At 41.9% G+C, this 70,162-nt stretch overlaps 4 protein-coding genes and 1 long non-coding RNA gene across 14 annotated transcripts in view; 2 read left to right on the top strand and 3 right to left on the bottom strand.

The window, feature by feature from the left end:
- Positions 1-11,865, top strand: part of ZNF131 (zinc finger protein 131) — a 19,374-nt gene extending 7,509 nt beyond the window's left edge. For 4 of the 9 annotated variants that reach the window (XM_051804762.1, XM_051804760.1, XM_051804756.1 and 1 more), the window contains 4 exons: positions 1-679; positions 4,388-4,518; positions 6,354-9,780; positions 11,340-11,865. The exon at positions 1-679 is cut by the window's left edge and continues 10 nt beyond it. In XM_051804762.1, the coding sequence (XP_051660722.1) occupies positions 1-679; positions 4,388-4,518; positions 6,354-7,016 (1,473 nt within the window). In that variant the 3' untranslated portion in view covers positions 7,017-9,780; positions 11,340-11,865. Of the gene's footprint in view, positions 680-4,387; positions 4,519-6,353; positions 9,781-9,802; positions 9,943-11,339 lie in introns of all 9 variants that reach the window. The other 5 variants (XM_051804761.1, XM_051804759.1, XM_051804764.1 and 2 more) reach the window with 5 other exon arrangements.
- LOC127478741 (uncharacterized) lies at positions 5,241-9,492 on the bottom strand. Its single transcript, XR_007907305.1, has 3 exons — positions 9,383-9,492; positions 6,610-6,710; positions 5,241-5,355 (listed from the first exon to the last, which is right to left on the bottom strand). It is a non-coding gene; the product is annotated as an uncharacterized LOC127478741 (long non-coding RNA).
- A 15,798-nt stretch (positions 11,866-27,663) lies between the features above and the next one.
- On the top strand, positions 27,664-39,185 carry NIM1K (NIM1 serine/threonine protein kinase). The gene is made up of 4 exons (XM_051804805.1): positions 27,664-28,953; positions 34,633-34,901; positions 36,839-37,985; positions 38,016-39,185. The coding sequence occupies exons 1-3, from the start codon at positions 28,662-28,664 to the stop codon at positions 37,586-37,588; spliced, it is 1,311 nt and encodes a 436-aa protein (XP_051660765.1). The 5' UTR covers positions 27,664-28,661; the 3' UTR covers positions 37,589-37,985; positions 38,016-39,185.
- A 35-nt stretch (positions 39,186-39,220) lies between these two features.
- On the bottom strand, positions 39,221-50,618 carry HMGCS1 (3-hydroxy-3-methylglutaryl-CoA synthase 1). Of its 2 annotated transcripts, XM_051804785.1 has the most exons (11): positions 50,502-50,595; positions 46,959-46,986; positions 45,512-45,969; positions 45,022-45,147; positions 44,371-44,535; positions 43,515-43,683; positions 43,218-43,388; positions 42,325-42,431; positions 41,860-41,985; positions 41,426-41,589; positions 39,221-41,026 (listed from the first exon to the last, which is right to left on the bottom strand). In XM_051804785.1, exons 2-11 carry the CDS (start codon positions 46,970-46,972, stop codon positions 40,934-40,936), a joined length of 1,593 nt encoding a protein of 530 aa, XP_051660745.1. In that variant the 5' UTR covers positions 46,973-46,986; positions 50,502-50,595; the 3' UTR covers positions 39,221-40,933. The 2 variants fall into 2 exon arrangements, with proteins under 2 accessions (XP_051660745.1, XP_051660746.1); XM_051804786.1 differs by lacking the exon at positions 46,959-46,986 and having other exon boundaries at positions 50,502-50,618.
- Positions 50,619-56,510: 5,892 nt separating this feature from the next.
- CCL28 (C-C motif chemokine ligand 28) lies at positions 56,511-68,032 on the bottom strand. Its single transcript, XM_051804834.1, has 3 exons — positions 67,866-68,032; positions 58,077-58,203; positions 56,511-57,360 (listed from the first exon to the last, which is right to left on the bottom strand). Exons 1-3 carry the CDS (start codon positions 67,927-67,929, stop codon positions 57,204-57,206), a joined length of 348 nt encoding a protein of 115 aa, XP_051660794.1. The 5' UTR covers positions 67,930-68,032; the 3' UTR covers positions 56,511-57,203.
- Between the last annotated feature and the right edge of the window lie 2,130 nt (positions 68,033-70,162).

The following is a 70,162-nucleotide window of genomic DNA, read 5'->3' as shown; positions in this document are numbered from 1 at the left end:
AATTCATCACTCTTAGAATCAAATGAAGCACAAGGTAAAAATAAACCAAAAAAGAGGAAGATTGCTGAAACCTCTAATGTTATCACAGAAACACTGCCATCTGCAGAATCAGAGCCTGTTGAAATTGAGGTTGAGATTGGAGAAGGGACGATGAAAGTGGAAGACGACAGCATTGAAACACTTGAAGAAGTAGCTTCTGCAGAGCAATCCATAAAGTACATACAGACAACAGGTACATCAGATGAATCTGCTTTGGCTCTTTTGGCAGATATCACCAGCAAGTATCGTCAGGGAGAGAGAAAATGCCAGATCCAAGAAGAAGGTGATAATGCAACTGATCCCTCGTGCAAACAGGTAGAAGGTATTGAAATTGTGGAACTTCAGCTGTCACACATGAACAATTTATTCCACTGTGAGAAATGTAACCGTTCATTTAAATTGTTTTACCATTTTAAGGAACACATGAAAACACACTCTACTGAGAATTACAAGTGTGACATATGCAATAAAAGATACCTACGAGAGAGTGCTTTGAAACAGCACCTCACCTGTTACCACCTTGATGAAGGTGGTGTCAGCAAGAAGCAAAGACCTGGCAAGAAAATACATGTATGCCAGTACTGTGATAAGCAGTTTGACCACTTTGGACATTTTAAAGAGCACCTGCGGAAGCACACAGGTAAGAGCACTGCTACAGTCCGGAGCTTGTGGCCTTCGTTCTCACATTTTTGGGCTTTGCATGTTTTGGGGAAATAGAGAATATGCTGAAGAAAACACATGAGTCCTGAGTGATAGAAATACTTGGTTTCTAGTTACAGCTAAAATGCTGGTGTGTCTTTTTGTTTGGTTTTTTTTGTTGTTTTACATTGATGTAAACTTTTGAGGGATTGAGTTGATTAAAAATATGCACCTAAAACCAGAAGGCACTAATGAAGCTTCTCTGTCAAGTCTACTAAATCTTAAAGATTTTTTTCAAAATACCTTCTCAAGGCATATTCCTTTCTTCAAAAGTGCCAAACTAAGCTACTTTTATTTTCAAAATTTTCTGATAAAAGTTTCTGTTGAAATATGATCTGATCATGAGCTTCTTGGTGGAATACAGTCTAGAGCATTTCTTTATCTAACAGAACTTCTTAGCAAATGCCTATTAATGCATAAAATACCCTCAAAAAATTCTCTCTTGTGCCATCTTGTTTGGAAAGTTTTATCCTTGCTCTTGACACCTCATCTGTGATTTGAATTTTCTTTGTTAATTAAGCAAAACTACTAAGAACAGCAGAGCATTTCTAGTCACTCTAGTACACTTTTCGATTGTGAAATTTGCCTCTTTGAAATCTAGATAGCATTTTTGGAGTACAAAGTGACTTGTGCTCCTTATTTCTTCCTTATAGTATGGGACATTACTTCATCTCACTGAAAAGTCTACTGTCTGAACAGATACCAAGCATGACACAGATAACTCTGAATGTAATATATATGTGGTCTTGATCTTCCAGATGTTTTTGTTTAATATGTCAGTCATGAGTCATCAGAAAAAATTTAATGAAGGGTAGCAGCTCTATTTCTGTTTCAGCTTCTTACTGTTAAAGCCTTTTAATTAGAATGGCTTAATTTAATTAAAATGTATCTGTGTATGGGACTGCTGAGTATTGAATATATAGCAGTGTCCAATCTATTCCAATAACCTCTTAAAATTTCAGTTTATAAATAGCTTTTGGCAAATCCTTATCCCCTATGAAGCAGGGAGTGTTTCTCCATTATGAGCAATCCAAATACAAGCTACTTAACAAAAATCTCTTCAGAAAAAAGTTTGTGGCAGATAACAACATATTACATACTTTGGGTTAATCTGGTTTGCTCTTGCAAAAGAGTATTTTTGGTTCAAAGGAAGTTAGCATATCACAGAAGGTACAGAATACTTTATATATTGATCTAATAAGTATAACACGGAATCTAATTACTTCCAGTTTAGCATTTTCAAAAGCCTTAAGCTCAAAATCAAAACAGATATCACCATTTAACTCCTAAGGTCAGTGGAGAAACTCCCATTCAGTCACAGGCTTTCTGAATCCCAAATTCTGCATAGCACTGGTTGAATGCTAAAATGAAACTGAAAGGCCTGGGACAAAATGAACTAAAAAGTGTTTGATCCTATTGTTGATCAGTCACTATGCCAGAAATTACATGAAAATAGTAACTGCAGCAGAAATAGAATCATAGAAAGGCTTAAATATCATCTGGTTACACCCCTGGGACCATGGGTAGGGAACCTTCCACTACACCAGGTTGCTCAGAGCCCCATCCAACCTGGCCTTGAACACTTCCAGGGATGGGGCATCCACAGCTTCTCTGGGATGCCTCATTACCTTCTGAGTAAAGAATTTCTTCCTAGCATCTTATCTAAACCTGCCGTCTTTCAGGTGAAGGCCATTCCCCCTTTGTTGTATCACTCCATACCATTGTAAAAAGTCCCTCTCCAGCCTTCCTGTAGGCTCGCTTTAAATACTGGAAGGTGCTGTACTGTCTCCCTGAAGCCTTTTCTTCCCCAGTCTGAACAACCCCAATGCTCTCAGCCTGTCTTCATAGCATACTTTCCAGGAGGATCTGCTCTGTGATTTTGCTGGGAGCAGAGGTGAGACTGACTGGCTTGTACTTCCCTTTGTCTTCCTTATTTTTCCTTTTTAAAAGGGTTATGCTTCTGCTTTTCTGGTCAGTGGGAACTTGACCAGGCTGCCACACCTTTTCAAAATTTATGGATAGTGGCTTCCTCTACCAGCTCCCTCAGGACCTGCAGCTTTCTCTGTGTCCCGGGTAACCAGGTCTCCTATTTCCTTCTGGAGAGCACCCACATTTTTCCTAGTCTTTTTATCACCCCTGTATCTAGAGAAGCTTCTCTTGATGCCCTTGATGTCCCTGGTCAGGTTTAATTCAAGGAGGTCTTTAGCCTTCCTCCCTAACCTTATCTCTCTCTGTTCAGACAATCTCTCTGTATTCTTCCCAGGCTACCTGTCCTTGCTTCCACCACTCTAGGCTTCCTTTTTGTGTTTCAGTTTTTGCAGAAGCTCCTTGTTCATCCACACAGGTATCCCTCTGCTCTGTAGTACTGTAGTTAGTAGAGACCTTGAAGATCATCTAATTCCAACCTGATTAGTTGCTTGGTCAAAAATCCGTGATTTTTGACCTGCAAAACTGAAGGCAGTTCAGCATCCTCTGCATTACTTTTACAACAGTCTCCAAAAATGTAGCCTTTTGTAACCATTGAGGGCAATGTTCCTGTCATTTAAACATCTTTGTCTAGCTTTCAGGTGTTTTAAGTGAGAATTGTGGATTTCTTTTGAAAAGATAATTAGGAGCTTTTGAATATTTTTGAAGATGTGGGTTTATTGGCTTTCCACCTCAATATCCAGTAACTATTGCATTCCTGAAAATGCAGGCTTTTAAACTAACTTGGATAGATTCTTAGGTATTCACTGAAATGGCTCTTTTGGAGTTCATTGAGCAGTTTGTTTCGGTAGTGATGTTGTACCTCCCCAGGTTAATTATCAGACTTTCAGAAGAAACACACTCTTCCAGTTTTCTTGTAATTTAATTTGCTTGAATTTCAGAGTGTTTGTGCATGGTGGAATTAGTAAAGAGAGACCTTTTGTTCATTACTACTTGATAATAGTACACTGCTTTAGATGATAAAAAGATCGGTTTTCAGCCTCCTCTGTTGTCGTCCTTAGCTGGCTTCTGTGTTTGATACCATTGTTAAAAAGAAGTGGTCAAACTGAAAGGAATTTTGTCTTGCTTGTGCCCATTTATGTCCTTCTGTGCTTGCTTTTCACTGTATTTTAGGAGGGGGGGGGGGTTTGTTCGTTTTAACACTAATGGATCGTTATTTCATTATCATTCATCATGTGCCACCTTCTTTTTCTGGAGCTCAGTTTCAACTCTCAAGCATAAACTGTTACTGTTGTTAAAAATAAAAGTTTACATTATTTAGATACTTCTTTAATGTGTCACTTTGTATATTTACTAATGTTGATATTTTGATTATAACAATTATCAGATGAAAAGTGAGAAAAAGCTGCTATTTCTTTAAGATACTTCATTGGAATAGTAATCTAATTTCCACTAAATTTATTATCACAAAAGCGAAATGTACCTTAAATGGTACTGGTAATTGTTACATTGGTTTTCTTCTAAATGAGAGTTATGACTCCACATTTGGTTTTTTGCCCTTTTACATGGCATATCCATCTCTCCTTCTCTAGAATAATCCAGCTGGCCACATCTTTACAGTGTATTTATCAACCTAGACAAGAGGAAGAAAGGGGAAGAAGAGAGACCTGACAGAAGACTGGGTGGTTTTATACATTTACAACTCCTGTGTTTGTTTTAACAGGTGAAAAACCATTTGAATGTCCAAACTGCCACGAACGTTTTGCTAGGAATAGCACACTCAAATGTCACCTGACAGCCTGTCAGTCTGGAGCTGGAGCCAAAAAGGGAAGAAAGAAGCTCTACGAATGTCAGGTGGGTAATGGAAGTAGCAGAGTCCCAGGCTAGATACCTCCCTCCTTCGAGGGAGTGGGGGAACTGAACAAGAAAGGCAAGGAGAGTGGCCTTATGTCTCCAAGAGCTACTTCAGTAAAATAAAGGTCACATTCAAACACAGTATGCAGGTAAATTCTTATGTCTAAGTAGCTCCATTTAAAATGTGGAATTACTGATGTGGAGCCTCATAATACTTATAATCAGAAAGATTCTTATGGGAAGGCTGCCTTTTACTGGTCTTTCTGCTTCCTTTTCAAGGTTCTCGATGCACTGACCTAGGCCTTTTCCACTTCTGACCACGCTTCACTAAAGTTCAAAATACAAAATAATATTTTTTTATTTTACTATTATTCTCTTTTGTACCACACATACTGACTTTATCTGGAAAGTAATTCCAGCTTATGCTGGTGTTGCCTAAAGATCAGGAGCCAAAAAAACTCCACGCAAATTTAATAGAGATAAGATAACAGAGCGGGTCTTTAAGGAAGGCCCTCTGACCATGGGAGTACAGAAAAGATGCACGTGCACCGTGTCCAGTGGTTCTACAATTTTATAGTATTGTCCATCCAATCCCAGAACTATCTGCCCCCCAGTTCCTCCCCAAATCTGCCCCCAGCATGCCTCTCCAGAAATTGAGTCAGGGGTCCTGAGACTCCTTTCTTTCTCATCTTCCTCTTCTTCATGGCACATATTGTCTTTGGAGCTTCTCCAGTTTTCCAGACTATGATGGTATCTTGTTGTTCAGGCGTGGGATGCAAATATTCTTAAACAGAAGATGTTTTCTACAATTCTACCTTGAAAGGGGCCTAAACAAGCCTAAAGAATTTAGAAAATTTGATATGAAATGGGGAAATAGGGTTTAGTGAGTGTAAACTACTAAAGTGTGAGACACTCTACAATTATATTAAAAATCTATATTTACTACATAGCTACTTTAAAATCTACAAAAAGCTAAAAATCAAAAAAATTCAAATATGTCACTGGCAATCTGTAATGTCTTTTAAGCAAAATAAATGTTGTAGAGCTTGTTAGGGTACTTGGTCACTGTATGTAACTGTCATTTGAAAAGCTGTTCAGATAAATTTTAATTCACTTTTAAAAGCAATTCTGAAGAGCTAGAAAATAAAAGAGCTGAAGTTGGTTGTAGCATTTTTATTTGCTGTTTTGCTGCCCCACTGCTGTGACAATCTCACACCACCAGGTGGTGGGGGGAGTGCTCCCCCTGTCCAGGGACTGACAGCTGCTCTGGGGCTGCCCCAGGAGGCTCCAAGGGTGTGGGATATGACATCACCACACCTCCATGAAATTTGACCTGTCCCTTCCCTCCCACCCCCCCACACACTTGAGTTGGTCCAAGCCAATAATTAATACACTAATCCAGCATCTTACAATTGGTGACCCTTCGGTCTAATTACTTCATGTCATAGCTTTGTCTTTCTGTATTTCCTCATCCTCTCCCAGATGTTGTGACTGTGGCTTAGTACCTCTTCAGCCTGAAAAAGTTGCAGCAGGTCTTGGATAAATTTTACTTTAATTTTTCACTTTTTTTCTTCAAATGCTTTACTGACTGACAAATTTTGTCAGTGTCCTATGCAGGCACAACTCAAAGTAGCTCACTGTTCTTAAAAAATTAATAAATAAATACCAAGTCTTCTGTTTGTCTGAAGCTTGCTTCTCAGCTTTTACATCTAATGTCTATTTTTTGAATCCAAGTAGCAAGAAGCCACACTATGTGAAGCTATGATCTCAGAGAGGCACCATACTTTGTCATATTTCTGTTGGCACTGTTTAACATACTGTATCTTTTGTTTCAGGTTTGTAACAGCGTTTTTAACAGCTGGGATCAGTTCAAAGATCACTTGGTAATACACACTGGTGACAAACCCAACCACTGTACCTTGTGTGATTTGTGGTTTATGCAAGGCAGTGAGCTGAGAAGGCATCTCAAAGACATGCACAATATTTCAGAACTACTGGTGACAGAAGAGGTTCTTCCAGTGGAAGCTATGGAAGCTGAACCAGTAACATCAATGACAATAATAGAGCAAGTTGAGCAAGTCCATGTCCTACCAGTAATTCAGGTACAGGTGGATCCTGCACAGGTAACTGTGGAACAGATGCACCAGGATCTCATACAGGACAATCAGGTGAAAGGCACACAGATGGAGGAACTGCAGGAACAGGTGCAAATTAGTTACTTGGAAGTTGAACACATTCAGACTGAACAAGGTGCTGAAGTTCATGTGGAGCAGTTACATGTTGAGCATGTAAATCAAATACAGATGGAAGAGGTACAGGCAGAACTTATAGATGGAACACACCTTGAACAAGTAGAATATCAAAGTGTTGATCAAGGAGAAGCAGAAGAAAAGGAACCTAATCAAATAGATGATGCGGATAAGGAACATCATGAACAAGCTGAAGACTTAAAAACACAACAATTAGTGGACATGCAGAATGAAAACGTGGATGACTAGGACAAATAATGACACTGCAGGTTTAGGAATGAAATACCAAATTATTTTTGTTAACTTTTACATTGGTTTTTGAACTGTCAGTGGTCACCTTTCCAATACGCTGTCCATAGGAAGCTGGACCAGTGGACCAAAATTAGCTTTATTCATGTACAATTAAACTTCTCTCATATGTGAAAAATAACTTTCCCATTCATGTAATGCCATGGAACAGAAGCTACCGCAGACATGGACACCTTTGTGAGGTTTTTAGCAATTAATAGCTTGTATCATTGTTACACCATTCCTGGGTATATGTAAGAGTAATTTCACCTCTTTTCCTCTTGCAGTAGAAGCAAACTCTTGTATAGTATTGCAGGGTGTCTGTGGCAGAAGAATCACTAAAATCTGAGGGTTTCTATTGTAAGTGGCAATTACATACCTGTGAATTTTCAGATCTTTCAGGCTGGGCTAAAATTAGCATTGTTGCTGGAGGTGTCTGAGCACAAAAATCCCGTGCCTTTTCAGCACTGACTAGTTAAACTTCCCAAAAGTTTCTAGAGTTTTTGAGAATTTAGTTCTGTAAAAGGCAATGTAGGTAATGTTATAGTGCTTTATATTTTTGCTTAAAATTGTCAGCTACTGGTTTTGTTTTTGCATTAAATTTAGAGGTGGGGGGCTGAGGGAGGGAACAGATTCCACATGGAGGCAGCAGGACACTCTAAAAGGGACACTTAAAAATAGAAAAAACTTGGTAGAGTCTGTGGCAAAGACAAATCGGATAAAAGCTACTAGCAGACTCTTCTTTTATAAGTAATCATTTTTGAAAATGAATATGTTTAAACATATAGAGATTTTTCTATATGGTATCAGGTTCTTGGTTTTTTTGAATAGAAATTCTGACACTTGACACAAAGATATGCTAAACATAAAAGTAAAAGCCATAGGTATGAGTGGTAAACTGTGGATTGAAAAATAGAAATGTAAATAGTTTAATCAATATTAGACAATAAAACAATACCAACCATTAAATGTTGCATTACTTGTTTTATCCATTAGGAACAACTGAGTGGCAATTACAGTGCCAGCTTCCACTGTTAAGAATCAATCACATTTTTAATATGATTATTATCTCTTTACTGTAAAGTTAGATTCGTTTAGAAAATACTTGTCTATCTCTATGCTCAAGGATACTATGAACTACTAATTCTTAATTACTGCTGGAGGTTAGAGGTGCTCCACATTTCTGAAAAACTATTTTCAAAGCCTTAAATGGAGGAATTTTTGCAAGGACATTCCTAATGCTCTTGGTAATCTTGTAGGTCTTAGCTAAAATCAGGCTTTTGTATTCCATGTTCAAATGCAGAACTATTTCCTGGGATTTGTGCATTTATTTAGTCTCATTCAAGAGTATGTTTCATTGTAGCTTTTGAGAAACTGTTGCAAAACAAACATGGATCTCAATTAAACTTTCAAGCAATTTGATTAATGTAACTTGCATTCTTTTTTTTATTATGTTTTGTGTTTTCTGGATGCAAGTAATTTGTGATGAGATTCTGTGCAGAGGGAAGAACATGGCCCAGTGTTAATCATGAAAATAAAATCAGTTATTATATTTATACCTGGCTTCTGATAAGCAGCTTGTCTTTTGATAACATGGAGGGGACAGGCCTCCTTGCTTAGCTGCATAACGCTGAAATTGTGGGGGTATTTGTGCATAGAGACAAAGTCAGTCTCTGTGGAATTAAAGGAAGGATCCGTGTGCCTGACCAGTGAAACCTACTTTTAGGTAATTAAAGTCCAATGTCAACTGAACAGTTTCTGGGTATTGGTAACAAGGCCAGTGGTTTGGTAAGCACAGTTGGGCCATTTCTTCATTCAGTTTGATCTCCCCTTTCCAATAACAGTTCATGAATTTGGTAGGAGAGAAACAAATAACACCCAAACCACTGGTGTTGGGCCCACTGGTAACCCGTCTAGATTCCCTCTGAGCCTGGGTGGGAGCATGATGGGATTATGACTCGTCCCCTCCTCCCCCGAAGGGACAGGGACAAAGACTCTCCTCAAGTGGTAGCTCTGCTAGAGAGCCTTCCCCCCCTTCCCTGTAATTCCCTTCCCATATGACTGAAGCCCAAAATGCTCCCATCCGTGAAGTCCTTTGTGCCTCCTTGCTGCAACACCTGATCCTGAAGGAGGGAAGGTTGATGGGGGAGTGGAAGGTCTGGAAAAGCCACCTTGCCATCCTCTCTCAGCCCCCAATGTCTGTATAGGCACGCAGACCTCTCTAAGCTCCGTATTCCCTATGCACTGTTGGAAGAGTTCTTCCCCCTAAACACGCACGCACTGCAGGTCCCCGGAGCCCTGCGCGACGCGTGTCCTGGGAGTTGTACCTTGGAACTACGCCAGTCTGTAAGTTAAAACTCCTGAAGCCGGGAAGGGGGAGCAGCTGTAGCTCCTGGGATGCGGTGTGGGGGGGGCCGGGACGGCCTGGAGGTGCCAGTGGGGAGGGGGGGCTGGTCGACGCCGCCCGGGTCCGGAGCTGTCCGAGGTTTGGAGGCTCCCGGGTGCCGGGGGTCTCTCCCGAGGGCAGCGAGGGGAGCGGTGTCAGGAGGCGGGGAAATGGCGCGGACGCCTGAGGGCAGGAAATGGCGGGCGGCGGGAAAGGGCCGGGGGTCTGCGGCGGCGCTGCTTCCCGGGATCGGGATCGGGATCCCGGGAAGGGAAGGGCCGGACCGGCGGGGCCCTGCGGAGCCGGGGATGGAGGTGGAGGGAGGCAGCTGGCCCTCAGGTACCCGCGCTTCCCTCGCCAGGGAGCCCAGCCAGCCTGGGCACCGGGGATCGCGGGCTGCGTGCAGGCGAAAGAACCACCCCCTCGAGCATCTGCTAAAATGCCGCTGAGGGAGTTATTACTGATAATTTCAGTAATAGCAGGTCGCTGCTGTTCTGGTTTGTGAGTTGGATTGCCTAGAGGAAGTATCCTGGCGAAAAGGAATGATGGAGACATTCCAAGACCACCTGGACGCGAACACGTGTTATTCCAGGTTAACCCGTGTTATTCCAGGTTACCCCGCCTTGGCAGGGGCGTTGGACTGGATGGTCTCCAGCGGTCCCTTTCAACCCTAACGATTCCGTGGTTCTGGCATTTCCCGGTGGGCTTATTGGTGCATTTTCCTAACGCTGAGGCTTTTTCAAAACCCTCGGAGCAACATGAGGCTATACCTCATAACGGGTTCCATTTGTTATTTAAATGCAGATTCTTTGAGAGAAAAATGTGTCTTACCTGACACCCTCTCACATTTAGAATTAATGGGAGCCTGAGGCAAAAATATTTTCATTCGAAGAAATCCCATCCTGTGCTTGACCATGGAAGGAGCAGAGACACACTACTAAGTTTTCTGGTTGGGTTGTTATTCCTTAGATAGTGTAATATTTCCATATAGCTCCAAAGCGTCAGGCACAGTCACTTCCCTAACAGCAGGTATCAGAAGAATGCTCCTTTAAGGATGTAGTCTGGCATTTCAGTTGATTCACACCAATAGATTTGTTGATATTATGGGTACACACATGTTCCAGCATGTTTAAATGGTCCCAGTTCAGGAAGAAAACTGAAAACTGATGCTTGTTTTCAGAGAGAGAAGAGTGTTTGTTTATATGTATATAAAAAAAATCCACCTGAATTTAAGATGTATAAGTCTATCCAAAAGGGTCCTAAATTATATATATGATATTTTTTCTTGCACTATGTATTTACTTTTTAAATATTTTCTCAGATCTATACCAGTTCCAGGAGCTGAGCAATCTCATGACTGTAAATGAGCAAATAATTTGATTGAGTTTATTTTTCCTGTCCACTTAAATATTACCATCCATCTTCTAGTGCCTTTACTTCAACTGAGACTTCTTTTCTAAATAGTATCTTATCTCACAACGAGACTCGAGGACTTCATAGATAGATAGATAGATAGATAGATAGTTAGTAGGTCTGTTTTGGAACTACAAAATAGAGATGCCTGAATATGCTGATATTCCTCTACTTAACAATTGCTTGTTTGGAATATTTCCAAGTTGTTTTTTTTACATCGCACCTTCTGGGGTATTTTAAAAAATATTGTCCAGTTGTGGAGTCTGTAGATTTATCAGATGAAAACAGTGATTTTGTAAACTAAGACAGGATTTGCACTATTGCAAATGCAAATAATTCATTATAATGCATTCTGATCTTACTAGGCAATTTCGAAGGCAATTAAGTGGCACTGGAAAATATTTGGTTGTTCATACTGCCTCCACATTGCAATAAACTGATCTATTAGCCCTTTGCTAAAAAGGATTTTTCTTTGGTTCCTGTAGGTTGAACTTCATAGCAGGATTTTCTGGATTTCACCTCTGAGGAAATGAGATGCTCCATGGAGTGGAGCCACTGCAAGTTCCTGTTCCACGAGATACACAGCACTGCAAGCAGACACAGCATCGTGGCAGCTGTAGAGCTTTGCTTGGGGAAGCACATGTAACTGAGGTGGTTGTAAGATACGTGTCCAAAAGGTGCTCTTAGAAGGATTAACTGCTTACAGCTGCGAATACCACACAACTTTTTCATGGCCAGTTGTAGCCTCCAGTGTTATTCCGAAGCCCCAGAAGTGGGGCGTGTTTGCTTCTTTTCCTGATTTTTACTGTGAGGTGGGAAATAAATTTCAACCTTTGAAATTCCTGGCTAACTCTAGAAAAATCTCCAGCATGGCTCTTCCTTGTGTTTGGAAAGAAAGTAGTCCTTCATGCATAGACATCTCTCTTTTGGGACACTTGGCAAATATTATTTAGCTCAGCCTCCAAGTCTTCCTGTAAAGTACATAAATGGCTTTTATTTTCCCCTTTTTAATTTTCTGTATTTTTTTATGGTTACACAGACTAAATAATTCTGCAAGCAGGCAGTAATGGAACTGGAAACACTGTCCCGCTTTCTGACTTTCTCTCCCGAGGCATAAAACCAAAGACTCTTCTTATTGCAAGGAAAACGAGTTAGGAAAAAAGATAGCTCCAAAATAGAAATCTTGCTTGAAATATGAGACTATGCCTAATGTGGGAAGTATAGGGATAATACTGACTTTGTTATGCTTATAAAATAAATGCAAATTTGCACACTCAGAACCACGAAAAATTACTTGGAAAACACTAATATTTTCTCAGAAATTATACATTTCCAACAGCTTCCAAGGATTTTCATTACTTTCAGCATTCATTCATACGTTGAGCCTCTCTTCTAGTTGTGAATTGGTATTTTAAGATGCAGAGAGGGTTAGAGATTATACCACTCTCAATATCTGCAATGAAATAATTGTAAGTATGTCTGTGCTAGTGATAAATCTTCTTAGTGCTGCATGGAGACAGATCTGCTCGTAGAAGATTATTGGGATACATTTTCTGCTGGTTGTCATGACAATCACAAATCCATGCAGCTGCACAGCAGTGTATTAATCTGTGCGTGCAGTTTAATCCCGTTTCCAAATTAGATCATCAATACTGAACAGATAGATAACAGCTGGTTTAAATGCTGTCTGTTCACTTCTCTGAAAATAGCACCCGGAGTCCAGCCAGTACGCCTCCAGTTTTCTAGGAAAGACATGGTATTAAGCCATGGAGCAATTTGCTGCTGTAATAGCCGTGTACAACTTGGCTCAGTGTCCCACGTCCCGTATTCTTCAGGTGTTAATAATTAATGCAATTTTTCTCAGTCTGAATTATGATGTCATTTATGTTTTAGAAATGATATCAGAAGTTTAAGGACTCGATAGTCCCTCATTAAGAGAACCTAGTTATTACACTGTGTAGCAATGCATGCTGATGCTGTCATGACCTTTAAAGCTCTTGTTGCAAATTAAGGAGGTATTTAATCTGAAAGGAAGTTAAGAAACACGAGTATTCCCTGCAAGGCAGTTAGGGTGTGCTTGAAAACTCATCTGGCATTGAACAATTCAAGACAACTACTCCTGGTGTGTCTTGAACCTTCTTTAATTATTTTATAATTAGTGTATTTTATTATTTTGCAATTATTATTTCAATATTATTTCCGTTATTATTTGCAATTATTACTTCCATAGCTTTTCGTGTAGTTTGCTTAAATGTACTTGTGAACTTCAGTGTTTGTAAAAGGTTTCATGAAGTCAAGGTAATCAGGCTCAGTTCACGTGGCCTCTTCTAGGGGCTGTTTGTGTAAAATGTCAGCCCTGTCCTGCACACCAGGCCCATAGATAATGCAGTTTTCCTTAGAGCACACTTGAAAGAATCAGCTTTCCTTAGTCCTGCAGGAGTTGATTGCACTGGCAGTTGTCTTCTCTGCCCTGCCAGGCCACCATGAATTAATTGTGGGCTGAGAGGGGCAGCATGAAAGTACGCTAATAATTATAGAAGGATAATCTACCACTGCTTCTCGGTTTTGGTTTCATTTTTATGCATGACAGAGCAGTGTAAGTTTGGGTTTTTTTCCATTGGTTACGGATTCCATAGAATCCTCATTTGGTTTTGCAGAACTCAAGCTGAAGAGTCTCTTTCAATAAATAATAAATAAAGTTCCACTTCTCTGGCCAAGCATGGCATTATTGCACTGAAGGAGAGCTGGTCACTTACCAGCTTCAGTAAATATAACATTTAAGATGAGTAATCAGTGTTTAATTTCCAGTGGCACATTTTCATTGGCATTTAAAGGGAAGTCTTTCTTTACTTACTCTCAGCAGTGCACAAGGCTGTTTGAGCTATCAAGCAGCATGCCAGAGGTGCATAGGGATTTCAGTTTTCCAGGGATGTTTAGCCAGGGATGTTAGCTTTTCAGAAATAATACTAATGCAAAGTGTCAGCTTCCACAGCATATCGATGACAAATTTTTATTTTAATTTGAAGTGTAATCAGCTCCATTTGGCCAAGATTTCTCTTGACAGCAGTTCAGTTGCAATTAAGATTGACAACTTTTTTCATAAGTAATGAAGATTTGTAAAGATTTTATTTCAGTGCCTTCTTGCTTATTCTTCCTTAGGGTTTTGCTTTGGGGTTTTTTAATCCCTTGTGCTTTTTTCTGTCCCAAACCCCTTTTGGTTTCTTGATATCGCTTGAAACAGCTGATATCTTGCTAAGTAGAGAAAAATAAGATGCAGGTTTCCCTTCAGAATCAAAGCATAGGAGCATCAGTAAGAGCTGGGTTTGGCCTTTTTCCCAGATGCGGATTATATCATCCTCTGTGCTGGTCTCTGATGACCCTGGATTCAATGACAGCCTGTATTAGGGAGGGTTCGAAACATACTGAAACTTGAAACCATGACACCATTAGAAGCTTAACAAAAACCAGTATTTATTACCAAGAGGTGGCAAACAAAACGAACAAACCCAAAAGGGAGGAAGGAGGAGAGAAATAAGCCCCCAGCACGACCTCCCCAGTTACCCAGCTCTTGCCCATTAAGTTACCTTACCGACCTAGCATGCCTATAATTACCCATAGCAGAAGCTGCATCCTTGGAGAGTCAGTAAGTTCACAAAACTGGCAGGTGTCCCCGCCAAAGGCAACGTTGTCCTTGGTGTGAAGTTAGCTCCCCCCAAGAAAGCACTATCTGCTTTTTATACAATTAACTGAGTGAACACAACCTCCCAGGTGTGGCCAGCACTGCCCAGCCCGAGGCCCTCAGTCCCACCTCCCGGTTATGTCAGTGCATCTCTTCTGTGCACTCATGGCATTCCCTGCGCCTGCGTACTGTACTCTGGGGGGTCTTTTCCAAATGAGTCTGGGGGCATCCTTCATCCTCCTCCTAAATCTCTCCTTCAAGCGACCTTGGAGGACAACTAGCCAATCCCAGAATACCAATTAAAACAGTTTGTACGAGAAGCTCTCTTCAAGGACAACTTTCTGGTTTATCAGTGCTTGTTTTCCCATAACTTGGCAGGGAAAGAGCAAAGCTTTCACAGGTGGCAGGGCCAAACACAGACCAAAAGTATCAGCATAAATTCACCCTGGTACACTGCCTGAGAACATGTTTGGTAGAAAAATCAAAGATTGAAGTTAAGAAATACCTGGAAACTAGCCCAACAAATGACATGAATATTTAGTCATTAAGCAAATTATATTGAATATATAGGAATAGAGATTGGTGTTGCCAAAAATTCTGTACTTAGCAGAACAAACTCATTGTGACTGAGGCTTAATTCTTGCTAAACATCACATTATTTGGGTGTCTCACACAGAGCTATGCTCATAAAGCCTGATGTTGAGAAAATATTTTTTAACTTTTCTTCACATGAGGGGGTGATAGTTTCATGCATAAATTTTGTGTGTAAATTGCTGCATGGGTCTGCATCACAGTCAGTGAATTGTCTTCTGTCCAACCTTTTAGAAATTTACTTTAAAGGCGCTTATGGGTTTTTTAAGGCATGCCTGTAGGATAGTTGAGCAGTGGTAGTGTTCTACACATGGAAAGACTGCATCTGAAACCCTTCTTCAGGGCTTAGGACAGGGATTCAAATACACCACCAAAATCTGAGTAGGTGTTCCAGTCATGAGGTTATTTTGTGGTAGCTCTTTTGACATGGGTTCTGTTGGGTTTGTTTTGTTTAAAAACATGTGGAAGTTGTTTTATTCCAGATGTGGAATAACTTCATGTTCTTAAAAGAAACTAAATTGCCTTTATGAGCTCCACATAACCAACATATGGGGCCACACAGGACCTTTACTGAAAAAGATACTGTTTCGGGACATCAAATCTTGGGCTATTCATAGGGAAAAGACAATATCAATGAAACTGAAATGGTATCAATGACAATGGTATCAAGACAATGGTATCAATGAAACTGAAAAGTGGAGCCAACACATCAGTAACTCACCATAAGAATGTAGCTTCCTGTACAGATGTGTTGTTTCAGAAATTGTTTCCTTCAGAGAAGAGCCTGTCTTGGCAGTATCCTTGTTTTGTTCTCGGTTATTTTTCCTCTGTCCAGTCTGATCTGAGAACTTCTTAATGATAAAAGCCTTTATGTGGCTGGATGAGTATACTAAATGATTTTGAATGTGCTGTATTGCACTGGGCTGCCCACAGTGACAGTGACATTTAACTGGAAATTGCTCCACCTGTTGACTTGCAATATCTAGGGGTGAATGGGAGAAGCTGTTTCCATTGACCTCCACTCCATGCTTTGCTCTCTTCAGGCAAGTGAGGAACAACCACTGGCAGCCTGTTGGGAGGGAAAAGCCAGTGATAACAGCAGTGGGTGCTTTGGTGGTAGTCAGAGCCAGTGTGGGAAGAGGAATTGCGGCAACCCCCAGTTCTCTGGCAGGTTTTCCTTGGATATCGCACATGTGAGTCTGTGGTGGCTATCTGCTTACATATGTGTCTGTGTGATAGGTACATTGTAAGATATAATTGAGTGTGGGATCAGAAGGATGTAAAACAGAAATGTGGAATTAGGGCTGTAGTACAGGGGGAAAAAGTTGAGTGAGAACCCTTGAGGTTACGTACTTTTATCTGACCCTGCTTTTGTTTTCCTGGTTCCATCGAAGGAGCATATGTTTCTCTGATGTGTGTCCACACAGTGAGAAAGGCCTTCTTCTCATTTGATGTTACTATTCAGGTCACCTTAGAAACAAGTGTAACTATCTGCAAATGTGAAGAAAAATGCTGAGAAAATTTTAAAGTCAGAGCTAGTTTTGGTGAACGCATTCAGTAAAGGAGCCTGGGCTTTGAAGTCTTGCTGACTCAGCAATGGTCTTGATGTTGTGGCTGGTAGTCTACACAAAATGGTGCTACAGAGGAGCCTGGTTCCTGACTGCTACAGCATGAAAATGAGAATCAATTCCTTGATTATATTGGAGCCTTTTTCCACCAAGGACCTGAGCTTCACTTGGTAGATACTGAGATGACAATTAGGTGTAATACAGTTCCACAGAAATTTTATGCTTCAGAAATACTTTGTGAAGACTCTCTAAGTTTGGCAGCTTTAGCAATGGCAGTTCACTTTTGATGTTGGTCTCTGCTAATCCTCTCAGTAGTAAATATAGCGTGGTGTATGTAAGGGATCTCAGGGCTCTGAACAAACACTGTCTGCCAAGGTCTCTGGAATTTTAAAGTTTATTTGGACTCTCATTCTGTTTGTATTTGTAGTCAAGTTTTACACTGCTACCATAATTTTCATAGGTGTAAGACATTCTGCTAATAGAGAGATTGACAAATGTGTTTCAGTACAGAAGTGATATGGAGATGCTCAAAAGATGTCTGGTTTTTGTCTGAATCTTGAAGCATAAACACTAGGTCAACTGGTGAAACCACTTGAGGAAGGATGAAAAAATGCCTCTAGTAACAGTATTTTTTCTGTCTTCCTCGAATTAGTATGTTAGAAATCAGAATTAAAAGACAATCTAAATTATTCTGAAATAATAATTACAAGAAAACTTTGTTAGAACTGGAATTCTCATATTGGCTGAAGGAAGAGAACTCAGCTTCATCAGGCCATAAGTAAAGTCCCAGTATAAATTTTTTTTAATCTGATTCAGTAGCATTGCAGAACTTTTCAAATCTCAGAATTCTGTCTTAAATTTACTGCTGTAATAAGAAATTCAGATTTAGGAAATGTATTGTTAAGACTCCTTTACATGATGAGAAAGTCCATTGTTGGTACTAAAATAGGAAAGGTGAACAGATTCCTTCTTCATCACAAATGAGACTCCATTGTTTTAATTTCATCCATCACACTAGCAGTCTTGGTCCTTTAGCAATCTTTCAAGTTTGATTCCAACAATTTATGAAACTTTGTGGTCATTTTTGTGTGATTGTCTTGGGCATAAAGTAACAACTCATTAAAGCTGTTGGCTTAACCTGTTTACTTCTGTAAAGTGAACTGTACATACAAGCAGAAAGTTATGTGCATTTTTTGTTACTCTGGAAAAATATGTAAAACACCTTAAAGGAATATTAGGAGTATCCTCATCAGGGGTAGTAAGCAGAAGTTGTGGCATTGCCTAAAGTGAACAATATGTTAGTCTATGTGCACATTGCATTTCATTTTCATGAACAAGAATAGAGCATAGCAAGGGGAAGTTGCCTTTTTGCTTGGCTTTTGATTTAACTTTGCACACAAGTGGTGTATATGTTCAGTTCTGTATCATGTCTATGAAAAATTGTGGAGTTCTGTCTGGAGAGTGCAGGGAGTGCAGGATATCAGCTCGATGCTGGCTTTGAGATGGGAACAGGCTTTCAAATTAATGGTTCTCTGTTTTTTGAGTACATGATCACTGCCGTAAATAACTCCATCCTTGCCTTTCGAGTGGTTAGGGGTACCCCCAGGTTTAAAATGAGAGACAGAAATGTATGAAGTTCTTTCATCCAGTAAACCAAATGATGCCAGCCCTGTGGTTTAGAGGTTATGAGAATAATCTCTTTCCAGTCCTGTTGAGCTCTGCATGGTGTCACCAGATTAAGTGGTGTGATTAGCTGGGTTAAGTACTAATTATATGAAGAGGATGCAAGAGACATGCGTTTTCTTTCTTTTTCTCTCTCAACTGGTGCTGTGGCACTGAGAAATGCTGCTGCCATGGAGAGACAGGAGAGTGAATATTGTCCATCAAGGTTGAGTCAGAGACCTTTGAAGGAACCAGAAGAAGCTCTTAATCATTGTGTTAGAGGCTGAAAAGCTTAGTGCCAGCAAAGCAGGCAGGTGTAGCTCAAGGCAGTGTTGACTGTTCACACATGGTACATCACCAGGCAAGATTAAAGGCAGTGTCATGTCTACTCTGAGATGCTTGATGGAAAATTTCTTCAAATACACCTCTTCAGAAGCTGATCGTGAGACTGCTTTCTGAGAGGCTTCAGGCTCTTAATGGAACTTGTTTGCTAGATAGAGGGTATAGGAGAGCAAATAAGTCAAATGTCCCCTCTTACCTGAAAGTAAAGATGTTACTGCAAATACTGCAAATGTCTTCATTTCCAGACCTGATTTCTGCTATCACTCTGTGGTGCTAAAACAATGCAATGTCATTTGTAAATGGCTGTGAAGAGTAAAAGGTTTTGGTTTTGACTCTGCAGTTCTTCATGATGCATTTTTTTAATAATCAGGGATGTGGAAGGGTGCCCTTCTTGAGAAGGGGTGAGAACTTGGCCTTTTACTTCCAGAGGCTCTGACTACTGTGCCCAGGCTGATGCCCTGCCCAGCACCTGACAAGTCAGAGTTTGTCCTGAGAGAATGTAAGCTTCTGGATTGCCAGCTGCACTTTGTTCAGATTTCAGGGCAACATTAAGCATTTCGTGTCTTATCTTGCTGGCCTCATGGTGTTAGCCTGTGTAGTTGGAAAAGCTGAACAGGCCCTTCCTCTGTATCTCTTGTTCCTATTTTCCTCTATTTGCAAAAGCTGTCCTAGAAACCTTAGCAGGTCTTATGACTTTATGTTTTTAAATGACATGTCACATGATCCACCAGTGACACTGTGTGTTGCCTTTAGTAGTACACCAAAGCATCATTGTGGTTTTAAAGTCATATTTTTTTCTCAGAATCCTTTCCTGCTGGTAATATAATTTCATGTGCATACCACTTAAACAGCAGTTGCATTCATAACTGTCTTGAAAAAACTCTCATCCAGAGGTTTTATAGTTTAATTATAATGATAAATGGAAAAAAAATATGTTGTGCTCAAGCAATTATCACCATTAAAGTAGTACAGACTCTTACAATTTTTTTACTCTCTCCATTTTTTTTCTCTTTCCTTTCTCTTTGTTTCCTAAACACTAATTATGAACTAGTTCCTCTGATTGTTTTCCTATTGTTTTTTTTCCCCCATTTTACAAAGTAAAATTAAATTAGAGTTTTTTCCCTTACATTGAATTTTGCTTCCCTCAGGCAGCTGCTCTTTCTTGAGCTGATAGAAGGCTGCTGGAAAGGGGTAGAGCATTAAGCAAATCCGGGATAGATTAGTCAGTGAATGAACCACTAGCAGCATTACATTGTCATCTGTTTAAAAATAGATTGCTATTTCAGAACTTTAGTCTGATAGGAATAGCTTATAAACTCTTCTGCATGTCTCTAGTCTCAGATGCATTTCTGGATTCTCATATGAAATTCTCCTGCAGATTTCTTCAAGGAGAAAATAGAGGGAAGGTGAGGAACTGGAGTATCTTACCTGTAGACTTTTAAATAAACGTGGGCTTTCAGATTGTATTGTGTGAATGATGGCTGTAATGGAACTGCACTGGGGGAGTGGATCCTTGCAGGGAAGATTATGGTTTAAACATGGTCTAAAATTTGCTTATGCTGTACTTCAGTGTATATTTGCTTTTTGCTTCTGTAGTGAACCTATACTTCCTGAAATCATGGAATGTAATTTGTATCTGTGTAATACCATAGAGTTACATGTAAGAATAGAGTTACATGTAACGATGTGGACTTATTCTTAATTTCCATTTTTCAAATTTGACAAAATCTTGTCCCTACACTTGAACATTGAATGTGTTACTCAGTAACATTTTAACAAAATATCAGCTGTCTTAGCTTTTGAGATGTTTTGTGGTCTTCTGTGTGGTAAGTGTTATGATCTTTTGTATGGCAGTTCATGCCAGATGATATATATTTAGCTGTTCCAAAAATCTTTGGAAAAACAGTTCCCTTTCCAGTGGATTTAATTAGAAAAAGTAAAGTAGGAAGAACACTGATGGGTTTCCTAATGCTGCTGGATACTCAGATTTGCACTGTTCTTTCTAGTGGAACACTGTTTACCTTCATTTTGACAATAATAATAATAATAAAATAATAATAATAATAATAATAATAATAATAATAATAATAATAATAATAATAGTCTGAGTTCAAGGACACATACTGAACAAATGCAAATGAGATTAGCTAATGAAATTAAATACTAGCCAAATGTATTAACATTAATATTTTCTCAAGTCAGGAAAGGTTTTGCTGTTCAAATGTGATGTGAAAAGTAGGATGGTTTTTAGGGATTTGAGATGTAGCAGCTTTTTTTGCATGACTCTGCCTTTCAGTGAATCAGTAGTGAGACCTGTACTGCTTGGCCCTCTGTAGTGTTCCTCTTTTGCACCTTCCCAGCCAGAGGGGTCTTGGTCTGTGCCTGCCCCCAAACACTGGCAGCTTTCCCTGCCTTCAAACCCTGGCTTCTTTGCTGATCCTTGCAGCAGAGCGAGGCAGTTGCCTAAACCTGTTGGTGTACAGCCTCCTCAGCACACACTGATGTATTTGAACATTTGGTTTGAGAGACAATATTATGGATTTTTCAGTGCTCCAAAACCAGATAAGTTTAAGGGGGAGGGAAAAAAAAGGCTTATAAAAGAGCCTAGGATTGCATGTGAAGCATTTAGCAGCAATACTGAAGCCACAGTCACAAAAGAAGAGTAAAATCTAGAGTTGTGTTCTATCTTCTTTGGGTTAATATCCCTCACTTAGGATCCTTACTATGCATCACAGCAGATTAAACTGAGAGAACAGCTGAATTTGCAGTGGGCTGTCTTGAATATTTCTTGCTGTCATTACACTTTTTCTCTAGATCCCAGTTTCAAAAATACCCATCCTAATTTCACTCCTGTTCTCAATCCAGTGGAAAAGGAATCTTTAGTGGGCAAGAGATCTGTTATATCTTTTCAAATTGCTCCCTGAAGAATAATATCAACTGCTTTTCTTCTGCCCAGATACATTGAAAAATCACCTTATAAGTACTTAACCTTTTAGTTCTCAGTACTTTTGAGGAGTGCATATAGGGTGATAAACTTGATTACATTGTAAGAGGTAATGTTGTTTCTATTTGCTAGGGCCAATCTAGTAAGTGAGGAGTAGTGAAACAAAACTATGATAGGCAATCCAAACCAGAACATTTTCTGTTTTCCTTGTATGGAAATACATTTTAAATTTCTGTTCCTTGCAAATAATGTCACCTACTTAGCAATGCTTATCTGCCTAAATATACAATCATTTTCTTGATATGAGTAAAGACTGATTTCTTCTGTGATTTCAATGGGACTCAAAGTATTGCCTATTTCTTACTTCTTGTACTACAGTTTGCTTTTTCCAGAAGATTTGTTTTATTTTCACGGAAAACTTATATGTCAAAATCATTTTTAGTGAAATAACTGAATTAGATGTGAGTTTTTTCTGTTATTTAAAAGGCATCTCTGTTGACTTTGAATACATGTTTAATGGAAACTGATTTTATCCTAGAAGAACAGTTTCAAGGCACATTGACCAATTTGCGTTATACCTCAGGAAAGGAAATAACATAGACTGGCTGGGTTAAAGTTTTGAAAGGGTAAATTTAATTTCAAAAGACAGTCAGACTTCAAATTATTCCCTCCCATGTATTTCAAAGACCTGGGAAATCAATGGGCTCTGCTAATAAATTCTTTTTATTTGTCTTTGCTTTTAATGCAATTTTCTGCACAATTCAAAGACAAAGTAATTAATTTTAATTTTCTTTCTAGCTGTGAAAGGATGAAAGGGATTTTTTTCCCCTTCATTTTAGTTTCTACTTCACAAGTATTGATGTATTAGCTTAGTATTGTTTGTGTTGCATTGATTGTTATGCATTGATTTTCTTTTCCATATACCCTAAGCACTCTACAGACTGTGGATTTGATGTGAGGCTCCACCAGGTGGGCTGCACCCAGCCAGTGTTGGTAGGGTTACGTGACCTCTGAGTGCTGAGGGCTCTGTGCATCCTTCCTTCATCTCTCATCCAAGAGCTTATGCCAGCCAGTCAGCAGATAACCCCTGGGGAGGTGGAAAGGTGAGTCTGTGCTGCACCCTGATATCACTGTGGCATGAACTGCCTGTCAGTCCCTGGTGGGTCTTGTGAGTCAAGCTGGAGCGCTCCCTAGACACAGCCAGTCACTGCCTAAAGATCACGGAAAGATCTCTTAAGGCTAGGTTACAGATTAGGGCACACCAGTGTGTTTTTCCTCAATCTCCTATCTCTGGTTTTGGCAAGAAGGAAGTTGGACTAAATGAACATGGGAACTTGCTTGGATCTATAGTTTTCTTCTATGGTGACCTGTGCCAAGTTGTGCTTTCCACGCTCCTGCCTGTATCTCGTCAGCAGCTCTGGGAATAGGCTGATCAGGTAAAATCCTTGAGAGATCAGGTTCCATCAGTGAAATAACTGTGTTTGTCTTTAGGGGTCCATTCCAGAATGAGTGTGGGATCAACCCAAAAGATAAGGGTTTTCAGTCTTTCTGGTGCAGTTGAGGACACTTGAGCAAGCATCCACATGTATCCTGCTTCAGTATGCAGGGCTCAGGCTTATTAAACTTCTAAATAGGTTTCAAAGTCCATTGTTTTCTCCTCTGAGTTACAATTGTAGAATTAAGTTGTAGGCAAGAGTTAGTGTGTTCTAATGTGGAGGGGTGGTTTTGTGGCTGTTTTTTCCTTTTTACATCAGAATTGTTGTTTTCTTGGTTTGATAACAGTGTGTACAACAGACATTCTGTTGTGGTGAAGGAGTCAGTACAGTTTCACATAGAATCCACTGAAGGTGTTTATGTTCTGTTTCAGCCAGGGCTGCTGCATATGTTAGTATTCTGTATGTGGAAAAACAATGCCATGTCTTAGCACTGTTGGCAAGAATATTCTTGGCAAGAATATTTATAAGGCTGAGAATGATAGAATCATTTAGGTTGGAATATCCTTAAGATGATTAAGGTCAACATGTCATGGTTTAACATTGCAGTGAAGTTCTCCCCTTGCCCCTGCTCCAGCTTGGACTTACTCACAGATCACAGGATTGTACCTGCTTGGAGTGGAAGTTTATCTCTGAGCCAGTCTCCTCAGAGATATATATACCTGCTCTGGGAGAGACTTATCCACAGCCACAGTGGCTTTGAAATGCACCATAATCCCTTTAGAGGCATACTAGCTGTGGCACAGTCATAACCACAGATGCTTTGAGATGCACCTGCTCCCACATGGACTCATCTGCAGGTCACAGTCTCTTCAGCTCGAGTTCCCACAGGAGTTCCAGCCTGTCCAGCACAGCAGCACAGGAACAGCAGTGATGCCTTGGTCACCTGCCAGCTCAGGGGCATCACTGTGGCTGCCATCAGTGTTCCCAGGCACAGCAGGAAGTTGATAAGAACAATGTTCATCATGTCTGGTTTTCGTCAAACAATAACTGGCAAACTGAGTCATGGCTGGGCTTCGCGAACGAAGATTTGGGAAAGGTCTCTACCCACGTTTGTCACAAGCGCGCTGGTGGCTAAAAAGGCCAATACAACTGCATTTGTAGAAGATGTCAATACAGGGCTTTGCAAAAGTGGGTAAAGCCTTCATACCTGCGCAGTGGATTTTTTAGGTGAGACACAGTGTGCGCTGAACTGAACCCACCCTTTAATCCTGAGGTTCATCTGCCGGGGCCGAGCGAGCTTGGACGGTGGCAGCGAGGTCCTCAGGACGTGGGTTTAATTAGAGTGACCTCTTAGATGGGTAAGGCCAAGGGCTATACCAACTAACTGAGTGCTATACCAACTAACTGCAGTAATTCTGGGATGTACAGAAATGGGTGGCATGTGGCCCTGGGCAGAGAGAGCAAGTTGTTTCTGGAGGTTCTCTGCTGTTAGTATTTCCTCCCACTTGATCTGGGAATATACAGGTCTGCATTCAGCCTGTAACTGTGCTATATTTTGTGTTTTGAAAAGTTGTTTGGTTTTTTTTTAACAACTCCTGTGAAGCTCAGGGTTGTGTTTTATATAGGCATTCTGTTTTCTGGCATTCACAGAAGTAAGACTGAGAGTGCTTCTTAAGTCAAAAAATGTGCTCGGGGCAAACCTTGAAAAAATGTTGATTTCCTTTGGCCACAACAGCTGTGCACTCAATATTACTGTAGCAAAAGCAGAAAAGTGGAGCTTTTATTTTCCCTGTGGTGTCTGGCTGCACAGCAGAGCTTTTGTGTCGTGTGTGGTCTGTGGTACAGGTATTGTGAACTGTTCTGTCTTTTATAAAAGATAGGTCTTCTATACACAGGAGATTGTTGGTATTTGCTTGCAACAACTGTACTTTCAAAGCTATGATTAAAAAAAGGGGGACAATATTTTTCCTGCAACTGACAATAAAAAAATCCCTGCTACTTTAAATTCAATTTGGTTCTGGAGTTGGCTCATGGTGCATATAATGTACTAAGCAGGAGACATGCTGTTCTTCAAAGGAATTTACACAAATTAAGCTAATTCCCTACCCTAGGGAAATACCTTCAAAATCTTCATCTCCTTGGGCTAGACAGCAGAGGGCCTGAAAAGGGAACTCTGGTGAATGTGTTGCAATATCCAGTGGCATCCTCATAAAAACCCTGTTACTCTGAGGATTTGAGTGGTAGGAGACCCTCCAGTGTGGCTTCTTTCACATTCACTATAACAAGAGCTGCAGCAATTTTAGCACTCAAAGCTGAGTGGTTTTTTGCCTCTCTGAAAGACAAGCTTAATAAAAGAGACCAATTTGCAAAACACAGTGCTTGGAGCCTTGGTCTAGCTGCTTGTGTGTTTTCATATGCTCCATTCAAAGCTTCTTAAAACCAAGTCACTTATATGTCACATATATCTGTCAAGATGGGATTTTAGGAACCAAAGTCTGTATATCCAGTGATCTCTCTCTTGGTTTGATCCTTTTTGCTTTCATTCCGAACTTCCTTAGAGTTGTGATGCAGGGTTTAAACTGAGCCTGCAGCTGAAGCCTGAGGGTATTTAGCAGTTAAAACAGTACTAGAATGTCAGTTTGAAAAACAAGGTTAAACAACAGCAGTGTTGGGCTGGCACAAGTCTTAAAGGATTGATACATTTGTTCACTGTCTTGTTTTGCTTTTTGTAGTGGTTTTGTTTTGGTTTGGTTTGGTTTTGGTTTTGTTTTCTTTTGATTGTTTATTTTGTTTTTTAAAGTTATTATTTGGGCAGATAAGTTCTCCTGAGGTTCTTCAGGTCACCAGTCAGCCAGACTGGCAAAAAAAAAATTAAATTATTGTCCTTCATTGTATTTGGATCGCTTCTGATTTCCTTGTTTTCCCTTCTCTCTTAGAATTTCTTTTACAGCCAGTGCCCTTTTGTGTGATATCAGGGTAGATTTTACTGGTTTAGAATACAGGAAGGAATGTAGGCCATAAATAGATAGCATATATTCTTCTAACACCAGAAATACTGAAATAGCTCATCTCGAAAGACAGGGAACACCTCACCCATTGGCCAGATGCCAGGAGGTTACAGGATTGACAATTAAGTGGCAGGCCAGAAAGGCAGATTAATGGTAGGCTGTGCTCTAAAAAAGAGCATGTTGAGCCCCAGGAGAAATTTCCGCAGGAGCAAATTCAGGAAGAATTCAGCCATATGCTGATGGCTTAAGGCAGTTTTGCCTTTCTCTTGACTCCTCTATCCCCACAAGGTTCTGGCATTCCCATGTGGTGTGTTGGTCCCCGTGATTCTCATGGAATGGGCTAGCTGCCTTCTCTGCCTTAACCGAATGTATTCAGGAGGGGCTCGTCTGTACAAGTCTGTTTGAAGGAAATCCTTCTTATACAGTCAGCCCTTTCTGCACAGCCAGGTAACTGCAAGGGCCCTTATAATTTTTGCAGAAGATAGTCTTTAGCTGGGTGACTTTGACTTGATGCTGAATAGGCTGGCATTCATAAGACTGAGCTATCCAGACCCTCCTGTGGTTTTTTTTTTGTTTGGTGGGCTTTTCCCCACCATTAGTAGTTCTGTGTTTTTCCTTTTGCAAAGCAGGATTGCCCATACCTGCCATTCTGGAGTGCTCAGAGCCATAAATTACAGCTGTTCTTTGGTAAGGTGACACGGATGCCACTGCCCATCCAAAGACACTTATTTAAATAATAGCTTGTTGTTTGTACATGGGACTTCTGACATTGCTCATGGAGTTTTCCAGGCTTTTGTATGGACAGCCTGTGCAGCTGTGGTTATCCTCAAGCTCACAGAGCAGAATGGGATCAGAGTTCTGCCTCTCTAATGTCTGCATTGCTGTGGCAGTATAGAGCAGATGAGTGGTTTTCAAAAGCCCTGCTCTGCTACAGTGCTGTCCACCACAAAAACTGTGAAATACAGTTGAGTTTCATATAAAGAGTTTTTTATTACCTAAAATATTTTTACAATTGTCATGTGAAACAGGTTAAAGCAGAAAACAACTATGGGTCAGAATTCAGGCAATCCTGCAAGAAATCATCCTTTCCCCAAAGGGAGAACAAACAATATAAGAAGCATTCCTGGTTCAGAGAAGTGGCAGAGAGAGTGACAGACACCTGAGGTGGTACCTCTGACCTCTCTTTGTCTTGCTCACACAGGAGATCAGGGGAGGGGGTGTGGAGGGCAGCTCCACCTGGCAATGTCACCTGCCCTCTGCTAGTGCAGCACCTTAGCTGACTGTCTACCTGAGCCCCAGGCATTGAGTTACTGGTCTAATTTACTCCCCCTCAGTCTGGTGAATCTGTCCTGGCAGTCAGGTGTCTCCTGTGTTCATCAGTCAGATGTGCTGCAGGCTGAGAGCAGGGGAGGTGAGCTCTGCACTCTTAAGAGCTTTCAAGCCCAGCTCATCACCCTCAGGCTGCATGATTAGCAGTTGCTGACCAACTCCTGTTTTCCAAGGTTAAAGAAGAAAGGTAAAGAAGAAAATAGTGGTGTGCTGCTTTAAAGGTAAGTCATGCTTGTGTATTTAGAGTAAGGACTTCCACGTCTGTGCTGCCAAAGTTAAACTGGTGAAATGGTATGCAGGAGGCTGTCATTTAGTGAAGCATGTGGCTGTTATGTAAAGGTTTTAATTACTTTCTTCATCTGTCTGCTTAGGAACACGAGATGTCTGGCAAAATTTTGAGAAGGCTCAAGGCGTTAAAGAAAGCTCATCTAAATAAAGGAGAATTAACGTGACATTGCAGTTACTTAATCCTTTATTGTCCTGCCATGTGACTGCAGGGATACTAAGGCGCAGCACTGCTTTTGCCTTTCCTGTCATCTTCTAGAATTAGGTGCTTCATTAAACCCACCATGGGAAGGAAACAGAGGGGCAACGAACTTTCTACAGCAAGGCTTCAACACACAGTGACATTTCCAAGGCACAGTGACAAGCTCACAGCTGAAGAATGAATCAAAGGCAAACCCTACAGCCAGCTCTTGGACTGGTACCAGAATCAAGTAGAACTGCGCTCTTAAGGTCAGCTATTCAAAATTAACTGGAGGTATCTGAATTTATTAGGAGCAGTTAATCAGTTTTCTGTTTGACCTTTATCTATCAAGTTGGTTTTCAAAGCATCAAGCTAAAGCCTGAATATTTGTGTCAAATATTTTCCATGTGTCAAATGTACTGTATAGACACTGAGCACCTTGCTGCTTTCTTGCACAAATTTTGCAGTGTTAATTGCAAAGCCTCTTTGACCTTGTAGCTGAAGATCCCAACGTACTCACTCTGTGAGTGAGAAGTTGATGTATACGGCTTCCAGTTTATCTCTGATTTTGAACAGGACATGTAATATGCAGATTAGGCAGATATGTTTTTTAAGTAATTTTCAAACTAATCCTTGGACTTTCCATAAACAGCTTTTTTTTTTTTTTGCTACATTTGTCACAGTTTCTATTATGTGCAGGATTGCATATTCACTCAGAATTACTTCATTTAAGCTTGTTATTGCGACATCTTGTTAATGGGGAAGTGATTACCCTGTAGACTATGACAACAGGATATGTGAATGAAGGAGGTCATGGAAAACACCGCTGCTCCAGGTGGAATCATGAGGATAGTGGAGAAGATGATGGGCACCCGGAGTGCTATGGAGGAGATGAAGAGAACAGGCAGCACAGGCTGACCCCATTTGAGAAACTAATGCAGGATATGTCTCACAATGAAAAAGTGGTGAAAGAATTAACCCTGGGAAAGAGAATTGCCTTCTATCGAGTCAGAGGAGAAATAGGAAGTGGGAATTTCTCACAAGTGAAGCTTGGAATTCATTCCCTAACTAAAGGTAGGCACCACTGCACTTTGAGTGCCCTTACAAACGGCCTTCTATGGAAAGAAAGGTGTTGCCTGAACTTAAATACATATATAGTTTGTACGTGTCTTTTTAATGTTGCTAAGTGAATCTGTGGGCAGTGTCACAGAAAAATGGTTGAGGTTGGAAAAATTTTCTCTAGATAGCAACCATTACAAGAAAAGTTCATCACTGCACTCCCTGGTGTTAACATATCTCATCCCATGGTTCAAACACTCCACACTTTAAAGCATGTGTTGTGCCTCCCCTACTACAACCTGTCCTGCCAATCTGTCCTCTTCCCTGCCCCAGCTCATGGGCTGCAGGGCTACAGGTGGTGAATGCCCACAGCAGCATGGCTGGGTGTGCTCCTGCCTGCAGCCAGACCTAGCAAGGCTTCCTCTGTTTCATCACAAATAGTACTACTATGGACCAAGATTTTATTTGGTCCCAGTAATTTTGGTGACAACTGTTATGCCTGCTTTACAGAATCATTTGCAGACAGCTGGAATGGGGCTATAGGTGTGGGCTGAGCAGGTGCAAGGAAACAAGCTCTGGAAGGAGAGTCAGATTGAGAAAAATGCCACAATAGTAAGTGTACAAAGATGCAGAGAAAACTAGTCACCCTGATGGAAAACAAGAACAATTTCTATTATTGTCAGACAGGGGCAGAAGAAGAAATAGGACAGTTGATGACAAGTTCTTAGTTATACCTGTGACTGAAGTGTCCACTGCAGTTACCTAACCCTTCTAGTCCTTCACAGAAGATAGGGTGCTTTTCTGTATTTAAGCTGAGAAAAATACTTGACAATTCAACACAAACACCACTTTGGCGATACCAGAGCTTGCTTTTTCAATCTGATTGACTGTCCTTCCTTCCATCCTCTTGTAGGTGAGAGAACAAGATATGCCCCGAAACCTGTATTATCTCCCATTATTTTCTCTGACTGCCTCTTTCAGCCCAGACTTCAGAGGGTGAGAACTTGTGTGCAAGAGTTGTTGCACTGGGAATCTAAGTGGAGAACTAATGGTTAATTTTTCACTTTTAAGCCTGCCTCTGTCCAAGGGTTGCTTTAACTGGGTGTGGAGTTTTTGATTTTGCTTGTTTAAGAAAAGCAACTCAGTTCTACTTGGCCCATGGCAAGTTGTTTCCTCTTCTGTGATTTTTTTTTTCTTCCAGAGGTAACTGTCTTGTACTTACTGCTGGAAGAAATTCTGCTCCTGTATCTGGAGCAGCAGGAATGCTAATGAAAGGCAGTTAGAAATTTGATCTGGATGAACCCTTTACTTGCTGAACTTACTTAAAAAACAAGTTGCTTTAGCATTTGAATAGAATTGACTGAAAAAATTTGAACTTGGTGAATACAGTAAGCTTGGACAAACTGAATACCAAAACCAAAACTCTTCCTTTTTCTTGAAAAGTTTCTTTTTCATCAGAAATCTCTCCAATTTTTTTTTTTTTTGCTTGTTTGTAGCTTTTTTTGGTTAAAATGTTCACTGGGCAAAGAGTTGATTTCTTGATACTAAATTTGCAACTGTCATGAGGAAGGAAGAATAAAAGATAAGCATTTTCTGACTCGTCTCTGCCTGTGAGCTTATCTGTGCTCATAAAATACAGTACATAGACAGGAGAACAGGGACGTGCACACAGGCATGCATCCATACCCACTCCCCACCCCCACAAAGAGGATTCTGTTTTTTGCAGTAGATGCACATCGCTGTATTGGTGATGATGTTCCTGCACGATGTTAATGAGTGCTAGTCTTTTTTTTGCTGATTATATAAATACAAAGGCTTCGTTATTAATGCTGTTTGGATCTCTGTGGTAGGGGGTGGTATATGTGTCAGGGCTGTTCAGCTCCTCAGTTACTACCACAGTGTTAAGTATGGTCTCTCTCCATACATGTCACCCTATATCAAACAGAGAAACAGTTTTGGCTTTTACTACCATGAGCCTTTGTAACAATTACACTGTGTGTGCTTTTCTGTTGTCCTTGTGGTCTGTCACAGCAGGACACATGATTTCTAGAGAGAGAGAGAGAGAGGAAAAAACTTCAGGATCTTACTGGATGACATACCTTGTTTCTCTCATAAGGGCTGTCTTGGCTGTTTAGAGAATACAGAAAAATCTGTGGTGCTGTGATGTGGCTTAGACAGGTGTGCTCCTCACTGGGTAAAAAACTGGCTGGATGGCTGGGCCCAGGGAGTGGTGGTGAATGGAGTTACATCCAGCTGAGGCTATCACTAGTGGAGTTCCCCAGGGCTCAGTGTTGGGACCAGCCCTGATTAACATTGTAATCAGTGATCTGGACAAGGGGATTGAGGGCACCCTCAATCAGTTTGTAGATGACAACAAATTGGCTGGGAGTGTTGATCTGCTGGAGGGCAGGAAGGCTTTACAGAGGGATCTAGACAGGCTGGATCGATGGGTTGAGGCCAATGGTATGAGGATCAACAAGGCCAAGTACCAGGTCCTGCACTTGCGTCACAACAACCTCAGGCAGCTGTAGAGGCTGGGGGAAGAGTGTCTGGAAGGTGGCTCAGTGGAAAATGATCTGGGGGTGCTGATTGACAGTGGCTGAGCATGAGCCAGCAGTGTGTCCAGGTGGCCAAGAAGGCCAAAGGCATCCTGGCCTGGATTGGCAGTAGTGTGGCCAGCAGGACCAGGGCAGTGACTGTCCCCCTGTACTGGGCACTGGTGAGGCCACACCACAAATCCTGTGTCCAGTTCTGGGCCCCTCACTGCAAGAAGGACATTGAGGAACTGGAGTGAGTCCAGAGAAGGGCAACAGAGCTGGTGACAGGTCTGGAGCACAAGTCTGATGAGGAGCGGCTGAGGGAGCTGGAGGTGCTTAGTATGGAGAAAAGGAGGCTCAGGGGAGACCATCTTGTTCTCTGCAAATACCTGAAAGGAGATTGTAGCCAAGTGAGGGTCATTTTCTTCTCCCAGGTAATAAGCAATAAGACAAGAGGAAATGGCCTCAAGTTGTGCCAGGAAAGGTTTAGATCAGACATTAGGAAAAATTTCCTCACTGAAAGGGTGGTCAAGCACTGGGACATGCTCCCCAGTGAAGTGGGAAGTCACCACCCCTGGAGATATTTAAAAGACATGTAGTTGTGGCACTTGGGGACATGGTTTAGTGGTGAATTTGGCAGTGCTGGGTTAACAGTTGGATGTGATGATTTTAGAGGTACTTTCTGATTTTATGATTCTATGTGTATTGTGATATTCAGGAGCATTATTCATTATATTAACCTGAATTTTGGCAGAGATTTTTTCCAGAAACCTGTGAAACTTCTTGCTAAGGACCATTAACATTCCTAAGCTCTGTGTAACCTTTATTTTACATGCTTTCCAACTGACAAAAGTAGTGTGAGAGCACACCTGAATAGATGCAATTAAGAGCATCCAAAATGTACAGCTAATAAAAAGTCAGTGTAATGTGAAACATGAATTGCAAAAGCAGAGATTTCCAGGCACCTAGTTTACCTTTTTTTTTTTAAGCAATTTTAACCTGGTTTTGTTTGTATTTTGTTTCTTTTTTGCCATCACAGCGAATACCACTTCCTCCCGAAATTATTTCTCAACCTTTTCCTAATTTCTCTTACTAAGATTTCAGCTAGCACTTTTCAAACCTCAGCATACACTGTGTATAGTCAATCAAACATCTTTCAACTCAGTCTTTTGGTAAATAAGCTGCCTGCTAAAAATGCCCTTCTGTTTAGCACTGCTGCCAAGCAAGGGTAATAGAGGATTTGCAAACAAATAATTTTTGGGAAGCAGAGAGGACTAGTTTACAAAAGAAAAGGAAGGTGTCAGGTTTCTTACCCTCTGGGTGGGCTGGGTTTCTTCGAATGTCATGCATTTGCAACTGCAATTATGTAGACTTAAAGGAGCTTGGTCCTGATTTATGGTGGTGTTTGAACAGGATCAGGCATTCAGTTGTAAACATTCTTCTTTTTCCCCCTGTTTCTTTTTAAAACGTTGCAGGAAAACTGACAAGGAGAAATAGTAGTTTCCAGCAAGAGGAAAGGGGAGAAGATTTGTTTTTTAAAGCCCAAATGACCCCAACTTTTATAAATCAAGATGTAATGATGAAATTGAATGGTTAAGATTGTGAGAATTGTTCTGCCTGTAGTATCTAACCATTTAGCTGAGTGAATGTAGCCTATTGCAAGCTGATGCTCATTCCTTGTGGTTTAAGAGATCAGTATGCTAGGAACATGACAAGGATTTTAGTCTGTCCCTGCTAGGTCAGCAGTCAGAGCACTGCCAGGATGAGTGTCAGTAGCTGCATTTCCTCCCAGTTCACCACACAGGAGCAGGTACCTGCCTACCCAAGGAGCTCCTTAGAAAGCATGAAACAGGTCAGAGAGAAGCAGCATGGGGAAACTGCCCTGTACTTAGCACAGACTCCTGAAAACAGGCACGTCAAGGGGAATTCAGTACCTTCCACGAGAATCATATTTGCTTCAAGTACTTGCTGCACTTCAGTAGAGAAATCAATTGATGCATGTATGGTACTAAAAAATGTACATGTACCAAGCATGGGGTTTTCTTGATCTGTAAAATATATGCATAAGTATCCTTAACACTTCCTTTAGATATGTTGAAATACTAAACTTGAGTTAAAAACTTTATGTCATTAAGTAAAAACATCTTGAGTACTTTTATACCAGAACACATGTACGAATATAATACCCTTCTCACTCTTCTCTTACAGTAAAAAGTGAACAATACCCTTTTTTTTCCTAATTTACTCCCATGTGCTAGAAAGCAGGGTGAAGTTTTTTTCTGAAAGATTGATTAAAAGTGATTCATTGTTAAGAAATCTGTGATTGGTTGAGTAAGATATTTATTTCCAGGAATAAATAGTTGTTTTTATTGCTGTGATCCAGTTTAATTTTGCTGTCCTGACAAATTATACAAAGCCACTGTAAACCTGTTTTAACCAGACTAATCCTTCAAATACCAGCTGTATTCAGAACAGCAAAGACAAAGGCCATAACCTACAAACTAACAGAGAAACATAAGGGCAATTGTGATTGACCTCTTCATCCTGCTCTGAGCTACCCTGATGATGTGGTGCAGCTGCAGATGTATATCTGTGTTTTGTGGCTCTTGCCTTCACTGTAGATATGCTACAGAAAACATCTAGGACTTAACAGCAGCTTTGCATTACCAGAACAGCAATGCCAGCTAGGTTTGCTGTCTTACAGGATCCCTGCAGCGTACTCTGCTTCACTGTTTTCTCCCTTCCTCAGAATAAAATCTTGTGTATGATGTGGATTCATGGCCCACTGTGGCATCCAGACATAAAAATGTACTTTTCCTGTATTCTGAACAGTACCAGGAACTATTAATACATGAACACATTGGAGAAACTGGTACAGCTATCCTGACAAAGACAAACCTCAACCACACTGATTTTGCTAACTGAGAATTTGGAGGGGGATGAGAGAAGTAGTTAGGGAAGAGTTCTGTAAGTTGCATCTACTTCAAAATCTCTCCATTATAAACCTTCAGGCTTATAGCCAGGGCCTCTAAATTCCCCCCAAGTTTGTCTGTCTGGTGTGAAACAACCAAGCATTGTCGTAAAAAGCATTACCATTTGCACCTATTGCACTAATAGGTATAATTATGGTATAATGGAAAAATATCTTCCTTTTCAGAGAAAGTTGCAATTAAGATTTTAGACAAGACAAAGCTAGACCGGAAGACTCAGCGTTTGCTGTCTCATGAGATATCCAGCATGGAGAAGCTGCACCACCCAAATATCATCAGGCTGTATGAAGTGGTGGAGACACTCTCAAAACTGCACCTGGTGATGGAGTATGCAGCAGGTGGGGAGCTCTTCACTAAAATCAGTACAGAAGGAAAGCTGCTAGAAACGGAGTGTAAAATAATCTTCTCCCAGATTGTGTCTGCTGTGAAGCACATGGTAAGTTGCTCTTACACAGGCATGTTGCCCCCTCACTAGTCTTAGCAGATTTTGTGGGTGTATCTTTTGGTTTTCAACTAGTAGATTTACTGTTACCCAAGTTTCAAGCCCACATTTCTGAAAAGCAAAACAGCTGGAGAAGAGAATATCAGAGAGCTTGCACACCTACCTCGAGTTACTGCCTCTCTGTTAATAGCTTTCAGGAGGAGACTGAAGTGGGAACACTTGGTGGGTGGAATCATCCCTTTTGCAACAGTGTTCTGTCTGCTTTAAGGTGCCTGGGCACCAGTGAACAAAGCTTCATTTTTTCCCTCCACTTATTTCAAAACATGGGATTAGTCACCCTTCTGCTAGGACAAAGTGTTCCAGAGAGGCTTGTTAGGTTTGCAAACATCCAGCTTGCTTATTAATGAACATGGGAGTCTGTCACGTAAAGACAGGCCATTCCTGGTCCTCACTTGAGCGTGAGGTTAACACCCAGCAAGTCCCTTCCCCCTTGACTGGCCTTCAGTACCTGTACCTGGGATGATGCCGTTTGTGTAGAGCCCAAAGCATCTTGTAAAGGCAGAAAGGAGCAATTAACTACTTCAATACCATGTCCTCTGAACCTTGCATAGTAAATACAGGTACTTCAAACAACAGCATGAAAACACGGAGGACTGTTCTAAAAGTTTGACAAGTAAAAGTAGTATTCGTTAAAGTTGGCTCAGAGTGCCCTCCGGTGGCTCATGTTCTCTTGCCACATAATAGCCTCTGGTGAGGTCAGGAGCAAGGGTGTTCCCAGGTCACGCACTGCTCCTCTTACATAAACAGTATGCATTTTTTATATATTTTGACAAAATGATTGTATGTCCTGTAAGTGATGGATTAGCTCCAACACTTTTTCCACAGGACAGATACCCTGCAGCTACAGGAACTTAATTTACATTTCAAAATTACACCACGTCTATTTCTTAGAATTAAACCCAGATTACTGAGCTGGCCAACCTCTTCACTTGTACACACGGACTTCTGCACAACATTTTACTTTTGGTAAGACATCAAATCCAGACTGTATAAATCCCATCTGACTGCTGCCAGTCCACAACAAGAACAGAGAATCCCTGCCTGTTATTGACGTCAGTTGAAATAGGATGTCAAATGGTTTCCTTATTGCCTCCAGATACTGCACCTTGTTACTCTAGAGGGTAGGGCAGAGTGTGCTCAAACACATCCATTCCTTCTTGTTAGTTCAAAAATGACGCTAAACCCTTACCTAATCAAGATGGGTATGTTGTGACTAAGCAGAACAAATTCAGTTTGAGTCCTTAGCTACTACTACCATTTCCAAGGGAAGAAAGTAGAAGTTACAGTGAATGTATTTATTTTAGCTTTTTAAAACTAGAAGACACCACTAAACTTGGTATCCTGCAACATGAAATACCATGAAGCCCAAGTCTGTGGTCCTTTTCTCCTGCCACCACCAGTTCCTCATAGGACATTACATCACACAACACAATTATAGTAACTTTCTTACTCTATCTGTGATTGTGTTCACTCAGTGAACTAAATAAGCACTTATTTCCACAAGCTGTTACATGTAGTAACTGCAAAACCAAGTGTCGTGAACCCTGAAAAAATACTGATTTTGCACATGAAGGTATGTCTAGTCTTGTAGGATTAGCCATTCTGCCCTCACAAATTCGCTTCACAAAAATACTTAGTATAGTTGGGACTGCTGTTCTTAAAAAAATCCCAGCATCCTTCTTTTCCCCCTACTCAATTGGTTTTGTATCATTAGAGAATTAGGTTATATTTGTTTAATACTTTTTCAATTTTGTTGCAATACTAGTTTCTGACTTTGCCCAAGATAACTCCCCTTCTCCTTTGGGGTAACTAATCAGTTAGGGGTAGCCATTGAGAACAAACCAATACCAACTTCTCCTCTTGTCCTACAGCATGACAATAATATAATTCACCGGGACCTGAAAGCAGAAAACGTCTTCTATGCCAGTAACACCTGTGTTAAGGTGGGAGACTTTGGATTCAGCACAATAAGTAAACGAGATGAAACTTTAAAAACTTTCTGTGGCTCTCCTCCTTATGCTGCTCCTGAACTCTTCCGAGATGAAAACTATATAGGCATCTATGTGGACATCTGGGCACTAGGAATCCTACTGTACTTCATGATGACGGGTAGCATGCCATTTCGGGCAGATACTGTAGGCAAACTGAAGAAGTGCATTCTTGAAGGGACATACACTTTGCCTCCCTGCCTCTCAGAAAATTGCCAGAAACTGATCAAAGGAGTCCTTCAGCCCATACCAACCAAGCGATACTCTGTCAAACTGATTATGAACAGCGAATGGATGCAAGGCATACAGTTTCCCAAACCTTTACAGACATTTAAACTGGATCCTAAGTATTTATCAGACATCAGTATGCTCAAAGAAGAAGAAATTGAAGTGAAAAATATTCTGGAAGATCTGGGAATCACAGAGCAGCACATTCAAAATAACCGGGGAAGAGATGCACGCAGCTCAATAACAGGGGTCTACAGGATTGTGCTGCACAGAGTACAGAAGAAAAGGGCACTTGAATCTGTTCCTATCATGTCCCACCCAGATCCCACAGAACAAGACTTGAGGAAAGCAATCCATTCTTACGGTGGGATTAAGCACACATCCAAGCTGTGTTCTATTTTATAAATTTGCACTGCAGACTTTATACTCAGCACATCTCACAGAGGGGATTATTCACTTTTCAAAGGGGATTATTGATTTTTCCTAAATTCTGGTGTTACATTTTTTTATTTGTAATTTTAATAAACCAAAAATGCCTCCTCTTCTTTGCATTTCTCAAGTCACAGTGAAGCGCTCAAACACCGAGCTCTCGTGCATTTGTTTGACCCTTGCTCCAGAGACATGGTATAGCCAGTGCAAGAACCCCAGTAATTGAAAGGATCATGAGTGGGAGTGATCGTTTAGTAAAGATCATACCACTGCATTTAACCCACTTGGAGATTCCTGGTACAGGCATGTAACAGCTAACTTCTGAAAAGCTGTATGTCAGCTTGATACAACTTTACCACTGCAAACCAGGACAGTTTTTGCACAGAACGAAATTTAAGCAGAGACCAGACCATAATCTAAACAACTGCAAATTCTTCTTTTGAACTTCCTCATCAAAATAGTTTTTAAAAAGCATTTTCTTTTAAGAAACAGCAATGCTGCTGTTGACGGCAGTTCTGTTTGTCATGATTCCGAAAGACAAATTAAGATGCAGTGCATATGTGGTTGCAATTCCTAATGCCTGACTGGTTCGACTACTATCAGCTAACCTTCTGACACCTTCCACTACTTGCATGATTCTGTCAGTTGGGAACTGCTTGGACTCATTGCACTTCAATAAAGAAAGATTTAAGTGTACTCCAAAACTCATGTAGTTTTAAATTCTTGCTGCAGCACTTGTTACCAGTAGCTGAACGCAGCCAGTAGCAAAATCCATTTGTACCTGCTGAGCATTGCAGGCTTGCACTCACTCCTGCCCCGCTGCTTCGGCAACCAAAGCTGGAACAAAGATGATTTTGACACTTGGCCACTGCAAGTTAAAGTTGGATAGGCTGACACCAACAGTTGTTCTGAGCATCACCAAGATGTAGATGCTCAAATTTTCAGCTTTAATTGCTGATTTTATACTTTCACCTTCAACAGCATCAGCTCCAATGCAAAGGACAATGGTAGCTTTCTTCCCTGAACAGGGACAGCCGATCTGCTTAAGCTAAGATGTAGAGCCTGTATGACTTTAGTTAAGGTAAGATACCTGACAGAAGGTTTACATAGGTAGAGCTGGTGCTTTCAAATGTTAAGAGCAGGATGCCTTATCTATTATGAGGACTGATGGGACGATTACTTGACTTTGGACGGAGTAATTAATTTAAAGAGCAACAGAATGAGTCTGAAAAGCCACTCCTGGGAAACTGGACTCAGTGAGGCTCAGGTATGTACAAAGCAAGAACTAAGCCCCCTTCGCAGATTTTCTGAGGGGGATAAACCAATACCATCTTCTCTAAGACAGTAATAGAGATTAAATTCCTCTGCTATAAACAGTTCCCATATGAAAGCATTTTAAGTTATCTTGAGACATAGCCCGGATGGAGTGGTTTTACACCAGCCTAAGTAACCCCTTCGTTTTGTTGGGAATGACACAAAGAAGACAGATCCAGAATATCCACACAGCCTGTGAACCCACAACTTCAGGTTTTCACAGAGCCAGTTTCCTCTTTCTTTCCTGTTGAAAATAAAGCGTCCTGAAAACCCAACAAGTCAGCACTACTCCAACAGGTTTCAAATATCTCAAACTTTATTTTAATAAAGGATCAGCCTCACAGACCTGGGAGGTCTCTGCCAGTAGCTCACTTCTTGGTTCGTCCACTGCCAGCAATGGACTTTGTTCCATGACTGTTTTCCTGGTGCCAAGATAAGTTTCACGAGGGCAATCTAAACCAAAATACTTGCAAACACTATCATCATGCATCATTGCTCCATCATTTTTAGCAGAACAAACAGATTAGTATTCATCAATTTATATTAAACAACTATTTTATCAAGGCTTGACCGCACAAATACAGCAAGTTATCAAGTCCTAGTGAGTGACAGGTAATACAAACACTTCATTACACACACAAAAAAATTGTGATTAACAGAGAAATAATTTTTTGCTACTTTATATTAGATAATGTGGCTTTGTAGAATTAGCAAAGAAATAAACTCAACAAAACTTAATCTGTACATTAGCTCAATTTAAATATATATATCTATATATATAGATATAGATAGATAGATATATATATTACAGGCTTAAAAGGCTCATGTCGTAGTTCATTTCCAATCTGGGCTTTAAAAATCTACCAGAATGGGCTCCCCATTACCACTTTAAATCTACTACTGGCAAAATGGATAGCTTGTTGGAAAAAAAAACCAAACTAAAACAAAAGAAATAAAAGACGCTAGTCTACAGTATTAACAGTAGTGAGAAGGACTTCAAGGTACAAAGCCAAATTCAAAGTCAGAAATAGTCTTTTGGAAATGTACTATATAAAGACTAGTGAGAGGCCAGAGTTCTGGACAAATTGATGAAGATGACTCTCTTCCTTTGTTTGCCAATTACAACAGCTCCATAATGTCTAGAAGTTTTTTTTGAAAATTCTGCTGCCTTGGATACTTCTACTTAACAATCCAGAAAGGTGCCAAATCAGTGATCCCATTTCTTTAGAAGAAAAAATTTACTACCTCCCTTCTTTTTCCTCTTTCCTCCCAGGCTGCTGTGACTTGCAATGCAGGTATAAAACACATAATATGGATATTAGGAGAAATTACATAGTAACTAACCCAATGGATAACAGAGTTTCTTCCAAGAAAACCACTTGTCAGCCTAGCTGTTCTTGATCCAGTAATTTTGAAGGGAAGAGAGATTCCATTCCAACAATGGATGTTACTTGGTTCTATACCTTTCCCAAAGCGATGAGGTGATGGGAGGCAGACTGGGAGAAGAAAGGGAAGGTGATAAAGTGAAAGAGAATTGCAGTATTCAGAAGATTGACTGCTTATTGTCAAGGCACTGAGAACCCTAACATTAAAAGCATGGACTAGTTTGCACACACTTGAGTACTGGTAGAAGTTAACAGTGTAGGTTTCAAGTCATTTTACATGGAAATAGCAGGCAGAAGATTTCTTTTTTTTTTTTCTATGTACAAAGACCTTGTAATAGACTACAGCTACTTCTCAGCAATTAAAAAAATTCAGACATGTTAAGGAATCCACAGAGGACCTAGCAAGTCCCTCTATCTCCAATATACTCCTTATTTTAGTGTTCTGAAAATACTTTAAAATCAGCACACCGTATTATGATTTTTTTCAAGGAGCTTAAACAGGTTTTTCACGCTCCAATGAAGTACTAGTGTACACTGAAACTTTAGCACTACTGCAATCCTTTTTCTCTCTCTCTCACCCTACCCTCACACCTTGTTTCTTTCCCCACCTCACAGAGGTATCTTAATGCTCCCCATTGGAAAGGGCAACAGTAACGCCTTCGGTTTCTGTTGTTGCAGGGATTCTTGGCACTTTCTTAGCAGGGCTTGGGATGTGCTAAGAAGAAGGGAAAAAAAACATTAAATACAGATTTCCAGTTCACATACATTCATACTTCATGGCTAGTCCAACTCTCAAACAACATTCATGCTACACTGGACGGCTTGGCCTAAAGTCAGTCAAATCGGTCATGCTTCATGCAAACAGATTGTGTGAGAGGAGCCAGTTTTGTTCTTGTTTCGTTCTTGTGCAGTTTCATTCTCTTTATGATGAAATGTACTTTCTTAAAATCCCATGTTCAACTCTTTACTTCTGGCTTGTATGTTAGGCACGTTAACAAAGGATTTAATATAACTCGTTAAACCACTTCCTCTTAACATACATGCACATGCTAAGACAGACATGTAAATGGTTCCACCATTTACATCAAACTTTGAAAGAGTGCTGAGTGTTCACCTCATGAACAATGCCTGGGTGCACAACTCCAACTCTTGCCTCCAGAGGTCCATCACTCAGGAGTGGGCGCCGGGCGTAAGTTCTCCTGTGTTTTTCATCCACGCGCACAAGGTACCAGGTTCCTTCAAAGAGATCCTCTACTGAGCACTGTGGAATATAGTTGGCTGTAAAAAAGGGAATAACAGACTGTTAGTTGTTTCCTGGTGAGAGTTTTACTCAACACAGGCCTTTGCAGTTTGAATGCACTAAGCTGGAAAAAAAACAATTCTGGATTCTAGTTCAGCCACATAGGGCCAGCGAAGACAAGCTACTCAGAAGCAGAAAGGGTTGGACATTTCCTTCATTCTACACTCTAGTAATTTAAAGTCAGCTGAAATAAGTGATGAGCACTTTGCTGTAGGACTAGGAATGATTTATATTTATGAAGTTCTTACCCAAATGGTGTGTTTCCTGTCTGATCTTCATGTTTTCAGCAAAGACATCAGGTGCAATACACTTTCTTGAGTCAAGTCTTGCTTTGAGATCAGAAAGGCTGGCAGTTATTTTGTCCAGTGCAGAACCTGCAATACAGAACCATCGTGTAAGGCACCACCAGTGCTGAGAACTGCACAGCAGGACATTAACATTTCAAATCCATTTGAAGTACTTTGCATTACAGAATCTCAACTGTTAGTCATTTAAAAGTATTCCCAATTACCCAATCAAAACATTAACGGAGTTTGAAGACTATTATTTGTTCAAGGCGACACAAACATTCCCCGGAGCTAGAACACCCTCAGTTTGGCAATGATGTCTTTAGGCATTGCTCTGTAGGTTTTATGATGCTGGTGGGTTGTGTAATAGTGTACTGAGAGTGAGCTGTGCAAGGGAGGTGGTTAACACCTCCTCATGTCACTCACCAGGAGTGGCATCCTGTGTGACCCTGATGGAATACAGGGTAGCAGCAAAACCAGAGCCATAGGAGAACACACTGATTCTCTGTCCTGCCAGCTGCTCTGGGGAGTACCTGCAAATCAAACAACAGTTTTTTAAAGTGAGAATTAAGCCCAGGTGTCACTTTTAAATAACTAGAAACTGCAGCTAGCTTAGGAAAAGCAGCCAGCAAATCATATTGTCTACAATACACATTTACCTATGTGCATAAATGCTGACTTTTAAAAACACAAATTCAGATACTGTTATGTGATGAGTTCCAAAGCTGCCTAAGCAAAACAGAGCTGAGAAATGCACAGAGTATGATTATCTAGAAGGCAGCCAGTTTTCATTCTTAAGCGACCTAAAGCCTAAAATGAACAAACACATCTTGTAAGTTAATGTCAGAATAAAGAAAAAGCGATCCAGGAAGAGTGGTTTAATTTAAACTTAACATGATTTTGTAAAAGGCTGTCATTGCAAAAAAATAATTAAAAAATGTTAAATGCTAATTTAATTTGGTTTTGGTTATAGTGAGACAAAGAAGACATTCTGATTCTCTTTTCCACTGCAGGCATTTTTCTAGGCGGAGGGAAAGGGGAAAAGTTGGGGCTGAGAAGAGACATCACCTCACAAGTAAGATCCTACTTTGGAAGGCAGTAAGCAGCTGTTTCACATCAGCTTCTGACACATTTTCAGTCTGCTTGTCACTTGAACTGAATGTGTGTGCAGAATAGTTTAACTTTAGTCTTTCTGCTCAAGGCAATCTCGTAGGAAAAAGTTTGCTAGACAGTGGTTTTACAGAAGTCTTTCTAAAACAAAAACCTCTTATGTCCTTATTCATAAACAGCTATGACTTTTTTCCAAATTTTATGCTTACTGGGCTAGAAGAGAGGCAAGGCAACCATAGACTGAAGGGGTATACATATTTCCATTCTGATTGGACACGAGTAATGAAGCTTTGGTTTTCTGATTGAAGAGCTCTGCACTAGCTTTCATGAAAGCTTTTTCCACATCTCTGTCAAAATATGTATCTTCAAGTTTTATATCCCTATTAAAAACAACAAAAAAAAAAGAAGTTCAGAAACAGTTACTAAAATAGCAAAAAGTAAAAACACACCTTGGATGTGTAACAGAGTAAGATTATGTGAATAAGGAATACAGCAGCCAATCTCACCTGAAAGCTTCCAGACCACTGAAAACACCATTCGCTCTTTCTGGGTTCTGGTCACTGAGAAAGTCGTTCAACAAGAGTCTAGCCACGGATTTCTGTACCAGTTTACAGTATGGAGAATGAAAGATCATGAATCCAAAGTCATTCAAGGTGAAACGTCTGTCTGTCCCCTCTGGAAGCAGCAGAAGTGTTGTGTTACAACCTATGTTTAGTACTCCCTTCAACTATGAAAATAAAGCAGGGAGCTGGCAGGATACCAGTCATCGTAACATGTCAGCATACAAGAGACACTGAGTAACACCAAATACTGCTGTCAGGTGCATTTAAAACACTAACAGTGCTTCTACTTAAAAATTAATTCTTTTGCACCAGCTAACAATGTTTGCTCTTATTCTAGAATAAAGAGATATAAGCTTAGCAAAATCTCTACTCAGCATTCCAACATAATAATCTGTCATTTAACTCTCTTCACGCCTATGCCACTTGAGTGAAGCAATTACTAAACATACTGGATTAAAAAAAAAAAGAGTATTGTTACATAACATTTAAATATTAATCTAAATTTCTTAAAAGCCTGGGTGGAGGTGGGTAATAGCATGCTTTTGAACAAGATAGTATACCTTACACCAACACATGCCTGTAATTACAGACTGTCAGGAACTTAACCATGTGAGAACAGAATTAAGTAATTTCTTACAAGAGAGAGCAAATATTTCAATCGCATCAGAACACCCAAACATGAAGAGACCCATAGAATAGTGTTTAGATCAGAATCTAAAACTTGAAAATACATTGTCTGTGTAGTTACACATTCCAGCACTTGCCAGATACTGCAGTACCATCAGGAGAGGCTACGTACCCTTCTGCCACTGGGCGTGGATTTTGTTGCGATAGACAGTATAGCAGCGATCCAAAGCACTGAGGTAGCACTGTATAGAGAGTTTGCCATCCACCACAGGATATTCAGAGAGCATATCTGGTTTGTAGAAGTCATAGGCATGCTGCATGTGGGTTCCACGCAACCCTGGTGGGCAGAAATTGACAAAAGTTGAAAACTGCTTTACTCAGCTGCTCCCAGTCAACTGGAACACAGCACACGTACGGAAACAAGCAGTTCTGGCCCCCCGTCAAGTAGGTTTTCATAGCACCCTTTAGGCAAGGTTTCACACAGTTCTCTTGCTTGTTAAGTACAGTAGGACTGAGCATGACAAACGAGCAACAAAAGTCATCATACTGTCCTGGAAGCAGAATGTTGTGTTATTCAGCTCTAGTCCACTCTGCCAATTTTACTGGAGAATTCCCAAGGAAATAAACAGATAGGACCATCTCTAGTTGTTTCCTGCTTCATCCTATAACAGGACTTGGCTGAGTTAGCCCAGAGCAGGAGGAGACACGGAAGAATTTCTGACATTAGTGGGAGTTAATCCACCACTCCAGCAAGGCAAAAAACAGGGAAACAGGCTTCAGAACAAATCTGCCTGAACAGTGTGTGTCCTCCCACAGCACTAACCTCTCTCAAAGATCAAGGGTGCATTTGGACCAACCAGCATGGCAACAGCACCAGCCCCACCAGTCGGCCTGGCATTCCCAGAGGCATAGACGGCGATGTCTCCAGCCACCACGAGGGCATAACGTCCTGAGAAAAACACACAGGAAAAACCGTGAGAAGCAGTCAAGCATCTGGCATGTCTTAACATCCATCAGCAACTTTTAGACTTTGGTTATTGAGGAGACGACACCAAGATTAAAGGGATCTTCAATCCTGACTTTTTCCCCCAAGTTTTTATTTTCTGGCAATTGCCAAAATTTACATGAGAACAGTAATTCGTAGCTATGCCATTGCTCTTCTAGTGGCAAATGCCCACAGCATTTAAGAAAAAGACTAGAACAGAAAAACAGTTTACCCTCTGGGTTTCCTATGGTTAGACATGAACACTGTCATTGTAGGGCAGACTGATGTAAGGACGATGTAACTTTTCAAGAAATGACCGTGAACTTACCATCCCAGGAACTGGACTCAATCCAATTAATAGCATTAAAAAGAGCAGCAGTGCCTCCATAGCATGCGTTGGTGGTGTCGATTCCTTCTACATCTGTGTTACCAGATTCTTCAAACAGCTGCATCAGGACAGTCTTCACAGATTTTGATTTATCAATTATGGTCTCCGTTCCAACTTCTAATCTCCCAATACAATCAAAGGAAAGGCTGTTCCTCTCCATGAGCTTCTGGACCACAGTCAAGCAGAGAGAGTTGATATCCTCCCGGTCGGAGCAGAACCCCATCTTGGCCTGGCCTAGCCCAATGGTATACTTCCCAGCATCCACACCATCATACTTCTCCAGCTCTGTCTGGTCAACATACTGAGAGGGAAAATATATTTCCAGTGCCACAATTCCCACATCTTTAGGCCAACAGGATTCAGCATTCACTGGAAGAGACCCAGGCATTGTGGTAGATCTTTAAGAAAAAAAAAAGAAAACCACAAAACCAGGTGATTTATTCACATCCATTTTGAGGGATCTACTTTCAGTTTCTGTAGTTTTATGTAAAAAGTTATATTTCATGTATTCTGCAAGGTCATTTGCAAAAGGCACGCCTTTGCCTCTGGTGAAACTTTGGTCAGAGCATTCAGTAAACATCATTAGGAGTTTTGTAACGTTTTTTATTAAGTACTTTCAAGTGAAAATATAAATTTCAGCCCCAAAGATGAAGAGATGTAGGTTAAGCCTAAATTATCTTCCTAAGGCAAAACACACACTTAGTAAGTGTTAAGTGTTTGAGAAATTAATGTTCATTATTTTACTTCTGCTTATAGGCAAAGTCTCGATTTTGCATATAACAACCAAGCTAGAGACACTGACATTTTTTTTTTAAGGTTGCTAGTCGAGAACTTAAATTGAAAACTTATCCTTATCAGAAAATCACTACCTTTAAACAGACCAGGGCTTTTCAAAATTGTTTTTAGTTTTAAACAAAGTGACACAGGTCACTGTGTTTTGTTTATACTTGCAACAAAGCAGAATTGTTTCAGAGCGGGTTTTTTTTTGTTTTATGTTTGGGGTTTCTTTCGGCACGAGGAAGGGGGAGGTGTTTTGTATAGGCCTTGGGGTCTTCCTGTTTGTTTTCTTCAAACATACTCCAGTGTTTCAGCATTCCGGAACACTGGAACTCCCAACACCGAGCCTGGAGGAATATTTCACAGGCTAAGACGAGATGAACACACAGTGTTCTCCCTGAGAGACCGAGCAGTTTCCTTGTTTTAATCCCATGACTTTCCCGTCACCACACCCGAGGACATATTACACTTCAGGACATACTACACTGTATTCCTTCAGCCCCACCTCTATTACACAGAGAGGCACCATCCTCCTGCGCCTTGCCTTCCATCCTTAAGGGAGCCCTTGTCCCTTCCCCACCGAGCTCCAGGCACCGCTGCACTGACTTACCCGGCTTCTTCCATAAAACCACGATGAGCTGTACAAAGGAATAAAGAACGCCCCTAAAGCAAATATTGCTTTAAGCAAAACCACCAATTTCGTCTCGTTTGTGCCCGCTACTGCCGCCCTCGCCGCCTCAAGGTTATCCATACCCCAGCCGAGAGCCGGCCGGGAGCCCCAGGAATGGGCCCGGAGGGGTCACACCGCGACCCTCCCGCAGCGTGTTCGCGGCACAGCGCGGGGCCCGGGCACATTCCCGCCTTCCTTCCCTGCTCTCCGCTCCCACCGCCGCTGCCGGCCCTTACACGGGGCGGAATCCCACGGCCGGCTCCCAGCGCCCCGATCCCGGCGGAATGCGCGTGCGGGCCGCGGGAGGCGCGCGTGCGCCGGGAATGGCCACGCCCTCCCGCCTCAGGGGGCGAGGGGACGGCCGGCAAGTGCAAGGATGCTTCGGCTGCCTTCGCCACCTTGCGTGAGGCGAAAACAACCCCCAACAATAAATAAATAATAATAAAAAATTCACCAGCACCCAAAATTCCAGTTTGGGGAAGTTTCCTGCGGTTTTGTTTTGTTTTTTCTTTTGGACAATCCCTGGCCACACCCTACCCCACACTGGTGGCACCTCGCTACTATTTGCATGGTGGAGCGGTGCCATATCCTGCTTTAAATTATCCAGACTGCAAAAAAAACCCCAAAACCAACACCCCCCCAAACATTATTCCTGCCTCCAGGAAGAGCTGTGGGGCAGGATTATGGATTTGTTGTCGCACAGCAGGAGGTTGATGCTGTTGGAAGTGGAGCAGCTGATTTGCTAAAGCCACAGCCAGGGGAGGGAGCAGCGCGGTGGTCCCCAGGGCCCGCAGGAGCTGCGGGGCAAGGTCACATCCCCTCTCATGCAGAGAAAGGCAATGTCACATCCCCTCCCAGCAGCACCACGAGCCAGGCACACACTTGGCCAGGGGTCACGGAGCAGCACTGGGGTATGAAACTTGGCTCTGTTTTACCTCAAATCTGCACAGCCACTGTTGGGGAGGAGGATGCTGCTTTTCGGCTCCCATATGAATGCAGACACACCACCCACAGCGAGATCCCAAGATACTTGCTGGGAAAAGGGCTCTGGAGTTCAGCTCTCTTTCTGGCACAAAATACCTCATTATCTTTCCAAAGGATTTTTTCCAAAAGGAAATACCAGCTGCTGCCAGCTCAGCAGTGTCTGGCTGCCACCTTGAGGGTGAGCCCAGACCAGAGCTCACTCCTGCTCCAAGAGCCAGAAAGTTGAAAGTTGGAGACTGCAGAGAATCTCAGAGGCTTCATTTTATTTAAGAAGTATACAAAAATAATTGAATGGTTTGGGTTGGAGGGGACCTTGGAGACCATTTAGTTCCAACCCCCTAGGGCCAAGGGCAGGGATGCCTTTCATCAGACCAGGTTGCTCAATGTCCCATTCAGCCTGGTCCTGAACACTTCCAGGGATGAGGCATCCACAGCTTCTCTGGGCAACCTCTTCCAGTTCCTCACCACAAAGAATTTCTTCCTAATGTCCAATCTAAACCTACTCTCTTTCAGCTGGAAAACATTCCCCCTAGTCCTGTCACTACATGCCCATCCAAAAAGTTCCTCCCCCCCCTTTTTTTTTTTTAGTAAGCTCCCTTTAAGTACTGAAAGGCTGCAGCAAGGTCTCCCCAGAGCCTGCATGGAGCACATAATGGACTTCACCTGCAGTAGCCATAGAAGAACAGCAGCTTTTAACCAGGCAATGAATTATTAGGAAAAGCAGTATGCCAAGTGGAATTCTACTGTTGAGAGAGCTAAGGAAAAACAGTGTGCTTTGTACTTGCTCCTTACGGAGCTCTGAGATCCAAACCTGGCATTTAACTAGATGCAGTTCTCTTATCAGAAAACTTTGTGCAGAAGACAACTAGAGAGAGGGTCTTTCTATCACATTCCCATGGCTCACAAAATACTAAGCTCCCCAGATACTCCTAACAGGGCAGCAGTCTGGGCTACTGGGCTGTATTGCAGTGAGAAGCATTGCTTTATGAGCGTGCTCTGATCACTGAAGGAAATGGGACGTATGACATCTTACGTCAGTTAGTCATTACTAAAAAAAATGTGTTTACTTGGTTTAAAACAAGCAGCCTTTTGTCCTCCTGGTCAAACAGCAAACAACATCCCATCATTCAGTTTTTACTGAAAACTAAAACTTTTTCAGAAGTATGATTTCTTTTAAAAGACCAACAACCCCAAATGCTTTGATACAAATGAGAAACCTGCTTTGTTTTGTGTCACCTTAGGATTTCATTGGGAATGAACAAAAAGCATAAGACAAGCCACTGCTTTCTGCTGGTGTTACCAGAAACATGTTCTCCCACATCAGCTGGTGGCGTTCATCGTGTTTCTTAAGAATTTGAGCATATTATGTCAGTAATTTGACTCTTTTAATTCCTGCCTAAATTTTTAATTCCAACAGAACATTCTATTCAAAGTTCGAAAACAAGCCCCGGTCTTCTTTGCTTCAAGTGCTGCCTTTGGCTCTGGGGAACCGGTGGGAGGGACCGCGCTGGTGGCAGCCCCGGGTTGTGACATCACTGCCTTGTCCCCGCACGGCTCCTGCCACCAGATGCCGCTCCTCCGCCCAGACCGCGGTGACATTCCCGCGGGACGCTCAGCTCCGGGCACCCCCGTGGGATGCTCGCCTACCTGTGGGCGCCGGGAAACGGACGAACCGCGCAGAGCCCCAGACCACAGGACCAGACCCTCGGACCGAGCCGTGCCGTCCCGCCCGCGGGGTTGGCGGCACATCCGACACCGGGGCTGCGTCAGCAACACGGGTGGGCGCCGGGATGCCCACATCCCTGCGGCAAACGCCATTGGGAAGGAGGGCGGCGGCATCCCTGGGAGCAGCTCCAGGCTGCTTCTACCCGAAGGGCGGCGGCGAAGGCAGGGGGACACTCTCGCCCCGCCTTTCCCGGTCTGGGAGGGCGACTCTGAGAGGCGATGGAGGGACACACCGAGGGCTTCTCGGTGGCCCCGAGGCAGAGGCAGAGCCCCGCATCATCCACCCACCGCAGCTCACCCAGCTAGGGGCTTCCCCCGTGGGCAGCGGCCGGGATGCCTGTCTCGGGATGCGGCTCCTTCGGGAGAGGCCTGGTAGCCAGTGCAGGGGGCGCCGCACGCCACCCCAGGGGCTGTGATACTCCCAGATGCTCCAGACAGCGCCCGGCGCGGGGTTCCGGCTGGCACCGACGCTAGGACACCATGACACGCCTTTTTGGGGTATTTTTTGTTGGTTTGGCTTTTTCTTTCTTTTCTTTCTTTCCTTTCCTCCTTTTCTTTTTGTTTCGTTTCCTCCTTCTCCCCTGCCCCCCCGCCGCGTTGCAGGCTCTACTCCAAACACATCCCCTAAAAACACCTCTCCCAGCTGTGCCGACCCGTCCCCAAGCCCTGCCTGCGGCTCCCCAGCCCCGCCGCCCCACGCGTGCTTCCCCACACACGGCTCCGCAGCCCCTCGCCCCCGGCCCCGAGGGCCTCCGCGTCCCGAGCCGCGCTCACCCCTCGGAGGCGACAGTTCCCGGTGTGACTGCTGGCGTGGATCCCGGTGTGGCACCGCACTCACTCAGCACAGCACCGGCGACCGCGCGGCCCCTTTAAGCAGTCGCACCGCCCGCCACCCGGCGCGCGCCTTGAGTGGCAGCCCCGCTCACCAATCACGGCTGCGGCCGCGCCGGGCCCCGCCTCCCAACTGTCTTGCGGCGGGCGGGGCGGGCGGGGGGCAATGGCGTGAGAAAGTGACGTAGCGTGGGCAGAGGGCGGCGCGCCAATGGGGACACGGCAGAGGCGGTGGGCGCCCAATGGGAGCCGAGCGCCGCGGTGGCGAAGCCAATGGTAGCGCGCGGCAGACCGCGGGTGAGGGTAGGACGGGCGAGGACCGCGCTCTGGGCTGTTGCCCGGCAACGGGAGTGTCCGCGTGCCCTGGCCGCGGCCTCTCGGGGCATCCCGGACACGGAGCATCATCGCAGACCCGGCGTGTCCCGGCCCAGGAGCATCCCGGCCCCTCCGTGCCCCGGCGCCGCCGTGCCTCGGTCCCGGGACTCGCACGGGGCACTGCCAGCAGAATTGCCTCACGGAGGATGTGATGAATGTAATGAATGCAGCGCTGCCCTGCCCTGGATCTTCCCGTCACAGTCTCGTCCCAGATCGTTAAATCCGCGGTGTGGCAAGCTGCACATCACGGGCTAGCCGCTGCCTGACAAATTGCCTGACAAATTAGCTAATGTGCGGGTTCCCCGTACCAGCCCCGCGTGCCTCCGGGCCGTGCCATGATTTGTATCCACCGAATCCATTGCCATGATTAATATCCACCTAATCCATTGCTGCGCAGGCCACGGGGCATCCCCGGAGAACGAGGAGCACAAACTTCTGCTGCCTATGGGAAGTTGCTTGACAGAAGTCAAACACAAATGTTACAGCCTGGATAACTAGGTTGTAAAGCCCTGCTCAGGTCAGGGAAATGGTGCTCCCTTGGCAACTGTCAGGCTCTGTGACATCTGATTGCTGCAGCTAGCACAGGCCACCACCTGACACCTCATGGTGTTAAACCACCATCTTAGGGGCAGGTAAAAATACTGCAAAGGAAAGGGAAAAACTATCACTGAAAGTGCTACCTCCTGTCCTGTTTGTTCAGTCTGTTTTGAACTTGTGACTATTCTGCTGTTGTCATGCAAAATCATCACAGATTTGTCACATAACTCTCTTGAGTGAGAAATACTACTGAGAAATTGAGAAAAGTTTTGATTGCACATGTTACCCTGCAGTCTCCTGATAAGCTTGTGCCAGCCTGTGTAGAAGCCAGTTCCACTTGGTGTTCTGAAAAAACATGTTGACAAAATGCAAACTTGGTATGTCATGGCTTAGTAACATCATGTAGAGATGCTGTTACCTCCTGTGCCTACAGACCAAAGGGACTTGTTAGGAAAGTTCGTCTTCTGTTCTAGGAATCTAAGACTCCAATTGCTTCTTCTTTTCCATTCCTACCATAAAAAAACCCCACAAAACCAAAAAACCAGAATGAGATCTGTGTCCTTGTTCTAGATGTCAAAATGGATTCCTAATACCATTATGTGCTTTGGTGGCAAAAAGCTTCCTGACATGGGGGTGCTTGAACTGTCCTGGCTTTAGGGAACAGGTGCTCAGGGGCAGATGAATCAGTCCATCTCACTGAGTTTGTGGAAGCTCATTTGAGGGCTGCAAGTGCCCCTCGGAGCTTTGCAGCCTCTTCCCTGCTCCCTGGGGGCTCAGCTACCTGTGTGCAGGGCTGGCTCTGCTCCAACCTGCTCGTGTAGCCTGGGATAGGGCTGTACTGGAGGGAGCAGAGTGACAGGGAGGTGTGAGGAGCCTCCTGGGTGGCCTCTCTCCCTTCGCTTGGGAGCCCTGTTCAAACCTGGGCCTTTGCCTGAGGGGTACCACCAGTGTGCCTGTGCCTGGCTTCGACCTTTGCTGATCCTGACCCACTGACTTTCCAGCTTCAGCTCCGACCTACTCATCTCCACAGATTTGCCTGGAAACTTGGACTCTTGGTTGATCCTTTTTTACTGTCACTGGCCCTGCTCTACGTGTTTGTTTGGGCACTGTGGGAGTGTGTCCTTGGTGAGGTCACTGCCCTACCTGCTGCCTTGTTGTGTCCAGCTCTGGGGTCACCTGCCCTTCCTGCTCCCTGACACCGTAAATCTGCTCACCTGTGAGCCTGCACTTATGTGGTGGTTTTTTTATGGCAAATGTTGTATTTGCTTTCACAACCGTGAAGTCTAAATTGGGTTTTGTAATTTTTTTTGTGTGTGCATAGTCAACAATAAATGCAGATGTAAAAAGCAATCTTCTTTGTTACATCTTAACAGATCTGATTAACAAAAAGCTGCCAAAATTACTAACTGCTAATTAGCTTGGGGAGGTGATCCATATTATTGCTTTCTTTTCTGTGGTCTAGATATCTCTACCAGGTAGGTAGAGACTTACCTGGTCTCTATGCTGCTAAAAGCAATGTATTTGCCTCCTCAGAATGTTTATGGATCCAGATGCTAATTTAAATTTATATCTAATCCAGACGTCCCCCTCTTGCAGACTAGTTTGATGACTAATTCTTTATAGCCTAAGAACTAAAAACTACTCTTTCTTATTAATCAGTACACTTTGTGTTATAATTGTTGTCAATAGCATTATTCTTTTTATTCAGCTTTATGAGACTATTGCTTTTCCTGCCACTGAGTGTATTACAAGGGAATACTTACAAAAATAATTACAAATGTTTCTTCACAAGAAAGGATAGGCCAATACTCCTGTTGCAATAGACTACAATTGTTTTGTATTCATTTCTCATAAAGATTGCATTAATATCATTAAAGTTGCTGGTGAATCTTGTTCCAAACCTCTTAGGTAATTAATTATAGTCCTCTAAGCAAATTGTGCTCCAGATATGTGATGGTACTATTTGCAGCCCAGCTAGTGAGAATGCAGGTCATTTCCCTTTCATGGCTCTAGAGCTCAACCAGTCTGCCCAGGGAGATTTTTAATCGAGGCTGAATTTGTTAATTTGTACTAATGCACCAAAATGAATGCCGCACTTCAGTAACCTTAGAGCACGAAACCTAAGAAGAGACCGGTCCATTTAATAAAGATGGTATTACCAGAGAAACTCAGCATGACTTGGAATAACCTTGGAGCAGAAACATGCTCAGATGGTGCTAGTGAGAGCACACATTCTCTTCCTCCGTTAAAATTCAGGCTGTTTTGATAAAAGAGGAGTTTGAATTTGAGTTTTTCTCAACGTTCTTCAGCTATGTAAAAGTGGGTGGGAACTCCTAACCTGATACTGTTTTGAAAGAAAAGTGTTTGCAGTCTGATGATTCACCTTCTAGTTTTAAGCCGGAGTATCAAATTCGATGTGCAAAGATCCAACAGTTTCTTTGCTTCTGCTTAGTAGTTCTTAAGCAATGCTATCTGTAACATTGTTTTAAAGCCTCCTAGACAGATAGAGACTGTCACATTAGGTTAATAACTCTTAAAATAAGCAAAAAAAAATCCAGATGATAATCTGTTAAGCTCTTTCTTAAAACCCTTTAAGAGTGCATTTGTTGGAATTTTCAAGAATATTTATTACAGGCCTAAGTCAGACTTAATTCAATGGAAGTTACACTTCTAAGCCACTAAAATACTCACTGGGGTTTTTAGATGCAGCCAACTACATCTTTAGGCACCTAAACCCATTGGAAAGAGAGTTTTATCCAGGATTTTCAGGGAAAACAAAGTCATGTGCCCTTATAATCTCTTCTACAAAACAAGATGTTGAGATGACTTTACTGAAAAAGGCATTGATTTTATTTTTTGCCAAGTACAAAATAGCAAAGGTCAAAAATAATGCTCAGGGACAGAGAATGTGAGATCACACAAATGAAAGTTTGGAAACGGGAAGGTTTTTCCTCTATATATGTGTGTTAGGGTTCAGGGATAAGTGAAACTGTACAAGACCGTGGATCTCTCAAGTGCTGTTTTGATATTTCATATACCAGTATCAGGGAAGAAAGTTTTTTTAGATTGAATGACTAGTAAAAGTTATTTCTAATTCAATTCCCAAAAGAATGCACAGGAACTCAGATTTGAAACACAGTTGGTAGTGGAGAGTGGCCTTCTATCATCTCGTAATCATCTCAGTTTGGTCTGCTGATTCCAGGATAACATGATAGAAGACAACACCCAATCTGAAGAACTGGGAAATTTAAACAAAAATATCAAAGCCTGTATTTTAAAGTAGGTCCAGTAAATGCAAATATTTCAATAACATTTGAGTTATGGTTCTGGCTGAGTCTTAAAATATTTGTGACGTTGTATCAATTACAGGTTTTAAAAGTTACAAAAATGCATTTAAATCATACTTGGCTGGTTTTTTATGATATGTGTAAGAGGAGAAACCACAGTAGTGTTATAATTTCAAATACAAATTGGGAATTGCTGAACAGATAAGAATCAAAGATTTGGGGGCCAGGAAAGCTGGCAGTGCAAAGGTAAGTCATTGCCTAGTATCTGTACTGCTTTTGAAACCAGAGAGACAACTGCAGCTGTGCTGTGTTCTTACAATTGGCAGAGGATAGGTCTGTAAGCCAGGACTGCATGGAGCTTCCCAGCAGCCTGTGCCTAAACCAATGCAGACCCCTCCCCTCCCTTCCCTTCTCCTCTCCTCCCCTACCCCATGCTGTCTCCCATAGGACAGGCATGGAAATGAGGGTACACTCCATGCATTAGTCAGTATGTTGAGTACAGTTTGTACACTCGAAAGGCTGCTGTTTGGGTTCATGGAATAGCTGTTAGGAGCTGAGATGCCATCATAAACCTACCTAGGAATCTGTGACTCAAGAGGGAAGCATGATGGTAAAATCTGGAACCCAGAGCAGAACATGAGGAAGAAAATAGAATTGCCAGAAACAGTAAGATACTGATGCCATATTATAAAATGTTTCAGCAATTTAGCATTCCTGGTGCTCTGCTGACTGTGGCCCAAGGAGATTGGATTCTGTCTAAATTCCATTCTTCAAGTATCTGTGTGGTGTCCAGGCAGCACAACATCAGAATGCAAATGGAATGGTGGAAAGCATTTGCCATTTCAGCTTCATCCTCCAGGGTCACCTCCTCTGCTTCAGCAGCTGAGCACAGCCATCAGAGGAAGAGCCTCTGTGCAGGTTCAGTCAGAGAGCAATCCCAGATCCTGCTCCGGATTCAATCCAGGCTTCCTGCTGGCAGGCAGAGGATGGAGCTATGTTATCTGGGGTACACAATATGCCCTAGAATCTGGAATAAGAGTTAGATGAGTTACCTCATCCCTGTTGGGAGGCTGTTGGCTCGTAAGGAAAGATAATTGGTTTATCTGTTTTGGAAGGAGTCAAGTTTCTTTCACCAGATTTGCATTTGTTGGAGTGTTCTACTTATCTCTAGTGACCTTGCTACAGATGTTCCATTTGTTTTTTATTTAGGGAATGTACCAGCAGCTGTTTCTGTCCCCTGTCATTGGCCGTGCCGTCTCCCATACTTTGCAGTATGTAGTTAGACATAATGATTACAAAACAAACACAGGAGCTAATTTAGGTCTAATGCAGTGAATGAAAAAAACTGATTATTAGGGGAAGAGGAGGAACAGAATTATGCTGCTATATTATGTAACTTTTGGCTCCCTCAGTGTGTGCATTCTATGGCACTTACTCTTTTTAAGACCTTTCTTAACCCTCATTTGCTGCTGTCTGTGTATGTGTCGCTGAGGAGAAGTGCTTTTGACTGAGCTGGCTCTGTGGAAATTCTAAATTAGTTTGAAGTTTCCATGGAAGGAGGGAGGGAACCAGAGATTGTGACAGGAGACAGGCAGTGCCATGCAGTGGGAGAGAGGCTATGGAGGTGGGTAGTCAGGTTGTCATCATTGCTAGTCTTCAAAGAAAGACCTTGGTGGACATGTGTAATCCTCAATACAAATTATGAGAAATTCGGCAAAGAGAGTAGGAAGGACCCAGCTGAAGGATCTGAATAGGGAATTGAATGAACAAAAGCAATAGAGACGATCTTTATTGCATAGCTTTGCATGCCACACTTTGAGTCCTATGAACAGGCTCAGATATTATCACTGCAATGATATTTCATGATAGTAACAGCTGGGAGCGGATAATAGGTAAAAGACACATGGTTTTACCTATTCCTGTTTGGAATAGGTAAAAGACATATTGTTTTGGCAAACTTAAACTGAAAGTATCTGAAAAGGTATCTGCAAAACTATGTAAAATGAAGAAAGAAATAAGATTAATGTCTGGAAGAATAGAAACAAGACAGGTAACAGCACAAAGATGACAGGGAAGAATAACTATTTTTGGGATAGGACTGGAAAAAATGGAGGAATAAGAAGGAACAGCATACTACCATGTTAAAATAGAAATCATAGGGGAGGTTTCCATGAAAGCAGAGTGAGAGAGAGGAGAATTTAAATCTGCCAATAGATCTAGGAGGTGCAGAGACTTGCTACAAGACATTGCCTTTGTCATTTGTCTGGTAATCTGATCAGCATTGTTCTGAGTACAAGTGATGTTTTCTGCCTCTGCTTTCTCTAGCACATAGACATTTAGAAAGTCATTTTAATGCTACAATCATCCATCATTGATGAAATCTGGTATCTCTGTTCACAGTGCCGTATGCCACAGGTATCTTCATCACGGGGCTTGCTTCATCATGCTACTGTTTCTGTCCTTTCTTTTTAGTAATCCTCGTTCTTCTCTGCTTTCTAACATGAAGTTTTCTTCTGTGAATCTTGTGCTTCATCTTCTTCATCCATTTTTTAACTTTTTTAATCCGTGGACTCACACAGAACTTTTTGCCTTCTATATAGAGGCTGACAGAGAAAAAACTGGTTGTCAGTTTCAAAGAAAATTATCATACTTAGCACTCACCTATTAAGTTAGACTTGATTAATTGTAAATTATATTTTATACTGTGCTTATTAACTTTTTTTTTTTTAGTTTCAAATAAGTCAAAGTCAGGATCTAAGTTTTACATGATTAAACTTGTCTTCCAAAATCTGAAGAAAGCTTTACTACTTCAATGCAAAAAGAACCACAGTGCAAAGCAGTACATTTCTATTGAAAATAAATAAGTAGACCTCTCTATAATTATTATTATTGTCATTACTACCATACAAAAGTCTAGCAAATGTACCAATTTAACCCAAACAGTGTGATATTGTACCAGAAATAAAATTAGAAATAGCTTATGTACAAAAGTAAAGCTTATTTAATGAGTTTAGGTAAGGTTTTTTAGGGGATTAATAATTGGAAAAACCAGAGAAGTCTTAAGGTGCATGAGTAATTTTTCAGTTCTGAAAATAAAGCGAGAGTCTACGTGCAGGCTGAATAATGATCAATATTGTACTGAAAAGGAAATTCAATTTTACCAAAAAAATTTAAATAGCACAAGGAAAGACAGTTCTTAAATCACAAACAATGGTGTTTTCATTGAATTTGTATTAGTTTTCCAAGATTATACTTATTTCAATGATGCCTAATAGGTTTTAACTCCCTTTCCCAATAAAGGACTCAAAATATTCCTTACATAACAGCTTCTAGGTGACACAGGCCATCAGCTGTCTGGATTTCAAACCTCTCCACTCTTCGGAGAATTCCTTTGGGAATTTCTTCTGTAATCTTTGTGCAACAGTTAAAGGCCCCAGGAAACAAAGCTAAAAAGTGTAGTAACAATGTTAGAAAGAACAGAGATATGAAGGGGACAAGGCCTAGTTTGACTGCACAGAATCACATAGGAGCTGAGACCAGAAGGGACCTCTGCAAGTCATTGGGTCCAGCCCCCTGCTCAAGCAGGGCCACCTGGTCCCTGGGTCCTGCTTAAGCTCTGCCCCTGATAACGTGGTTGGCATAACTACCACCACTGTATGAGGTAAGCAGCCATTCTGTGACCAAGCAAGTCATGTGTTCATGCCCCTTCCCTCATTGTCAGACTCCAAAGATCCTATGAACCAAGCAGACGAACCAAGCAGATTTCCACTTCCCTTCCCTACTGCCCCCCAGCATGTACTGCTGTCTGCCATCATTCCTCTCCAGATGCAGGACTTTGCGTTTCCCCTTGTTAACGACATGAGATTCCTCTCTGCCCATTTCAATGTCAGTAAAACCATATAGTGCATCAGCTACTGCTCCCAGTATTTTATCTTGTGCAAAACATGCCACAGGCACATTCTCTTCCATCATCCAGGTCATTAATTAAGATGTTGAACAGTATTGGTCCCTGGGGTTTGTGCCACTGATCACAACCCTCTGGACCTGGTCCTTCCTCCAGTTTTCAGTCTGCCTCACTATTCAGTCATCTGTCCTATACTTTGTCATCTTGTCTATGATGATATTACAGGAGACAGCATCAAAGCCTTTACTGAAGTCAAGGTACAGTCAGCCTTATCCATGTAATTTGTCACCAGTTGCTCTGTCCTGTTTAGCAGTGGGTTCACATATTTGCTCCTCTTTCTTTTGCTATTTATCTACTTGTGGAATACTTTATTACACATCACATCCCTTGACAGATTCAGCTCCAGGTCAGTCTTGTCTTTGTCTTTCATAACCCCATTCCTGCATATTAGATAACAACTATATGACTCCACCTGGGTCACCTGCCCCTGCCTCCACCCCTTTGTTCCTTACTTTGTTTTTATGTTCAGGTTTAGTTAGAAGCTCTGAGCACATCCATGCGGGCCTCTTGACACACTGCTTAGTTTTTTGTTTGTCAGGACAGATCTTTCTAGAGCTTGGAAGCGGTGGCCTTTGAACATCCACCTGCTCTGCTCAACTCTCTCCTATCTAGGACCATATTGCATGGAATTCTTCCAAACAGTCTCTGAAGAGACTGTAAATCTGCTCTCATTAAATCCAGGGCTGTGATCTTGCTTTTTTGCCCTGCTCCCTTCTCCTAGGGTCCCAAACTCCACCATCTTATGGATTCTGTAGCCAACGCTGCCTCTGATTTCATGTGCCTGACCAGGTTTGCCTTGTTTGTAAGTATCTGGTCCGGCTGAGTGATTTTCCTTGCTAGTTCCTTGATTACTTGTGGTGGAAGATGTCATCAATGCACTTGAAAAAGCTTGTGGATTGCCTGAGCAGTTGCTTTAGCTGTATTGCTCTTCCAGCAGATATCAGGGTGGTTAAAGTGCTCCATGAAGATGAGGGCCTGTGAATCTGAAGATTTTTCCACCTGTTTGAGGAAGGCCTCAGCTACATCTTCCTGGTGAGGCAATCTATAGCAGGCACCTGCTACCACGTCACCCATGTTGGTCTCGTCACTAATCCTGACCTGTGACCTCTCTGTTGGTCATCATCCATTCCCAGGCAGAGCTCCATGCACTCCTGCTGCTCTCTTGCATAAAGGCCAGCTTCCTCTCCTTGCCTTCCAGCCCGCTCTTCCTGAAAGCCCATATTCCTCAGCTGCAGCACAGCAGTCATGTGAGTCACCCCACCATTCACCCAGTGAGCCACCAGCCCTGTACTGCAGACAGACTTCAGACTTCTGTTTGCTCCCCATGCTGTTAGTTGAAGGGCATTTCAAAGTGGTGTCAAAGGTTAATTATCTTTACAGCTTATGAGATACTATCCTCTCAGCTTCTCCCACAAGAGAGATTGATGTTTTTGTTGTTTCAAGAACAATTTATTTTACCTCTCCTTGTGCACACATATGTAAAGGCTTGTTACAGTAAAATAAAAATAATTTTAAAATATTTAGAATCATAGAATCAGCCTGGTTGGAAAAGACCTCCGAGATCATCAAATCCAACACCACCACAGTTACTAGACCATGGCACTAAGTGCCACATCCAGTCTCATCTTAAAAACCTCCAGGGGTGGTGAATCCACCACCTCCCTGGGCAGCCCATTCCAATGCCTGATTACTCTCTCTGTAAAAAATTTCTTCCTAATATCCAACCTAAACTTCCCCTGGCAGAGCTTAAGACCGTGCCCTCTTGTCCTACTGCTGATGGCCTGCAAGAAGAGACCAATCCCCACCTGACTACAGCTTCCTTTCAGGGAGTTGTAGAGAGTGATGAGGTCTCCCCTGAGCCTCCTCTTCTCCAGGCTGAACAGCCCCAGCTCCCTCAGCCTCTCCTCACAGGACTTGTGCTTAAGTCTCTTCACCAGCCTTGTTGCTCTCCTCTGGACCTGCTCCAGCACCTCAATATCCTTCCTGAACTGAGGGGTCCAGAACTGGACACAGCACTCCAGGTGTGGCCTCACCAGCGCTGAGTACAGGGGAAGAATCACTTCCCTGGTCCTGCTGGCCACACTGTTCCTGATCCAGGCCAGGATGCCATTGGCCTTCTTGGCCACCTGGGCACACTGCTGGCTCATGTTCAGCTTCCTGTCAAAATTATTTTAATTTTTTGGAAGAAGATCACCAACATTAATGACAGAGAAAGTGTCAGGAGTATAATTTAAAAGATCTGCCTTGTGGGGTAGAATCAGGGCCATTATCTTGTTATCTTTTCGAAATTATTAATGCTGTTGCTGGGATTTGTGTTTTCTTTTGCCTCAAGGACTCCCATGCCTGAATGTGTCTCCTCTAGGGAATAATCTGCTGAATTTTTTCCTGGTTGCTAATACCATCTTGAAAATAAAAAGTCACTGAACTTTAAGAAGTAGATTGTAATTCAAGGTAGTTTGTGGGGGGGTTTGTGTTTTTTTAAAGACAAATACTAACATCTTGGTATTTGATTTTCTCTGTGCTGGCATAGAAAGGAATTTCCTCCATCAGCTCAAGGACAAACAAAGCTATATTGCTTAGAGATCTACCCACGATGAAGGTCTCAAGATTAAATCTGTGCTTCAAAGTGAGCACAGCAAGGACTCCTGTGTCCCAGACCATGAACTAATCTGGGAGAAGTGGGGAGAGTGTTCTTCCTATTTGTTTGAATTTTTTTCGTAGCCATGCTGTCGCCTAAGTAATCATTTAGCTTTGAGCACAAGACTCACAGCAATAGAAAAAAAGACAGAGAATGAATTTCAGTTCCTGTAAGCAGGAGATAAGAAGTCTGTTCAAAAATTTTCCTGTATGCAAGAAGACTGTGTTCTCTGGTCTTGACAAGAGTTCTTGCTGAGTGCTGGAATAACAGATGCTAGCACAGCTGTAGAAGTGAGTTTGAGCAGCAGGCAGGGGAGCAGGAGTTGCTGGAGAGCAGTCACACTGTCCACTGCAGCTTGCAGGGGGGCTTTTGTACCTGCGGGGCTGATGACAGACTCCTGGGATTTCACAGTCAGAAGGGAGGGTGAAAGATAGCAACTGACCTAGCATTTGTCTCCTCAACAACCCAGAGAGAAGGACTATAAGTAATCACGTGGTCCAGAAGGACTAATTAAGTGTTGAGCATTACCTGTGTAATTTCCCTGTTGTCCTTTGCTTTTCTCTCTTCAACACCATACTTCTTGTGAAGCCAATTAATTGATGTTCACAAATGGAAATTCAGCTCATTGAACATCACTAAGTGTAAGTTTTTTTCTGAGGCCTCAAGGCAGCATCTTGCCCCTACCCTACTTTATGTTTAAAAACATCGCTTGTTTTGATCTGATTACTCAGATCTAAACCATCAGTATTGCACTTTACAGTGCAACCTTTGAACCGGAGCATTAAAACCACTGACACTCGATTCATGCAGTTGTACAAAAGCTATGCCTTGTGACGTGAACACGGGTAGCAGACTGCATGTGAAATAGTCAGTACACGAAGAGAAAGCAGACTGAAATTCTGTGTATCATGTAAGCAAGGTGGTGCTTATGTTCTTGCTAAAGAGACAGAAGTGTTTCTTATGGAGATTGAGAGGCTGCTAGTAACTTTTTATTGGAGATGTGTGCCTGGGGAGGCTTCTTTCTTTCATTGGTATCTATTCCTCAAGGAATTCTGATCTGCACTAGTTTTTTTAATGAAAAAGAAGCTGTCTCTTTTTTTTTTTTGGTTTTGTTCTGTGCATGAAAGTGCAGCTACAATATGGAAAATAGAAATTAATCTTTGAATCGCAGATGAATGCATGGCACTGGGGACTTCCTGTCAGGGAACATGACAGTGTCATCAGCAACCTTCTGCTGACAGTGGCATTTGTGATAACTGGTACCTTTTTACATGGGAGCCAGTTTTAAAAGTGATTTTTTTTTTCCTGGGTGTGAAGAATGATTAGAGCAGTGAGCCAAGGAATTCCTGTATTTCCCCAGAGCCTAGGAGAGCTGATGTTACTCTCCTGGAGCACTGAGCCATCCTGCAGCTCCATTATTACTCTAACTTCACTCTAATCCTGCAAGTGCAAACAAAGCAGGAGGTAATAAGCAAAGCTAATGATATCTGCCCAACCCAATATCATAATTTTTTGTGGTTTCAGCATTTAAGTCAAGGATATTAGTAACGGTAGTTACTAGGTAGTTAAAAGGAAAGAACTGTGGTTTTCCACATGGGTGGCCTTTCATGTGCCATTTATCAGTCAATGAGATTTTTTCAGTGCTGTCCATTTCATTTGTCTCTGTGGCTCAGTGGCACAATCAGAAATACACAGCAGCTTACCGAAAATTATTTAGACCTGTTGTCTGACACTGAGCCTCTTTAACCAGCTGCTGAGGAAAGGACCAACAAGCTTAGTGATGGATCTGAGACAGGTCCCCTCAGGGATTGCTCTGTTGTTATTTTAGCAGGTGGTATTATCTGTTTTGGTATTTTTTTCCCTGGGAACTCTTGACAGGGAAAGACCTATTGGTTTTTAAGTTATTTAGCACATTTGAAAAAAAACCCAAACCCACTTAATTTGTTTCTCAACAAAAAAAATTCCTAAAATTTTTAATTATTTTTAAACAGCACTTGTTGTTCAAGGAATGTAGCACGTGAACTTAATTTAAACTTCCCATGGTGGCTTGTTTCCTTGGAAGTCTGTCAAATCTTTGTGTCACTTTCTTAAGGCTGAAAGAATCCAAAGCGGTTGGCATTTAGAGATTAGTGTTTTCATCTTCATTCAGCTAGAACTGTTAAAAGCTGTTCTATTAAAATGTTGCTCCTAAATGTAGAAGAGTGTGAGTCAGTGAGTTTGAACTGATGTGATGGGGCTCTGGGGCCTTCAGGACATGGACCTGCTGCACCGAGTCCAGAGGAGGCCACGAAGATGATCAAAGGGCTGGAGCACTTCTCCTATAAGGAAAGGCTGAAAGAGTTGGGGTTGTTCAGCCTGGAGAAGAGAAGGCTCCAGGGACACCTAATTGCAGTCTTCCAGTACCTAAGGCAGAATGGTGGGTTTACATTAGATGTTAGGAATTAGATGTTGGGAATTAGATGTTAGGAAGAAATTCTTTACTGTGAGGGTGGTGAGACAATGGCACAAGTTGCCCAGAGAAGTTGTGGATGTCCCATCTCTGGAAGTGTTCAGGGCCAGGCTGTATGGGGCCCTGGGCAACCTGGTCAGTGGAAGGTGTCCCTGCCCAGGGCAGCAGGGATCTAGATGATTTTTAAGGTCCCTTCCAACCCAAACCATTCTATGATGGAAGTGGAGTACTTCGGAATGAAGCACAGTGAAAACAAAGCATCTGATGGTACGAGACCTCTGTCAGTACTATTCATATATAATGTGTCTTTACACTTGAGTTGATCAATATCAAGTCTCTTTGACTGCCTGAAGTTTCTTTTTCCATTTCCTATTTGCTACCTGGCCAAACTTAGTCCACAGAAACTTTTCTCATCCCTCTGCTTCACTTTTTTCGTTGTCATTCTCAAACTTGAGAGCCACATGTTAATCAGCTGAGGAAGGCTGCATCATGTAGGGTTCAGGCAAGAAATATTAAAAGCAATTATTGCTGCTTTAGGCAGGACTTGTACAGTTCTTTTCTTCACAAGTTTCACTCTAGCAGTTAGTGTTTTGACCAGGCCTTTGGTGTTCCCTCCTGAATTCTGCCGGCAGCACAGAGGAGACTGTCAGTACTGCTGGCAGAGCTCCTCATTAACCTTTTTGCACTGGTTGTGACCCACGGACTGCTGAGTGAAAGGCCATGCTGTAGTTTTTCTTTTATGTGACCAAAAACCGAGAATAATAGTTCTGGAACTTACACAAACTAAGGGAGCCCAGCAAATATACATGTTACTGAGCAGGATGGGTTCCCCCAAAGCATAAATCTGAGGCATTTGCTGATTCTATGCTGAAATGTGAGACCTGCCACTAATGTGCCTCAAGTTCACGCTGAACTGATGCAGCTCTGCACCCATTGCACAACTTTGGCACACCTGTGCTATTAGCTGCAAGCATTAGTGTTTCCCAATGGAATTCTTTTGTGGTTACAAAGTAGGCTTTGTACATCTGGAAGAACAAAGCAAAACAAAACAATTTGCATTGATTAATTTGATTAATATCTTGTTTAGCCAGAACATGGAAAGTGTTGATATGCTCCAGTATCAATATAGCCACAGACAAGTTGCAGCCCTAAATCCCATGTTGTTGGCTTATGAACATAGAATCCAGGCTCTGCCCTTGGAGGGAAATCTACTATCACATCACGTACACTTTAAATTACTGTAAGGCAGCTCATTTAGTACTCATTTGTTCATGAAGCTGCCAGAAAATGTTCCTTTCATTTGAAACAAACTTGAGGCTATTTTAAGAGTCCAGCACCTCAAGGTAGGTCTTTTCAGCTTAACCTAATGCAAGCCAGTAACTATTTCATTGTGCAGAAGGCTCTGATCCTGGTTGGCAGGTGAACAAAGTGGGATGCTAGAATCCTTGACAAATGTAGCATAGCTGTAGTCTGTTAAAACAAGGAGGTTGCTTAATAGCTGGACTTGAGAGGGGAACTCAAATGCTGAAAAATGCGCTAGTGCATCCTACTGCTTTGACTGCATGGTAATACACACAGTTAAAGCACAATTCTGAGAGATGAAAAAGGATAGAACAGTTTCTAACCTATAACTCTAAAGCAAATATAATTAATAATGTATAAATCTATAAATCATACTATATAATTCTGTGGCAAAGAATAAATACAAATGAAGTTATGCAGTGATGCTTTTTGCTATGAGGACTGCTGTTAATAGGGACATTTTCAAGGCTGGAAGAATGACTGGAGATAGACAGATGAGTATTTCATACACATCAGGATTGTCAGATTGGTCTTTGTCCATCAAATAATGATCAGCTTCCAAGCTCTCTGTCCCTATACAACATCCTTGATGATTATATTACAAAGCACCAAGGAAATGCAGGCTGTAAATTGGCAAAACAGAGTGTAATATTGATGTGGTCAAACAAACAGTAATATCTAGTGCCTCGCCTAGCAAAACCAAACCTCATAATGCCTTGCACTTAAGTGCAAAAAGAAGCTGTCATGTGAATATAGATCTGTTTTTATCTATAAAGCAACACATTTTGATAACAGAGAACCCATCTCCAACACTGCACAGATCACCCTAGGTCTCACCGGATGAGCATTATTAGAATAACTTGAGTTGGATAACTGCAGATAATTCTTCTGGAAAGTCTCAGTCAGTCTTATTTAATTGTTATTCCTATGCTGTAGCATCCAACACTTGATTTAGATGCTATTACTGTGTAAGGATTACCAAATTTCTCTCTTCATGTCTTCAAGATGAAGTACATGTAGGAGCTTCTGAAAGAGAATTTCTGTCTTCTCAAATTGAAATTCTCGAACCAACCATCTTTAAAATAAGTTCTCTTGTCCAACCTGCTGATAGTCTGTCATGCAGTGCTGCTCCCCTCACTGCAGGTATGGCACTCTGTAAATCCCTGGCACTAAGATGTGATTATAGAAGGCTATCAGGATTTTTTAAAGTAAAATTGCAAAAACTTCTGTCGAATGGGGAGTGGGGGTGGAGTAGTGGAGGTTGTGGCAGGGGAAATCCCCATCACAGTCTTCAAAATAATCTTGATCTCATTTTCTGGCATTGCCTGGCCAGGCCACATTCTTTCCTGTGACCAGGTATGGTTTTGGCCAACATATGGCTTTCCTGGCCTCTGTCAACAGCTACCAATTCACATCCACAAGCAAAGTAAACTTTTGCAAGTTTACATGTACCAGCCCAAATCTCACTTGTATATCTGTACTGTCACCCTGAAATAAATGGATGCATAATGGAGAGCCTAGGAAGCCTAAGGCTACACTGGGTTAAAGCCAAATCTAGTTCAGCTCATGGTAGGCTGTGCCTGTACCCTGACAGCCAGTTCTATCATTTGAGTATCATTGCCAAGTATGGAGTGTGTTTGGGTGAGGAAAGTTAGGTGGTAAAGGCATTTCCCCTGTGCTAGGTGATTCAGTATAAAAGAATGTTCTAAGAGAACCTTTACTTTGACCTCTGCATGTACGTGCCAGTCCTATTGTGCAAGACCTTGCTGACTGGCTAGATCATAAATCTAGTACAAAAGCTTTCCCATGCCAGCAGGTGCAGTTGCCATTTTAACAGGATAAAGTTTTAAGGCAGATTTTGTCCGTGTGTTGTGTAAATTTTTAAGGAAATCCATTATTCCTATTCCTACTGAAGCCAGTGGAGCTTGAGAAAGGTTCACACCAAAGGATGAAGTGCTCCAGAATCTGAGTTATCTTCTCTGTGAACACAGTTTTTTTAACAATAAAAATTACATTGAAAAATGAAGAATTCAAGCACAGCACTGGCCAATCTTGTTTGAATTTTTTAAAATTTTTATGGAAGTGTTATTAGATCTCCTGAATCCTCAAGACATGCTTTACTGAATGCAGAGCAAAGCTGCATGCAAAACTGCTTTTCTGGTGAGAGAAATCAGTTACTTGAAGTTTGTCATAAAAAGGTTTTTGAAACCTTTGCCACCCAGGGCAATTTCACTTTAAAGAAAAAAGATTAAGTGGTTCTCTAAACATATTCTCTCTGAGAAGCTTGGAAAGGAGGCATTCACACCTGAACCAGAGAGATCCTTTTGAAAAAATACTGAAATTTTACTAGGTGCTCCCTCAGGAGATCACTGCTTCTCCTTCAGCAGCTAAAATCTTTCAGCTATCTTCTTGATAATGTCTCCTACGACAAATAATTCACTTGGCTTTTTTCTTGCTTAAGCCACTTCACAGAATGATAAAGTGCCCACATCTGTTGTGGAAACACCGAGTTTGCTGAGGAAATGCTCAGGTGACTCCACTGAAAATGCCAATTGCTCTGTGGAGTTAAGACAGCCAGGTTTCACTTTTTGAATCTTCCCATGCTACAGCAGAGACCTCTAAGCTATCCACTCTGGTCCTGTACAGAGCTGCAAAGGCTTAAGCAAACACAATTCCAGGTAGACACACTTGGGGTCTTTTTTTTTTTCTTTAAGAGAATAAAGTATAGAAATAGATAAAATACAATTTTACTTACTCTCAGACGTCTGACTGACCGTGACTGCTAGAACAACCAAAACAGCGACTAAGTTCATATCCATTCCTCCCAGGAGCTGTGTGAGCACAGCCACAGAGCAGGCAGTGAGCTGAGCTGCAGGACTAACACCTGACCCTACCTCCTGGCTGCTGGGGATGAACGTGGCTTAAAGCCCCACCCTGAGCAGCCGCTTGACGTTGGCTGCGTCCTGTGTGGCACTATGGACTTCAGCAGGATTCCTCTTCCCACCTGTAGACATATGGTTAAGTGTTTTACCAGATGGGAAAATCGGCTGTATTCCACATAGGGCCCCAAGATGGTACTGCCTTACAGCCAGATCCTCACAGCCCCCATTGATGAGGCTCTTCAAGAATAGAAATGCCAAGAGTAGAAATAATTCAGAAACAAGTCCTTGTGGGATTAAGGCAAAAGGAGAAAAATCCTTTGTTATTACGTATCATCTCCATGAAGCTAAACAAGCATTGTTGTTGGCCAAACCTGCTGTGTTATAAACAGGTACAACCTCAAGGAGACCCGTGCTGTAAGGTCTGTAAGGACCCTGAGCAAGGGCCATATTATTCCTGCCACACTTGGCATTCAGCACTGGTTCAAACCTTAAAAAACCAAAGAAAGACTAGTGTGCAATCTCAGTCTGAATGGAACACTGTGGCTGTATGAGTAGCAAGCAGTTGCTGTATTCCAGCAGGCTGTCTGCACTGACCTTTCCAAAGGGCTGAACCAGAAAAATGAGTATGGAAATTCCCTAGGCTGCTCAACCAAGCTCATCTTTGCTCTGGCTTATTACAGCCATCCTTACCATTCCTAAATTTCCAGAGCACGGGTTAGAAGATATTGCTAACCTCAGGCACTTTAATCTATACTTACACTGTCCCAACACCAGTTTTGCAATTTTGTCTAATAATAAATTAATACAGTGTAATCAACCTTTCTGGCTATCACTGTTTTACTTCATAGCTCTTGGTTTCTGCTTGACACTGTTATCTATCAGGATAAGAGACTGGGGCAAATGCAGAGTACAACACTTGAAATGTTGTACTTGAAATGTTGTAACTCTACTGTTAAGAGGAAAAAGAGTAGATGATAATGATGTGTGCTGCTTAAAGTATGATTTCAGGGAAGTAACTTATGATGAAATCAACAAGCTGATTCATTGTCACCATTTAATTACAGTGAAAAATCTGTATTATAAAAGCTAAACCATGATGGTCAGCAGTAAAGCAGCTCACAACACCTTTATTAACTTGAACCTATACAAGTACAAGACTATTAGCAGCATTAATGTCCTTCAGAGTAGCATGAAGAGGAACAAGTTAGAGTAAAAGAAATACAATAAGATAGGTGTAACTGGAGTAACATGTTAAAGGAACAGCTTCAGTCAATATTAGAATTTGTATTCCAGTGTCTGGTTGATGCTGCAAACTGGGGTGCTTTGTTTCCTTGCAGATAACTAATTAGTTTGTTCTGGCAAATGCTTCACATGGGATCTCCAGGTGTAATTTTAAAAGTCTGATGCAGATTACAAAAGTATCACCACAGTGTACTATGTGTACTATGGAGTACAGGGAGCTGTAGCAGTGATGGGGATGGAGAAAGAACCAAAGCACCCTGTGTTTCTTACGACTAGTTCCTGTATGACAAGTTTGAAGTGTTCCCAGGGGACTGCTCAGACACACACACCTGCTATATTCTCAAAAACACAAAGCAAATACAGGTATCTGCAGGTATTTATTTTCTCTGCTGCTGGCAACAAACAACAGCACACTGAATAAAACTTATTTCTTTCAGCTTGAACTCAAGTTTTACATCTCATGTTCCCTCAGAGTTCATAGTCTCATTCACAGGTCCAAAATAAAGTAAATGGTTTTATACTTCAATGGGAAAGTGCAGCAATGAAACTATGATTGTGTCAGACCCGGAACATGCTTTTCACTTTATGGAGGCTATATAATTTGTCAACAATTTAAAATGCTAAACTAATAGAACTAATAGAACTAAAACTAATAGAACAGGAAAAATGTAAACTGAGGAAACAATGCTGATTTATGAGATTGAGAAATTAAAAATAAAACCAAAGTCAGAGAACAATAGCAAATATTGTGCTATGGCTCCACACGAATGTGTAGGCAGCCATCCAATTTACAAAGGAAGAAGGAGCTAGCCAGAAATTCTTTTCCAAGAATTGGGCTGACATAGTTGACAGTGGCATTAGTTATAAGTATTAGCTGAAGGAAGGTGAAGAGTTCTATTGACATATTGATTTGGATTGCATTCAAAGC

Source organism: Manacus candei, unplaced genomic scaffold (assembly GCF_025592945.1).
Source record: "Manacus candei isolate 608988 ecotype Guabito, Panama unplaced genomic scaffold, ASM2559294v1 h1tg000061l, whole genome shotgun sequence".
Classification (NCBI taxonomy): domain Eukaryota; kingdom Metazoa; phylum Chordata; class Aves; order Passeriformes; family Pipridae; genus Manacus; species Manacus candei.
This window is presented reverse-complemented; position numbering and strand designations above follow the sequence as displayed.

What these genes read in the sequence shown, in the direction of transcription:
- NIM1K (XM_051804805.1), top strand. Translation starts at nt 28,662, where the DNA reads ATGACAACAGGATATGTGAATGAAGGAGGTCATGGAAAACACCGCTGC. An exon ending in AATTCATTCCCTAACTAAAG is followed by an intron (nt 28,954 to 34,632) that starts GTAGGCACCACT and finishes CTTCCTTTTCAG; the next exon opens with AGAAAGTTGCAATTAAGATT. An exon ending in TGTCTGCTGTGAAGCACATG is followed by an intron (nt 34,902 to 36,838) that starts GTAAGTTGCTCT and finishes CTTGTCCTACAG; the next exon opens with CATGACAATAATATAATTCA.
- HMGCS1 (XM_051804785.1), bottom strand. An exon ending in ACCCTTGATCTTTGAGAGAG is followed by an intron (nt 44,536 to 45,021) that starts GTTAGTGCTGTG and finishes TCTGCCCACCAG; the next exon opens with GGTTGCGTGGAACCCACATG. An exon ending in ACCCAGGCATTGTTCATGAG is followed by an intron (nt 41,027 to 41,425) that starts GTGAACACTCAG and finishes CCTTCTTCTTAG; the next exon opens with CACATCCCAAGCCCTGCTAA.
- CCL28 (XM_051804834.1), bottom strand. Translation starts at nt 67,929, where the DNA reads ATGGATATGAACTTAGTCGCTGTTTTGGTTGTTCTAGCAGTCACGGTC. An exon ending in GGTCAGTCAGACGTCTGAGA is followed by an intron (nt 58,204 to 67,865) that starts GTAAGTAAAATT and finishes TACACTTTTTAG; the next exon opens with CTTTGTTTCCTGGGGCCTTT. An exon ending in TGTCACCTAGAAGCTGTTAT is followed by an intron (nt 57,361 to 58,076) that starts GTAAGGAATATT and finishes TTTCTCTGTCAG; the next exon opens with CCTCTATATAGAAGGCAAAA.